Source organism: Camelus dromedarius, chromosome 20 (genome assembly GCF_036321535.1).
Source record: "Camelus dromedarius isolate mCamDro1 chromosome 20, mCamDro1.pat, whole genome shotgun sequence".
NCBI lineage: Eukaryota > Metazoa > Chordata > Mammalia > Artiodactyla > Camelidae > Camelus > Camelus dromedarius.
In genome coordinates this window covers 4,531,080-4,603,168 of record NC_087455.1, presented here as the reverse complement: position 1 = coordinate 4,603,168, position 72,089 = coordinate 4,531,080, and the positions used below count along the sequence as shown (strand labels likewise).

The 72,089-nt window shown below is 42.1% G+C and overlaps 1 long non-coding RNA gene across 1 annotated transcript; it reads left to right on the top strand.

Annotated features, from left to right (window-relative positions):
* Positions 1-44,498: 44,498 nt before the first annotated feature.
* On the top strand, positions 44,499-67,331 carry LOC105101068 (uncharacterized). The gene is made up of 7 exons (XR_004132598.2): positions 44,499-44,591; positions 50,804-50,855; positions 53,380-53,561; positions 57,693-57,820; positions 59,957-60,092; positions 66,150-66,305; positions 67,272-67,331. It is a non-coding gene; the product is annotated as an uncharacterized LOC105101068 (long non-coding RNA).
* Positions 67,332-72,089: the final 4,758 nt, after the last annotated feature.

The following is a 72,089-nucleotide window of genomic DNA, read 5'->3' as shown; positions in this document are numbered from 1 at the left end:
GTGCTTTGGATGTTCCTTCCCATTTGGAGGTCATGCTTGGAGAGCACTTGAACTTGAACTCAGTTATATGCTCTGTGACATATGTCAGTTTAGCCATCTGGATTTCACTTTCTTAATATGGGAGGATTTGATCAATCAGGGTCTCAGGACAGGTCTTGACATAGCAAAGAATATCATTGTAATAAAGCCATTAGTAATGGTGTTAATAGTGTTAGGAGTAACAACCACCACAAACATGAAAATCAGTGTAAGGCCAGGTCAGACATCTGGGTTCAAACTCTACACTGGCTGGCTGAATGACTCCGAGTAAGTCACTGCAGCTCTTAAACCTCAGGTTCCTTGTTTCTAAGTTTGTGCTAATGAACTAAGTACTGTGTGTTTCCCCTTCTACTCTTATTTAGGGAGCTGTGGGCTCCTTTCATTACTGCCTAACTGTGTCCTTCCTAGGTATCTTCTTCCAGCTTTTGACAGTGTCCACTGGGCTAGACTATAAGCCCCAGAAAATAGCAACGGACTTTGCTTGAGCATGGTTGACGCCGGCGGGGAGGGACACAGCCCTCTTCAGCTACAGGGCTCCTTTGCCTCCAACTGGTTTCTAACCTGTGACAGCGGCCAGATGGGAGCTCCTCACTCATTATAGTTAGCGTGCTGTAACATCGCACTATTTAAATAAATTTTATCTGCTACTTCATCTTCTCAATTCTATTTCAGGTTCATGTTAGGAATACCCCGGAGGCATTGTCTTACTTGAAAAATGTTATTTCAATTAATTGAATATCATTCTTTACAGGATTTAGGTCAAATGAGGGCCAGCAGTAAATCCAAACCAAACAATATGTGTCTGCGATAAATTTCTGTTTCTGCATTATTCATACATAATGGCCTCGGTGACTCTTCAAGCATTCTGAATTAAGTAGAATTGATTTCTCACTTTTTTTTTGCTCTGTTGTACAAGCCTTTTTGTACTTTTACTTCTCCTTAACAAATAAAGTATTGATTCATCTCCACCGAACATGTTTTATTTAAACTTTGGTCTTTGTCAGCAACTTCGTCCTTGGTGCCCACGATTCCTGTGCCTAACTTTCCAATTGTCTTTTGATCTTGAAGGTGAGATCTTTCAAGCAGGCTGCTTAGCATGAAGTCACTGCAGCGTGGGTTAAGATCTCATCAAGAATAAGAAAAGAGTGCCCTTTCACCCTTCCTCTGAGTTTTCACTCCATCAGCACACACAGAAAGTCGCCTACACATTCCCATTCCATTTGAATGCTTTAGACGTTAGCATTAAATCTGAATTGCAGTGTTCCTGTGTTTTCATCCAAACATCATCACATCCCTTTTTACTAAATCCATGAGCACGCATGTTCTGGATGGATTGGGGGTGGGGAGGACTGGGCGCAGGGGTAATCTCAGCCTGAAGCCCAGAGCTTGAATCCAGGTTGAAACTCAATCAATATGTCTCAAACAAATGAGTGAGTAACATTTTTATCAGAATTTATTCTTACTTCTTTTAAAAGCAGTTGGCAGAACATGAGACCGAAAGTGAAACAGACAACTTTCATTCTTAGTTCTGTGAAAGAAAAATACTTCAAGCCACTTCAGTAAACAAAGAATGCTGAAGCCATCAAGTCATCACCAGCTGCCGCCACCCCCCAGTGAAGACAAGCCTGCAGCCCAGCCTCTGCAGCCACTCACAGTGGTGCACCCCGAGGGGGCTCAGAATAAGAAAGGACAGGGTACTGGCCCTAGATAGCTAGGTGCTTGTCAAAGGAGTGAATTCAATGAGTCTGAATGTGTGCTTCCTCCCATACATAGAAAAGCACTAAATTCTTTAACTTGAGATGCCTGGTTTTCTTTAATTAACAAGTAATCTTTTAATGTTCCAACTACCTGGTCTTTGTTGTAAAGCTCCTATATATCCTGGCTCCTCCTCTACCTCTTTGGAGCAGTCCCTCAGAGCCATCTGGGGGGCTGTCATCCCGGGTTCGAAGGGGTTCGAGTCCTCAGAAATGTCCGCCAAATAAAACATAACTCAACTTTTAGGCTGTGCATTTATTTCAGTCGAAAGTTCACTTGGTAGCATTTAAGTTTTAAGCATGAAAACAAATGAAGAATTGAGTGAATTAAGAAATAATCAGGAAACTTGATTTGCAACCCCAGACCAGCCATTAACTTAGTCTAGCCTTGGCCTCTGGCTAAGTTTTCCTGTGTAGATTAAAAGAAAACTGTTCTAGATGTTTCCTACTTTGCTGTCCAGTGTTGGGACTATAATTGAGAAGGAGATGTTTACCAGCTCATCTGCATGGGTTAAGACAATCCTGCTTATTGTGTAACTTTGATTCCACGTGTCCCCTGGAACCTGGCCATCCCTCCTTCCCTTCCCCATGTTCTGTGTGACATGCAGCAGGGCCCCCAGCATCAGTGGCCGCAGTGTCTGGTCCATCCCCACGTGATCCATTGCCAATTGCCCAGAGCACGTGGCCTTCAAAGCACATCCCCCTCCCTTGTCAAATCATCTGCTGCAGATGTCCTTGGGGACACATCCACAGTTATGTCATGCCTGTCAAAGTGCCCATCTGAGACAGGAGGAAAGAGGGGCAGGGCACAACCACTGAAGGAACGACACAGCCATTTGAGGACAGGACCAACTGGTTAGAACCAAGATGGCGGAATATTTGACTTCCAGTAGACTCTGAGCCTCATGGCCATAAAAGGTCAAAGAGTGGGTGGGGCCTGATTCATGGAAATCCCTGCCCCTTCCCCAAAACAGTTGGAATAATCCTCCTACTCATTATTATATGAAATTATCAAGCCCTTTTTATAAAAACTAACAACTCTGTACCTCATGGTCACTCTCCCTCTCTTGCCTTCTGAGACGGCCCGCACTCTGTCTATGGAGTGTGTGTCTACTTTTACTTTCAACTAAACACCCCACACCTCTCGGCCTCTCTCCCTCTCGCCTTTGAGATGGCCTGCATTCAGCTTATGAGTGCATCTGCGTATGTATCTCCTAGGCGGTTTTCCCTTCTGAGCGAGACGGACTGCAGTCTGTGGAGCGTGTATCTCTCTGCTATGCCTTATTCTTGAATTCTTTCCTGCACGAGGCAAGAACCTATTCTCCAGCAACATGGCCACCCTCTTTTTTGCAAAGGACCACCAGCAAAATCAATTCTCTGTCCTTCTGTCCTGCTCTGAATACATTCAGCATGTGGAAACAGCACTTCCTGGTGACCCAAATCCCTGAGCTGCTTTACCAGTCCGTGTCTGATCCCTGGTTCTTCCCTTCGGCAAAGGCTGGGTGTATATTTCCAGAGAACACGCTCTGCACTCTGTGCTGTGACGGGGCCTGACAATGCGGAGATAAGTCAGACACAGCTTCTACTCCAAGGAAGCTTCTGGTCTGGTGAGGAAGGTGCAGAAACAGATAGTTTCCGTACAAACAGGTAAATGCTGTTTCCACGAATGGTTCTCATACAAACAAGCCATTTCTCCAAGAGCTGCCTAATAGCAGCTGTGGTGTGGAGAGCCAAGGTCCTCTTCTGTTTTGTGTTATGTTCTGAAAGAAATGTTACCAAGGCCACATACCTGTCAACTGAAATACAATCACACAACGTGAGAGATGTGAGATAAGTTTTATTTGGGGCAAAATGAGGACTACAGCCGGGGAGACAGCACCTCAGATGGCTCTGAGAAGCTGTTCCACAGAGGTGAGGGGAAAGCTCAGTGTTCTATATGATTTTACTGGAGGGGGGACATGGAGTCAAGCACACGCTTAGGCAGAGGAACCACAAGGAGCAGAGGTCCCCATGAATGATTTTAGTGCTTTTCTAGAAATGAGGAGACGCAAGAAGATGGGCTCATAGAATCTTCTCCGGAAAATATCTAACTGTCTGAAGGCCTGTTCGGTTTTCGCAGAGCACAGAGCGCCCCATTCCTGATCTCCACCCTGAACTCCTTTCAGGGTGTGTTGAAGGTCAGCAGCTGCAGCAGCTTGTGATTTCATCCCAGCAGAGGTAGATGGCAAGCGCCAACGTGATGCAGTCCTTGTGGAGGCGGATGGCAAGTGCCAATTTTGAATTAGTATACCTTACACCTAATACTTTTTAGTAAAACAACTTACTTTTTTAAAATTGATGTATAGTCAGTTTACAATGTTGTGATAATTTCTGGTGTACAGCATGGGGGTCCATTTGTACATATATACAGATGCTCCTTTTCATGTTCTTTTCCATTATAGGCCAGTACAAGGTATTGAATCTAGTTCCCCGTGCTGCACAGTAGGACCTTGTTTACCTATTTTATACATAGTGGTTAGTATCTGCAAATCCCAAACTCCCAGTTTACCCCTCCCCAGCCCCTCACTTTTACTCTTACTGCTCTCTCTCGCCCCATGGGACCCTAGAAGCTGGAAAAATACAGAGGCCAGACAATGTGTTCTGCTCAAAAGTCCTTCCTCTGGTGCCCAAGGTTGTGCATTGAGTTAAAAGTCCAGTGGCCTCTGGCTTTTTTCTCATAGGATGTTGTCTCCCTGGTAGATGTACAGTTTTCTTAGAAAATTCACTGAGTTCCTTTCCTTGTCCGTGTTCTGGGGAGGAATGTCTACAAACACTCCGCTTTCCTTCTGAAGTTTACTCTTGCCCGGTTTCCGTTCTTTCACTTTACGCCTGGATTGTCCCTTTTATCTCCTACTTTGAACGCTTTCGACACACTATCTGCTTCTTGAAAACTGGCTTCTCCGTGAAAGAACATCTCTAGGGTGAGTCTCCCTGGTGTTCCCTCTCAAGCCCTCAGCCGCTCATACCGCTTCCTCAGGAGAGCACTTCGGTCCCCAAAGTCATCCTTGAAATCACACTTCTAATCCCCTTTAGTACAGGGCCCACTTGAGCTCCCTTTGCGTGGCCTGCTTTGTCGAAACAAACCAAACAAACAGCTGGAAAAGGATTTCCAAACGTGTGTGCACCTGAGAACTCCTAAAATCTAGGGAACACACCACCTGCACACAAATAATTCAAGCCCCGTATCCGATGTCTCGGGAGAAACGAGGTTCAGGTGCGCCACACGTGGGCTTACATTTTTTGTAGAACGCGTGTGCTGGTCAGGTTCTGTGGGCTTTCTCCGCATTTGTATTGTGAGTCTGAGCGTAGCCCTAACAAAGCTGACCCAGGACTGCAGACAACCGGGCTGCGGTCCATGGGCCAACCAATTGCTCCCTCAAGAGGTGAGAGGTGTGAATGAGAAAACTGATAAAATAAAGTAAAATAAAGCAAAATAAAAACTGGCCGCCTCTCATGACTTGCAGTCACTGTCTGTGGCGTAGCGAACCTAATCGCACCGGTTACTTTTCCGCTGCATTCACTGCCGGAGTCCATTAGAACAGTCTAATTTTCACCGCAGTGTAATTCATCTGCTTTATTAGGGTGGTTCTTGTGTTTATGTTAGAAGTAAAAGCAGCCCCGGGCTCAATGTTATACAGTCATTCTGAGAAAATGCCACAGGGCACAGCAGTTAATAACCCTGCGAACTGGGTTCCAGCGCCCGTGCCGTTGATATCTGACAAGCTTCCTGTGAACGTGGTTAGGGTGATACAGGACCTTATAAAAATAGACATTAGCATCGTCATTCCAGGCCCATTCCAAAATAACTGTGGATCCCATTTATGGAGGTAGTTAAAGGTTTTTGCATAAACTATATCGAAAATGTCCGCATTTAATCTCTTCACCATCTCCTTCCCAGGAAGACCTACTCAGGGTGAGCTGGATTTGATGGTAAGAAAATTACCTCATGCAGACGTTATGATGCACTAGTGACTGGGAGATTGCTTGCGGAAGGCATACCTCGATTCCAGCAAGATTAGAAATTTCCATAAAAATCCGCTTTAGCTACTGAGAGGCCCTCCGTTCTGTGGAGAGCGAGGTGGCCAGCTCTCCTCCCTAAATAATCATCTGTGATAACTGACAAGGTGTCGCCCATATCTCTCCCTCTGCGATGCTCACAGACAAGGCGTTCCTTTACTGCAGGATGCTAGGCACTCCCCCAGTGTCTACCAGAAATTGTGTTTCCACGAACTCATTATTTGCACTGGTATGTGGATAAAAATAGTCCTCTTCTCTGGAAGGAAGAGAGAAGGAAGTGTGGGCGGGAATAACCTAATGCCAGCTATAATTCATAAGCTATGGAAGAGGCAGAAGAAACAGGGGAGCGAGTAATTACTGAAAAAAGAAACGGAAGACAGTTTCCAGCCTTATATTCTCTGCCTGCTGGAAAGAACATGGACTTCGGCATAAAATTGACTTGAACATGAATACAGGTGTGAAAACTCGCACCCTAGGAGAATAGTGTTCTGAACAACGCCTGGCACGCCATAGGCACTCAATGAAAAATTTATCAGTAGTGTTAAGGCCGTGGAGGAGGATCTCAGGACCTAATACAATGCCTGCCATATTGTTGACAACCATCAATGTTTGCAGAATAAGTGAATGAATTTTCTCAGCGTTATTTCATCAGGACATTCAAATCAACTTCAGGGGAGGGCACCAAGGAAAGAAAAGATGTCTGAAAAAATCTGATGCATCCTGAAATGCTTGACTATTTAGATTTCCTCATAATATGGGGACCACGAAAGAAGACTGAGATGCCGGCATTGAATCTGTCCCCACGTCCTAGTTGACTTCAGGTCAGTAACTCTGCCTATCTGGGCATCTACGTCTTCATCTTTAAACAAGGACAATATCATTATTATTTCTTCTAAAACTAAAATTTTGTGACTTGAACAATTCCTGAAACGTCCAGCACTTCAGATCCGGGGCTTCCATAATTTGGGAAGACCAGAAGGGAAGCTGCATTATCTTACTCTGCCAGAACTTTTAAAGAACTCTTCCTTTATCCTAATTCTTACCACCCATATCCAACAAATCATCGGTTCTCGTAAGTTCCTGAGCATTGCGCAAAGTCAATTAATGCTTCACTTTAAGGAGACACGTTAGCCCTACGACCTCACTCCTAAGCCAGAGGTTCAAGAGCATTCATCCTTCCTAAGACATCTTTTATGAACCTCCCCATAAAGCTTTCGCCTTTCTGTTCCCAAATTACAATGGTGATTCGCCTTTTCTGAAAACTAGCCCCTATCATGAACGTCCTTTGAAAATTAAGAGTGTCTTTAAAATTAGAATTTATAACTGGCGTTCTGCTGGGGTATACCAAAACCAGAGACTTGGCTAGTGGGCTTCTTTCAGCTTAAGAAAGGAAAAATTTAAGAACGGTTAAAAAAAAAAAAAAGGTAAATTTTTTGTCATAAAAATACAGAATGGTGACGTTTTCTTCAACTATGTGATCCTATTATACTTGAAACTCAAGAGAAATTTCATGTCCTGTGCCTTTATTTTGTTTAGGTCATATAATTTATCAGGTGGGTTTTTATGTTTTAACTTTGAACTTAAGTCTCAAAAATCATGTTGAAATTCTTAGTGATAGTTTCACTAACACACTGTTTCTTCCCTAAGTCATTACATCAAGCTTTGTAACAAAATTCTTCTAAGTAAAAGTACAGTTACGCTTAGAGAGCTGGGCTTCAGCCAGCTAAATCTGCAGATGCAGAATGTGGCCAGGTGGTCCAGCCCGAGTCCAGGGAGGGAGCCCAGGTCCTCCCGTACCCTGAATAGCTCTGCGGCAGCAGTCACGTGTCTGCTAAGCTGCACTTGGAGGTAGAGTTCATCAACATATCTGCATTATGAATAATCCCCTAATAGTTAAAAGAGAAGAAAAGAGCTAGCCTTCATTGTAACCAACATCAAATAATCAGCCCCATCCGCAGTGACATTCCAGAGCCCTCAGGCCACCTCTGACTTGCCAGTCCAGCGGTACTCCAGCTAGTGGGCTTGCATTTGTTTGGTTGTTTAATCCAGGGCTATTCAAACTGTCATCTTAACTGCTTCAGGTCTTTTAGCTTTGTTCTCTGTCATGACCTACCCCCCTGACCAGACCCACCAAACCGGGGCACAAAGGTGAGACTTGAATCCATCACCAGTGTATGAATAGTAACCTAGACTCCAGGTCTGGCTTTTGAACTCCGTATCTTCTCATTTCCTAAATCTACTTCCTCGGCTCACTCCCGTGTTGTTTTTTGCCATGATGACTGCAAAGAATCCTGAAATTGATTCTTTGCCTCAAATTTCACCCTCCTCCCATTCAGACTCTGCATTTTCTGCAGTCCAGGTAACTCAAGCCTTGTTTGTATAAACTTACAGTTTTGGTATTGTCTCATCTGACTATACTTTCATTTATTAAACAAATATTTTCTACCTGTCTGATTTGGAGAAAACGACCCACACCCTTTCTCCGAGCCTCAGTTTCAACATCTGTAAAATGAAGGGGTAAATAGCCACGTCATTGGGTTTTTCTGATTATTAAACATGTCAATATAGGAAAGGAGCTTAAAGCAGGGTCTGGCTCGCGGTAACCACGCGGGGGGCGGTTACATGCCAGGTTACACAGTCACGCGTATAATCCCGCCAAGCAGAGCCCCTTTCAGGTCTTTGGTACTTGGCGCTTCTTCTGCCTGGATCTTTCCTTTTCCCCGATGTCTCTACGTGACCTTCTCCGCCTCCATTCAGGTCTCGGTTCAGACCCTGAAAAAACACCCTTTGCTTTTCCCGTGGGAGATAGCTCCTTGTCGCCCTCTGTCTTCTTCATCCTGCTTTACGTTCTTCATAGCACCGCCTGCGTATTGCGCTTAGATTGTGTGTTATGATTATTTTTTATTATCTAACATCTGCTTTAGAATATATACCCAGAGATGATGTTTATATACTCGTAACAGAGAAGTGCTCGGCATACCAGGTCCTCAATAATTATGAGGTGAATAAATAAGTGAATTGAAGAAACACTCAAATGATTATTTGATTCTGAGCGTAATGGATGCCTTAGAACAAACAAAATCAGCCTCTAGCCTATAATAAAAGTGAAGACCAGGAAAACCTCCTCTCTCAAGCAGGCGGGTCAGCTCGCCCCATAGGCTGCTCATGCTGGTGTCCATCAGAAGTGCGTTAGGGGAGTCTTAATACTTTGTACAACGTGCCCCAAGTACCTCCCCAACTAGACTATGAAACTCAGTGGGACATGAGTTATTTCCCTATGCCCATAGGTACATTTCTATTTATACACAGAGAAGTGTCTGGAATGATGAGAAACTGAGCTTTTATCCCCCAGTGGTGTGTAATCTTGAGATCTGGTCATCCCTGGCTTTCAGGACTTCTCCCAATCTGGTGCCTTTGGTAGTGTTTGCGTGCTTTGGCCTTAAAGGCACAGCTACGTCGTTTGTTTGTTGAAGGTAGTGACGGTATTCTAATGAATTATTCAAAAAAAAGGGAGCTAATCAACATCACAGATTCAAAGTGTGAAAGAAAGGGAAGAGTCAAAGTTGACTTCAATGTGTTTGGTCCAAACACTTGTTAAGCAGAATGTGGTTTGTTTAAAATCAGCACCATTTACAATAGTGTTGTTAGCATCATTAAGAATAAGTGATTAACATGTAATAATGAATAGATAATTTTTAACAGCTGAAAATTATTGAATGCTTACGTGGAATCAAGATACTGAAATGCGATGTAGTGAAGCAGACACCTATTCTGGAACACAGAGAACTGGGTTTTGTTCCGAGCTCTGTCACTATACACTTTATCTCCTCCTGGGAAAAGATATTTACTCTCTTAAAAGTTCTGTATTCTTATAGGAAAAACAAAGGAGTTGGACTAGATAACATTTAAGATCCTCTATCATTATAATATTTCATGATTCTAGACTGAAGCTATTCAGGTGCATCATTTAAAAAATGATTAAATGGCAAAATCAACCAAAAGAACATTTTTATGTTTAACAAATCCAGACTTCCACATTTTTAAGGAAAACAGAGAGCCTGCCTTTCAGAGGGCATGCAGTCAAGCTATCTCACGACGGTGTGCTTTTTTAAGGCATAGATGCCCTTTCTGAGAATCCCAGCTTGGCGCTGTATTTAAGTCGAATTAAATTCCTTTGTGTGAACTTAAATACACTTAATTAAAACAGGTAGACCTGGGGTGATTAATTTCAAAAGTAAGTAGGTTACAGTACAGGCTCATTTCTTCTGCTAATTAGTTGAAGGATGAGCTTCCTTGCCAAGAGGCCGAAAGGCAGGAGATTCATTTCTTCAATTCAAGTCTGTTTTTGAATGTCTTTTCAAAGCCTTTAGGCTTTAGAATTTGAGTTTTATAAAATTTGAATGTCGAAGATTATTTCTCCTTATTTTATGCTTAATTAAACCCAAAGCGGGGCTCACTGGAGATGCAAGGGTTGTAGAGTAACCGATGGTTAGTGAAGCCAGACACACAGTCAGCAAAACCGGCCACGTGGTAGCTTTATCATCACTTCATCCCTCTTGAGAGACTGGCTTAACTTCATCTATTATGAAAGGTTTTCAGAAACTGGGACTTACTCATTAAATATTTGATTCTTTGGAATACTCACTCTGGCACTGAAGCGTCAGATTTCCCTGGGACTGCAGTCATAGCCACACTTCTGTATTTAAAACTGCTCCCATTCAAGTGTTAGTGGTACAGCTTGGCTGGCATGGACAAGGCAGGCATGGTCCCAAGTGGCTTGGGGAGGAATTCCTTCCAGGTGGCCCCTACCATTTTCCCTGTGCCTTATATTATGATGAAAACGTGATTACTACATTGTCACAGAAAACAAACAAGTGTGATACAGATGATGCATAATTTGCACGGCTGATTGCGAGCGCTGTCTGGATCCACATGAGTGAACTCCAGAAGTTCATTTTGATGTTGAGCGCAGGTTGTAATGAAGACCCCTCGTAACATGCAGGAAATGTTTCTGTCTGCTTCAGACTGTATCCTGCGTAGGGATGCATAATTTTCTCTATGAAATTCCACTGGTGTAGGACGTGTTTGCTATGAATCTTCAGGAAGGTGAAGGGGTCCCTGCAGACCCCTGGGATGCCGGGAGGCACAGGGACAATGATATTTTGTGCTGAATAACAGGGCTGCTCTCCACTCAGCATTTCCTTATCACATGAGGAATATCAAAGGAGCACCCTTTCTTTTCATTCCTATTACCTTAGGATAATTTTAACGTGTCTCCTATCATAGTGTTTCTACAATGGAGTACCAAGCAGGGATCCATGAGGTCTAATATGATTCTGAATTTTAATATATCAATAAGCTAAAAAAATTACCCCAATGATTATTCCTTAATTTTTCAAACAGTTATTGAAACATAAATATCCATTGACAGATGACTGGATAAAGAAGTTACTGTATATATGCGTATATAGTATATGTATATAATGGAATACTACCCGGCCATAAAAAAGAGTAAAATAATGCCATTTGCAGCAACATGGATGGACCTGGAGATCATCATTCTAAGTGAAGTAAGCCAGAAAGAGAAAGAAAAAATACCATATGATAGCACTTATATGTGGAATCTAAAAAAAGAAAAAAGAAAACACTAATAAATTCATCTACAAAACAGAAACTGATTCACAGACATAAACAATCCTATGGTTACCAGGGGTAGGGGGATGGGAAGGGATAAACTGGGAGTTTGAGATTTGCAAATATTAACTACTATATATAAAAAATAAATTTAAACTTAAAAAAAATTCTTCTTATAGCACAGGCAACTATATTCATTATCTTGTAGTAACCTTTATTGAAAAAGAATATGAAAATGAATATATGTATGTATATGTATGACTGAAATTGACACTCTGTGACTATACGTCAGTTTAGAAAAGAAGTTATTAACCACTAACTATGTGTCAGTCGCTCCTCCGGGCTCTCAAGAAACAAACTGCCCTATGGAGCTTGATTTTCATGGCAAGAGAGAGACAGAGACAGAGACAGGATGTACAAATTGGGTGACCACGGAAGAGAAAAAGCACAGACAGCCAACAGCTAAGCAGACACCTAGTTCTGACCACACATCAGCACTGAGAGTTAATGTAATCTCCCCAGTGAGACATCAGTCTTCCTGCTGCTGGAGAATGATGGGTCTGTCTTTTCTTTACCACTCACATCTCACTGAACTGCCTTTAATTAGAAGAATCAAAGCTAAATCTGTTTGGAGGAGGCTAGGAAAATGTATTTTCCAAGATTTTGAGATATAGGTAGGTAGGTAGATAGATAGACAGACAGACAGACAGATAGATGAATGATAGATGACAGCTATCATCACCTCCTTTGGTGCTCATGGGGGTTTGGTTCTAGGACCAACTTTAAAAGTTAAAAAACAGAAGTGTTTTAGTTCTGCTATCATTTTGCCCAAAGGAGGAGCGGAGGGCTTTAGAATTTGAATAACCCACTAGAGGTCAAACTTTGTGGCTGAGCTGATACTGTCACATACGCCTCCTGATCCACCGTCTCCTCACTGCCCTGCTGTCATCTTCGGGGCGAGCTGATTGTCTGCTTCATTAATCAGAGGGGAAAGTGAATGCAGTGGAGAGTGTTCTGGAGATTAGTTAAGGGGTAAAGGAAATTAGTAACTAAATTAGAAATTTTATTGATTGGTTGTGAAAAGAAGTCTACAGACATCAGAACCTGAATAATAAACGTGGCGACAGCACAGTGAATGAAACAAGCTGGGGGTTTGGGAGGCAAGGAAGATAAACTCAACTTCAGTTATAATGTAGTGTGAGTGGCTGGTAGAACACCCAGGTGTTAAGATTCACCAGGGAGTTAAAAACCCAGGATGAAAATTGTGGAGAGATATTGAAGCCTAGCTCAGGGACACAGCAGTCAGTTTCACAGAGGCAGGTCCTCCGTCAGACCTTCTCCGTGGGAAAAGCTGAGTACAGTGGACTCTCCATGTCTGCAGTTCGCTGAAGCTGCAGGTGTGGACCTGGGGACATAGAGGGTCCACTGAACCACTTCATTTTATACAGGGGACTTGAGCATCTGAGGATTTTGATGTCCAGGGGAGGGTGGGTGGCCAAGTAGGGGGTGTCCTGGAACCAATCCCCTGCAGATACCAATAGACACCTGTACCGTAATCTGCTCCCTTAAGCACAGGACAGTTTTTGGAATGTTGTGGATGACACTTCAACCTCATACAACAGTATTTACATTCTGGCAGAAAACAACATCTTATTTTCCATAAGCAGAAGGTGATAAGCAATAATGAAGACATCTCAGAAGGAAAGGTGTTGGGGACAGCAAAGCATCCCCACAGCAAGTAATAATGATGGCGCTGATTTTTCTAAATATAGTGTTTGTCTGCTGTTCACCTCCAGAACTAAGATGTTTCTGTTGCTCAACTATAGCTGGATAACTCCTCCCAGGTGAATGGCAAAACAGAAAAAAAGTATGCTGTTTTTCGTGTATTCTAATGAATACTTCTTAAGTAGATGTTGTTTACTTTGAAATTCTCAATGCATATAAATTTATACATATACACAATTCTAGATCTCCATTAGGACTAAGTTGCTGTTAAACAGGTATACACTCACACATATACATACCTGTGCAATATATATATAAATAGTTTATGTATCTATATGTGTATACTGATATTTTCTATATATTAGAAATATATATATATGGATATATGTCACCAGAGAGAGAGCAAAAGAGATGGCCTATGGGACAATATGAAGGGCCAACGTACATATAATTGGAGTTTTAGAAGAAAAAAGAAAGAAACAATAGAAAAGGAGAAAGATTAATAAATTAATTACAAAAAGCACCAAAAATTCAGTTTAAAGGCTCAATTTACAGATCCAGGAAGAATGTAATCTACGTAGCATCACAAAAGCAGTAAAACCACACTTAGGTATATCCAAATAAAACTGCTGAAAACCATTGAAAAAGATCAACTTTTAACAGTAATCAGGGAAAAAAAGATACCTAACATGCAAGGAATAATGAAACAAAAATAACTGACATTTTATCTGAAACAATGAAGAACAATAAACAATGGAATATTATCCTTAAAGTGATTAAAAAAAAACCCCACAAAACTATCAACCCAGAATTCATACTCTGTCCAATAGAAATACTATTTAAAATGTAAAAACAAAAAAAAAAAGGCATGTTTAGCTAAACAAACGCTATGAGAATTTACAATCAACTGAACAATATTATAGAAAATGCTGAAGAAATTTCTCTTTATGGTGTATGGGAAAGACCCTGGGGTATGCGATCATATCTGCAAGGAGGGAGTAAATGTGCTACAGATAGTGTCTGTATGGACACGCAGAAGAGCCTGGGGTATCAGAGGACCTCCGTACCATATACCTTCTCTGCAAATCTAAAACTACATTCAAAGGTTTATCATCTTTTAAAGCATCCATATGGACTGCTAGAGTAGTTCATATCTCTGCCCCGCCAAATTACTGAAGGTATAATCCTGAGCAGTAAAAACTGTTCAAGGACTCAGTTGTAACATTTGAAAATTGGGAATGACACGATGAACCTGAAGGGTTCTTGTGAGGGTAAATGAGACGATATCTGTGGGTACTGCCGGACGTACATCAAGGCAAGCTCTCCATTGTCCTTTACTGTTCATTCTGGTGTCGTTATTTTACTCTTATTTTTCTTACCGTCATCATTTTATGTCTCATTGTTCCTTGGGTCACTTGGAAGGCGCTGCCTGGAGCACAGGTGTGAGAAAGCCTCCCAGGAGACACTGGGACTAAGAATTGTGATGGACACAAGGCTCCTGCCTAATGGTGGCTTGAGGGGATGATGGGCGTCTGTCCCCGTGTCAGTGATTTTTCTTCTCCAACTTGGAAGTTTATTGGTCTGAGAAGGTGAAGTTTCAAGGAAATTAAGACACTGCAGGAGCACATTATCCGTGGGAAAAGCTCCTGACTGACAGTGCAGAATTACATCCTCAGTGGTCACGATCTTCTTGGTGAATCCAAGCTTCAGAAATTAAATGACTCTTCCAGTGACAAGATTTGTTTCCAGGGTGGGTGACATGGAGCCTCTCATTCTAGTGAACACAAGCCTCGACCTTAGGATCAATTCCCTAACTTGTTCCCTTGACCTCCAAACTGATTTTTCCCTCCCTGCATCGATCTACTCAGCCCCAGTACCTCCCCTCTCATTTCCTGATACCCTCCCTGGCTGCCTCTGCTTCTCCACCCCGTCCTGCTCACAGTTCACAAAAGCAGGTCCTTCCCCACACTCACAGCTCTGGGAGTTTCACCTCTGCCCCAGTCATCCCCTTTATTCATGTGCACATTTCTTAAATCTTTTTGTCCAACTTCCACTAACACTGAAAGTCTATGTGAAAAAATTTCCTTTCCTGTGAATCCAGGGTTAATACCTTGGACAGATAGTCACTCGTGTTTTTGCCCAAATAGATGCACATTCAGGTGAGAACTCTCTAAGGGCAGGGCTGTGTCTTAGGGATAATGAGGTGCTTAGTACTCAGTACAATATTAGGCTTAATCTTCTTTTAAACAAGGCAAAACTTACATACCACGTAATGCATGAATCTTAAGTACACATTTTGATAAGATTTTTAAAATTTGCATACATTCATGTCCCAGCATCCTGGATAATATGCAGACCATTTGCTTCCCCCATGAAATTTCCCTTGTGGCCTCTATCAGTCACTTTGCAACCTGGTAAGCAACTACAGTTGGTATTTCTATCAACGTAATTTGACTTTCTCTGTTCTCGTACTTCATGAAAATGGAATCCTCCAGCCTGAACTTCGATGCCTGCTTTCACTTTCTTTTCCTTTTTCTTTATTTTTATTTTAAATCACCCTTGTCATTGCAGGTATTGCTGTTTCATTTCATTTTATTATTTTTCCTTGCTGAATAATATTCTAGTGTATGAATATGTCACAATTTGTTCACCTGTTCTCTTGTTAGTATTTTGGAGTTGATTCCAACTCTCGGCTACTGTAAATATAGTTACTATAAACATCCTACTGCAGATCTTTTGGTAACATATGTTTTCATGTCTTTTAGATAACATACTTAGAGTATGCTTCTTGGGCAACAGAATATGTATATTGTATATGTTTAACTTTAATAATATATTTAATTATATATGGTATATATATTTAATTAGAAAACATATTTAATTGCACTTTTATAATAGACACACTTATATATGCCACTTTATCAAATAATGTGTGATAAAGTGCAGGCTAGTGACATAGTTTATCATTGCTCCTGTTAACCTTGATCTTCTGGTTGAGGCACTGTTTGTCATTTTTCTCCATTGTAAACTTACTCATTTGGGTTTTTAAAAAAAATTTTTTTTCAGTTGAAGTATAGTCAATTTACAGTGTTCTGTTAATTTCTGGTGTACAGCATAGCGATTCAGCTATACATATATATATTCCTTTTCATATTCTTCTGCATTATAGGCTATGACAAGCTATTGAATATAGTTCCCTGTGCTGCACAGTAGGACTTTGTTGTTTATCTATTTTATATATAGTAGTTAGTATCTGCAAACCCCAAACTCTCAATTTATCTCTCCATCCTCCACTTTCCCCTTTGGTAACCGTAAGTTTGTTTTCTATGTCTGAGTCTGCTTCTGTTTTGTTAATAAGTTCATTTGTGTCATTTTTTTATGATTCCACATGTAAGTGTTATCATATGGTATTTTTCTTTCTCTTTCTGGCTTCCTTCACTTAGTATGACAGTCTCTAGTTTCATCCATGTTGCTGCAAATGGCATTATTTTTTTTTATGGTTGAATAGTTATATATAATACACACACACACACACACACACACACACACACACACACATACACATACACACACCCAACATCTTCTTTATCCAGTCATATGTCAGTGGACCTTTAGGCTGCTTCCATGTCTCAGCGATTATAAATAGCACAGCTATGAACACTGGGGTGCATATATCTTTTTAAAGTAAATAAACATTCTCATTTGTTTTTCTTTTTTCATGTAGTACTTTTTGGAAGAAAGTCACTATGTGTGGTTCACACTTAACAGTCCATGGTTTTCGACATTCTTGTATATATCTGTTTACCCTCAGGGGTCTGCCTTCTCTCCCTGTCCCTGAGTTCAGGCTGTCTTGAGAATGGCCGATTCTTATGTGTTTTAGTTTGTTTGTCTTCTACTTTCTCTGATTGCTATAAGCCTTGTCAAACTGCATTTACCTTTCTGGAACTAAGGCTTCTGCCTGCCATCTAACTGACTCTTTTGAAACAGTCAGCTTACTGACATCTTCAGTAAGGGAATCTGGGATCCAGTATTTACCAGCACCCTCTCCTTCCTTTGCCTTCTTTTGAGGACACAAAATGAGATGATCTGGGCATCAGAAAATATATACTGACTGTAATGAATTGAACTATAGTCAAACAACTGTTAACCTTTCACTTCATAATGATACACAAAAGTATGGCTCACTTTGGAAGTTGCTATGGCATAAATGTTATCCTGTAAATTTGTAATGAGAAAGGATAATAATTTTTTAAATAGAGGAGAGATGTATGACATTGGCAAAAGTCATAATCATTGAAGCTCTGTGATAGTGTGTGAAATGCAATATATGTTCTTTCTAATTTTATATATTGTCAAACCTTTCCATTATAAATAAGGGGAGAAAGAGACAGAGACAGAGTGGAGGAAAGGAAAAGGGAAAGAAGAAGAAGGAGGGGAGGAGGAGGAGGGGAGGGAAAGGAGGGAGGAAAGCGAGCCTTTTGAGGTTAGGACCGTGACATGCATGGGCAGCACTGTATCCTCAAATAATGAGATCGTGTACGCTAAACGCGGGATGAATATTTTAAAAACTAAGTGAAACTACCACTGATGGATGTAACCATGTCAAACTGAGCTAATTACACACTCTATACGAAGTCAGCTGATTAAAAATAAATCTGGGGTCTCTACTATGTGCTACGGTAAAAAGAAAAACCAAGGTTCCATGTATTAAAGGTCAGAACCAAAATGTGACGAGTAGTGATGTTCCGCGTTAAAATACACTTCTGGAATTTGGCATCAAAAGTCCTATAGACGAGGCCAGGTTCAGTCTTAGAGAAGATATATAATCTCTCCGAGTTTAAATCAGCCCCTCAGAGACTCACTGGTCTACCTTTCAGATGTGGAAAGTAAACATCTACCTACCTCACAGGGTTATACTAAGAACTGAATGGGATGCACTGTGTGAAGAACAATCTGAACAGTGGAGAGTTGCACTGAGGCTGATTTTTTGGTTTCTGTTTTAATTCAAAAGCAGGCACTGAGGAATATCTGTAATGTGCCTTATAAAACAACAGATCATGCCAGAAAATGATACAGAGGCTTTGAGTGCAGTGATCAGAGTATTCAGCATCATACCAGCAATAAACCTTATGATCTGATCTGACATCCGTGTGGAAAGAGAACTGTAAGTTCCATCACTTGAACTTTAATCTCAGATTGATGGCTGATCATCAGTGAGCTTGTTAGAAGAACTGACGTCTTGGTTTCATTCCTTTCTTGTCTCTATGTCCTTTCTTTCCAGATTTAACTATATAATAAATCCAACTTCATTTTTCCTAGTATCTACCAATTACAGTATAATCATGTACACTAAAAACCAATAACCCACTTGGTGAGAATTCCATTGAAACTGGAGTCCATGGAACAGTGTTCAGAAACTTTAAAACTATCAGATACTCAATAGGTAATAATAAATTACATATAAGTAATCTAGATTATTTGTAAGAAAATGCTTAAAGTATTAACAGTTTTGGATAGAGATCTGTGGTAGTCAGTCTCCAAATTGCCCCCATGACTCTGGCCCCTGGCATTCACGCCTTTCTGGAGTCCTTGTTACCATTGATCAAGCTTATCTAAATGACCAGTATTACATCGTGGAAATGACACGTGTGACTTCTGAGGCTGGGACATAAAAGACATTCTGGCTTTTTCCTTCTGTCTTTTGGATGACTTGCTTAAGAACAAACAACTGCCATGTTATGAATATCCTCAGGCATCCATAAGGAGTGGTCCATGTGGCAAGAAGCCAAGGTCTCATGCGAATGGCCAGCACTAATGACGCATTTCCGCGGATGTCAGTGAGCCACCTAGAAAGCGGGGCCTTCTGCTCCAGTGAAGTCTTCAGGTGACTATAGCCTTAGCCAACCACCTGGTAGCCACCTCATGAGACCTTCATACTGAAACCAACCAGCTAAGCTACTCTCAGACTTCTGATCTGAGACAGTGCAGGAGGTGATAAACGCTTATTGTTTTAAGCCACCAAGTTTTGGGGTTGTTATGCATCAATACACAAGCAATGCAATATTTAAAATAGAACACACACTTCTATTCTGTATTCGAGTATCATAGTGCAATGCCATACATTTTTGTAAATCAATTTCATTGATGTATTATTTACATACAACAGAATGCCCACATTTTAAATGCACATTTCAACGAGTTTTGACAAATGTATACACCTGAGCAACTGTCCCGATGATCAAGATACAGAACATTCTCATCACTCGATAAAGTCGTCTTCTGCCCACTCCCACCCCACCCGAACGCCGGGCTGATTTGCATTCTCTCACTAGAGAAGAGATTTTAATTTCCTAGATTTTCATATAAATGTAGTCATCAAGGATGCATTATTTTATATAAGTGCCATTTGCTCAAAATAATGTTTTTCAGATTCATCCATGTTGTGTGTCTGTCACTAGCTCATTTATTTTATTGGCAAATGGTATTTTATTGCACGGACATACCCTACTTAATTTTTTCACCTCTATTGAAGTGTAATTGACTTATAAAATTATAAGACATTTAAAGTGCTCATTGTGGTGATTTGATCAATGTATATACTCCCTCCCTTTATTTATATAACTTCTTGGTGGAATATAGGTGAAACTGCCGTGAACATCCACATACAAGTCTTTGTGTAGACATGTATTTTTTTTATTGAAGTGTAGTCAGTTTACAATGCTGTGTCAACTTCTAGTCTAGAGCATAATGTTTCAGTCATACATATACACACATGCATTCCTCTTCATTCTTTTTCATTATTGGTTACTACAAGATATTGAATATAGACACATATTTTCATTTATCTTGCGTTAAATACCTAGGAGTGGCATTGCTGGTTTGTATGGTTGGTGCGTGTTTATATTTAAAAGAAAATAACAAACTGTTATCCAAACGTACACCATTTTGCAACCCTTCCAGCAATGCATGAAAGTTATAGCTGCTCCATACTTTCACCAACACTTTCTATTGTGGTGTTTTTTTTTGTTTTTTTAATGTTTACCCGTTCTACTGGGTGTCTAGTGGTGCCTCATTGCGGCTTTAATTTTCATTTCCTGGATGACTAATGAAGTTGAACATCTTCTTATGTGTTTAGTGGCCATTTCCTTTATTTAAATATAAACTGACTCTTCAAATATTTTTTACTTTTTAAAAAAATTATTTTTATTTTATTTTACTTACTTTTTAAAGTTTTCTGGGGGGAGGTGATTAGGCTTATTTATTTACTTTTTTATGGAGGTGCTGGGGACTGAACCCAGGACAGCATGCATGCTAGGCAGGCGCTCTACCACTGAGCTATACCCTCCTCCCTATTTTTTACTTTTAGTGGATTTTCTATTTTTTTATTGTAGAATTGTCAGAGTTATTTATATATTGTGAATACAAGTCCTTTGTCAAATATATGTACTGTGAATAATTTCTCAGCCTGTGACTTGCCAATTCATTTTCCTGATGATGTCTTTTGATGGGGCCAAAGATTTCAGTGTTCATGTGGTCTAAATTTTCCTTGGTTATTTTATGTTTATTGCATTCTATATGCCATCTAAAATCTTTACCTACTCCCACAAAGATATTGTCCCAAGTGTTCTTCCAAAAACTTTACAGCTTACTTTTTATGCACACAGAACAGAAACTAATGAGTCCCAGTACCTAGAAGTGAGAGAGAGAGAGGAGAAAGAGGCTTGTGTATTAGCTGGGAAGCCTTGGGGAAGTCATTTAATATTCTAAGAGGGAGGCAATTCATCTGTATAACTGAGATAATAATACTATCCACACCTGCCTTGAAGAGATTTTGGGGAGTTCAATATTATGCAGAACATGCAAGTTTTTCAGTTTTATAGCCAAACTCATATAGGCTGTACATGGATGATAGCAGTGTCAACAACCGGAACATGTCACTGGCTAGCGACAACATGAACACCATTCCTCCCCTGTGGCCAGTTTTGGTTTTTCCCGTCTCTGTTTATTGTATACGTGTCACACCCTTCACTCTTTGACTCTTAAGTAACCGAGTAGAGTATGAGATAAAGAGTCCTGGACCACACAGATTCCGTCACATGCACCTACCACACAGCCAGGAGGAAGCCAGGAATCATTCTTTGTGTATTCTTGAGTGTGAGACCCATGGTGGGTGATATGTTTGAAGGCTTTCTTTTAGTATGCTCTAGAAGCAAATGTACAAAATAATGTGACAGCCCTTCACAATAATGGAATAATTGGCAATTTTAAGTGATCTTTCATGATGATGTTACTATTGCCTAAAAATGAAAGAAATGATTCTGTCTCTGAGAAGTGAGGAGCTTTGTGACAACATGTTTCTACTCCGGGATTTAAGCCTGTGCTTCTTAAAGCTTTCCAATTTTCCTATTCTGTGAAAGGCTGGAGTTTCTACGACTGTAGTCAATTTCTCTATTCTCAAGGTAAATTTCACCTATTTTATCAAATTTATTAAATTTGTTCAGATCTTATCAGGAAAATGAAATTCTTCTCCAAAATCTTACTATAACTTTGTGTTTCTCATTCTGCATTTTAATCACCTTTCTAGATGTTTGTTATGGGGAAATGGAAATATAATGCCCCCTAAATCTAGCCCTCCACTGTTTCAAGTAGCCATGGGCTCTACAATATCTAATGGAGCTCAGTTAAATAGTTGGTAAATTGAGTAAACTAAGGTTGTTAGTGACTTTGGTTTCCAAAGGATCTTTTGCCAATCCATTTATTAAAAATTTTTAAAAAAAGAAAATATTCATTGAAAATTTAAAAAAAAGAAAAACTCTGTTTCAGATTAGCATTTGGAGACTGAGTTTCTCCTGACAGCACTGAGGCCCTAATTAATAGAAAATTGCCAAAGCTGCAGCAAAATATTCTTGGTCTGTTCTGTACTCACGTTTTAATAAACAATAATCTCTTCTATCAGCTCAGTAGAAGTGAGACTTCCTTTGATCAGGCTTCCATGGAAATGTATCTTAAGTAACCGTAACTCTGACTTCTTGGCCAGCTCCCTAATTACTGCAACTAACTTAGCTCTCTATTTCCTTTTTTTATGTTCCACTCCATTAGGAAAAGAGATCATATTTTCTGAACTGATGAAATTAAGCTCACCCATATTTTCCCAGTCATCATAATTTTTACAAAGAGCTCATCTAATCAATTTTTGGCAAGAGAATGACAATACTACACTAGATAGTGCCATTAGGATGAAATAGTCATGCTGTGGAATTAGAGATACTTAAATTAGGTAGGCTAAAATTTAGTTTGGCTTTTATTGTCCTCATTCTTCTAAGCCTTAAATACATGTTTTGCAAGACTGGTCATTTAACTTCCATCGATAATTCTCCCAGTGCAGAAGGGAAATATCATATCCCAGGCTTTTGCAAACAGAGCTGTTACATGGAAACTGAATTTATAAGCTTAATGTTAGATTGCGAAAGGATGTGGTGACCACTCTCTACTCATCCTAGCATCCAGAATTCCAACTACAGTTGTGAAGCACCAGCAATTTAACTCAGTAATATGTATCCGATATTGACATAACCCAAGACATGCCCAGGGTAGCTTTTGCAGCTCCAGCCCCCAGTTTCTTCTGGTAAACATAGAATAAGCACTTCCTGTGCCCAGGCACCTCCTAGGTGTTACGGAAACACATGAGACTGCAAAGAGTTCAACCTCAATGAGAAAGACACAGTTATGTGTACAGAAACCACAGTGCCATATGGAATTGCATAAAATCCAAACAGCAATGACTGGAAATAGCATTTTTGGACAATGTCAGTTCTGACCCACACTATCTATGAGTGAGTCATTCATCAAAAGGGAGTGGTTAAAGAAATAAACCAAGGTAAATCTGTTAAAGTGATCGCCATCCTCGGAGCTTGCACCCAGCTTTCTTGGCCCATTTCTAGGAATGTGATGCAGGGGAGGTCAGGGCGTAGGAACTGGATGTCATATATCTGTGGGAGGCATTTGGAGACTCAGACTGGCAATCCAAGGAATACTATATGTAGAAGAAACCAAATGCCGAAGCCAGGCCAGGTAGCAAATGAGCTACCCACATTCAGAAATAGGAAAGCTTGCTTTTATATGAAGAAGCAAAAACGAAAATGAGGAAGTCAACAAGCAAAAACAGATGTAACAAAATTATCACGCCATGCTATTTTGCAGAATTATGCTATCTGTTAAGAGGGAGAAGGACACAGATTCATGCAAGCAAATAAGTTGGGGGACCAGAATGATCCAGAAGGTTCAGGAAGACTGCTCTGAAGTTGTGGTTTGAAGCCAAAGTCCCAATGTTAGGAAGGATTTGAGAAGTCAAATGCCCTATGACTATAAGGATTATGACCCTATTGATTGAAGAATAGGAAGTTGGCGAATTCTTTGTGTATGTGTCGGTGGAGGGTTGGTCAGAGATGAAACTGGGACGTGGGGTGGGAGAGAAGTCACGTGGCTCTGAGAGGCACGGCCAACATTTTGTTACTGAGACCAAGTTGGAGGGGAAGCTATTAGAGATTTTTTTAAACTGAGAATTTGCATGATGCAGTTTATGTTTTACCATTATTATTCTGGCCAAAGTGTGTAAAATGAATTGAAAAGGCTCAGCAAGTTTTGCAGTACAGCAGTTAGGAGGCTCAGACAATGCAGGAGAGAGATGGTAGAGGCTTGGGTTTGAGTGTCCGCAATGACTGTAAGAAAAATCAACAGACTGAAAAACAACGTAGGAGTTAAACTGATTGGAAAGGATGTCTAAAGGAGACAGACTTATCAAGAATCCCGTTCTGGTTTCTGATTGGTGGTACATCTTAATCTTAGCTAATGTGCAAAGTATGGAGGCATATAAACAACAAAATGAAAATTCACCCAGATTCTAACCAATAAACTGCTGGGGACCATTTTCTAGTCATAAACATGTGTTATTTTCTCCAATCAAGGTCATATATAGTAAGTATAATTTTATATCACAATTGTCACAAGAGTATTGCAAAATCACAGATAATGGCTTATAGCATCTTATCGAAGTCTCAACATCTACAACACTAGTCACTCGTTGTTAGGCATTTTGGTTACGTCCACATTTTTGCACTTAGAAATAATGCTACTAGAAACAGTCTTGCTTAAAAACTTTGCAAACGTCTCTGAGTGTTTCCCGTTTGGTCACCAACAGAGACTTTTAGACTCTTGGTGTGATTAACAGTCTGAGTATGTGGGGGGGAGTTTTGAATCAGGGTTTCTCTGCTTCCAAATATGAAGACACAGTACAAAAACACACGCTTTTTGCTTTAATTTCCATTCAATCTATAGGAATAGTGTGCATGTTTTTTCTAAATACGAGTATTGTTGAGTTTGCATAGAACAGACATTTATTTTTCAAAGTGCTGTGAAGAATCAAATAGTGCTGACATCCAAACTAAACTCAGAATATTTCAAAACAATACTTATTTTGGTCGATGCCGAAGTCCCATCTTCATTCTCCTCCCCCTCCGTTTGAGAATCTCCTCCCCTGTCAGCCATCTCAGTGGCTATTCGAGAAATTCAGACCTATGTGTCAATGCTATTGACCTGGTATTCTGGTTCCCAGAATCTGATGCTTACAGAGAAATGTGGGAAGCCAGCACTGGAAGGCAGGGTATTGCTTCCCGGTACCCATTCTGGCTTGCAGATGCACATCAGGAAACAGGTCAATTAGAGATTTTGTGGTCTTGGCCAAATACAATCATCACAAACAGACCTGCCCAAGTGACACATTTACAGTTTACACGGCAATGTTAGGCTGACCTTCTTAATAACATAGTCAACATGGACCAGAAACATCAAAGCTAGATTACAGCTCAGAGTTACCAGAATTCACAGTGACATCTGTTCATCTTCCAGGTTGCATCCACTGGCAAATTTCTAAAATTCATTTCGCAGTCATCTCAACCATCGTCATGTTTCTTTAGCTTTGGGACAGAAGATGAGCTAGTTAACTGTTGTATTCCTTTCAGATGTAGCTTGGTATTCGTTTTATGTCAGACTCAGGGTGCTTCACTGGCCAGGACGCCAATCTGGGGCATCAGAAAAAAGAGCTTCAGATCTGACCTTCCCACTAACTAGCCCGTCCTTCCCCTGGTCACTCACTGACTCTCTGAGTCTCAGATTTTTTAATTTGTCAAATAAGGAAAATGATAAGCCCCCTGCCTATTTTAGCAAGAATATTGCACAGATCAGAATGACTTACGTGCCACTCATTTATAAGTCATAAGGGCTTACACATGCACAAGGATGGCTTTTAGAGAAGAGAACAGCTAATTAGGAACCAGAACACCTGGCTTCTAGAATTCGCTCTGTAACCATTTGAGGTGCGCCCTTGACCAAGTCCCTGGGGGGTATTCACCTGTCTGTAAAAAGAGAAGGAAGCATTTCATCATCCCCAGAGTGGCCGTCAGGTCCAACGCTCTAGTGTTCTAGTATATTCATTATTATTTTCCTGTTGTTAATGTACATTTTGCATTATCTATTAACACTTCTACCATTTTCCTCTAAATGACTATTTTCCAATTATTTTCACACCTTCAATGCACATATGTCTTATCTGTTTTTCTCAAGCATGTTTTTCCTTGAGGAATAACTCTTTATAAGCATCTCTGAGTTTTTTCCCCTCAAAGTCTAGTCAATCCTCTTCTATTATTTTTCTCCCTTTGTATTCATAACCCTTCCAAATGAAGTACCATTGGCACATTTAATTGACTAGGCGTCTGCTTTATTCTTGGTGATAAGCCACGAGAAAGGAGGTAGAGTGCCTGAGATGTCAAAGTGAGAGTAGACGGCGTGTTAATGAAGTTCACAAACTTTAGTAAATTGGAAGACGTAGCAAACAGCAGAGTGAATAGAGACACAATACAAATGGACTTTGAGGGGTGAGAGGTCCAGGCTGACGATCGAAAAATTGGATTTGGTTAAACACAAATTCACTAAGAAACAAATGTCCTAAAAATAGTGACTGAAGGGTAAGAGAGGGAGAAAGCATGGGGTAGGAAAAATACATTAATATTCTGGAAATATATTAGCTAATCCAAACTATCTGGAGGAAAATTGTGTGTGTGTGTGTGTGTCTCATTGCATGCCGAAAATTCACTTAGTGGTCCATCAAGCAGGCATCCCCTGAATGCGCACACCATGAGCGGCACTCACGGACATGCACCTCCCTTTCCCAAGTAGCTCACAGTCGAGAGGGGCTGGTGGCCAGGTGCACACCAGCTGTTCTGAGGGGTAAGGGCAGACACAGTGGCACCCATAACATACCACAGAAACACGGGCAAAGGAGTGAGTGTTTGGTATTCACATCATTCTGGAGACACCAGTTGAATCTCTCCAGGCAGACAAGTTGCAGAGCAAGGTGGAAAACATGTCAGATAGAGCAAAGACCTAAAGCCAAGAGTACAAACATGAGCCTACCCAATCCTCCCCTCTTCTTAGCATCCATCCCACTACTCACCCACCCCTCAATAGCTCCTGGCTAATAACTAACTCCACTAAAATACGTCAGTTTCTGAATCCGCAGTGTCCATCTCTTCTCTATGATGGGCCAATCTTGTTCTTAGAACCTCCCATCCCCACCTGTCGGGAAAGCTCTACCATTTTAAGGAATGGCCCCAACAGACCTTACATAGAGAAGATCTAGCTATCTGCCTCCACCGTTGCATCGGAAAGTCAGGCTGGCTTAAGTTTCTCTCCTCTTTGGTCCCATCATATCTGACATTGTTTTTCTGAAACACCTCTCATACACTACTGGCAAATAATTATTTCCTTTTCTCCATCTCTTACTAGTTTGTGAGATTTTGAAGTGCAGAGCCGGGTTTAGTTACCATGGTCCCCGAGAGATGTAGCCTCATGCATAACCCGTGGTAGGATCTCAGTCAATGTTTTTGAACAAGGGAGTCAAGGAACAGGTACACCCCTCTGGGCAGAAACTGAAGGTGAGTGGGAGTGACTCTGAGCAGAACATGGTTTCATGCCTGCACGTTGGGCAGAGCACATGTGAATGAAGGTAGGTTTGAAGCAGGTGAAACAGAGACCCAGGTCTTCCATTTACTAATGGTGTGAGTTTAGGCAACTCACGTTACCTCACTAACTAAAAATGAAATGAGAACAGCTCCTGAGAGTTTCAAGACTCAAAGGGACACTGTGTTTTAACTTAATGTCTGGAGCAATGTCTGATGTGTTATAAGCGGTCCATGAACTTAATTTCCTTCCCCCCTTAAGACCTGATTCCAAAAGACCAGGCTTCTGAGGAGTCATTTTCAAGTGACTGAGTCCAGACTCACCTGCAGCAACTGTGCAGAGATAGTCCTAGAGTTAAGAAAACAGGCGAGATAGTGGGGCAGGATGCTGCGGGCAGCGTGTAAACTCCAGGGACCCACAGACACTCAGCCGTGGTCGGATGAGAAAGCTACGATTGGGGATGTTGAATTGGGTTAGCTCTGTTTGTATTTTCTGTGATAATATCACTTTTTGTTCACTCTCAGCATTTCTTTTTGAAAATGACGCCATGTCTTAGCTGCTGTCAGAAGAGCGGACAGAGGACCATCTGTCTCCATTTCCGGGCACAGATGGTCAAGGTTCTGTTCCGCTGGACTCATGGATGAGGCAGTAGACTCGGAGGGCTCCCAGGAGAAAGGAGTTTTGGGGAGGGGGTGGTCAAAATCCAGGTCATTTGGTCAGTTTTCTCCACCTATAAGGAGAATCATCTTCCAGAAAGCAACATGTAAGGTTGGAATTGGAGTCTGATTTTATTTAGTTACCTGTAGGATAAGCAGATAGCATTTAATGGTTCCTGTTGTGGTATCAAGTAAATTCAAATTTGAAATTGAAAAGAGAAAATTAGAGCATTTTGTAGAACTAATCTAATGGATTTAGTATCCTGACTTAGAAAGTATGTGATTAAAAGAATAAAAATCATATATTTTATGGCTTCCTTTGTGTTATTATGACTGTTTTATTAGAAAAGGCATTAGCTATTCATCTATGAGTGATAGATGCCGATAAACTGAATTAGGGTTATTATTAAGGCTTCATTAAGTCAGGCAATTTCAATCACTCATTTATGCTCTCTTTAAACTTGGCGTGCTAATTACACTAAAGGAGTGTTAATATTTGAAAACTCATCAGGCTTTGGAACCAGCTCAAGGCCCACCTCTTGTAAGAAGGCTTCCTTGTGTGCTTCCGACAGGGTGGGCACTTCCGCTGTCCACTCCCTGCCCCTGTCCAAGGCCTCAGTGCCCCCTAGGGAGATACTGCGAGTACCGCCTCATGAGATACTCATACTATTAGCGGATTTCCACTTCTGTCAGTGGGGCAGTAAGAACTCCACTCCTGTGAAACACAACCAGAAAACAGGACAATAACATACAAGGAACAAACATACTCAGATGTCGGAAAATGGGCAGCAGAGGATTGCAACTTCTGAGAAGAGAAGCACCAGCAAGGAGAACCCAGCCATCACCCAAGCTTCCTGCCCCAGGAAGTAACCAACGGGCTCTGGCTCTGACATTGAAATGAAGTGCAGCCAGCTTGCCGAGCCGATGAGACAGAGATGAAGGTTTAAGGTGGCCAGGACAGCTGAGCCCTGTGGGTTCTTCAGTCTTTGGCTGAGCACCAGTTTGTGCATACGCAGAGAGAAACCCTACACAGTTAAACAAGAACCAGAGACCAGTAATTGGGTCCTGATTATATAATTTACATGGAACACAGAGAGCTATCTGATGAACAATTCCCATGGTTTACACAAGACTGGAAATTACTGGAATTTCTTCCAGTGGGAGTAGAAAGACCTTGTTGAATACATGAAACTGTCAACAGAGACCACGAGTGACCTGATAAATGTGGCTCAGATAGCTCCAGAAGAAAGGCGAATCTTGTCTTAAAACAGCTTAAAAGCTAAATTCAGAAAGATCAAATAAATCCACAAGTAACTCAACTTCTTGTCAGTAAAAATCCAACACTCTTTAAAGGAAGGCAACAGAATCCTTCACAGTATAGAATATGCAATGCCTGTCGCTCCAATTAAAAGTTACCAAGCAGTGAAAGAATTAGGAACACAGAACCCAGGATGCAGAGACAATGGGCTTTGCACAGCTATTACAGAGACGCCACATACGCTCAAGTGCGTAACGGAAAACATGAATATAAAGAGGAGAAAATGGAAAGCATTAAAAAAATACTCAACTGTAACTTCTAAAGAAGGGAAATAATATTTCTAACACCAATAACTATGATTATTCTTTATTATTTGCCATTTTCCACCAGTTCATACAGAGGGATGTTAAGAAGCTGGGCTTTGGAATCAGATGTCTGAGTTTGGGTACTGAATCCACCCCTCAGTGACTATGGGACCTTGAGCAAGGAACATAGCATCTCTGTTTTCAAATCTGTCACATGTAAGTTAGAAATAAAACAGCATCTATGCCGCTGGTTTGGTGTGAAATGTAAATAAGGAAACACACTTAAACTATTGCGAAGAGTGACCGCGTGGTTATGTGAGCGCCAGTGTCGGGACTGGAAGCGAGGTGTGGCGTGCATAGCGCTCTTCCCAGGGGAACAGGGCCAGAACAGGCAGAAAGCAGTCATGCACCTGGTCCTTTTGACCCCAAATTCTGTGCTCATGTGAGGGGTTCCATCTTCTTACGCTATGCCTCCACCTCGCTCTGGTTCTGGGTTCTCAGCTTTTGTCTTGCCAGATCCTCCTAGGATTTTCTTTCTGCCCCACCTCTTCACTTTGAAAGTTTATTTTCAAACATTTGATGAAAGATTTCACCCAAACTGGACTTCCAGAACTGCTTTTTCTGGCTATAGGTTTTGCATCTTATAGGAAGTATAGGAGTGAGGCCCTGCCTACCCCAGACATTTGCCTGATCAGCTCAGACCCCAGTACCAGACCAGGAGAAGGTGACAAAGGAAGCAATTAAGATTCACAAGGGTCCCGTCTCTTAGAATATTTAAGGGCACAGAGGCAGACAATTTAGGACTCTACTGCGTACTTGAAATAGAAAAAGGAAAGTATTAGGACTCCTCAGCCGTGTTCTCTTATTTCTGTGTTCAGAGCAGATGAGGACATGCTGGCGCATAGTTCTTACACCCAGTGGAGGGGGCGGGACAACTCACCAGCTTCCACAGCCAGCAGCACACTTGGCAGAGTGGTTGCTGGACCGCCCCTCTCTCGTCCTCCCTGAAAACGGAGCAGCTGCTCTCGCTGAGATGTGGAGGGCCTGCTGTGAAATAAGCTTGTGTAAATGCAAGGAAACCAAGGTCCCCGAGAGATCTTCGCATCCCAGCTTCTTGATTCTACCTGGACACGTCGTCCTATCACTGGTTAGTCCCGACACCAGGGAGTTTGCAACTGGGCTTTGGGTTAGAAGAGTTAAATCAACTATGTAACAATCAGAAACGTGTGTTTGGGAAAAGGAACAATTTTAACAGTCTTTTTGTTTTTATTATTATTATTTTTCGTAAGCACACACACATTATCTGTTACTTTTTTGCATCTTTAAAGTTCTAATCCAACTTCATCCTCTGATCTTCAAAACTCATAACCTGAACTAAGACAAATGAGTAGAACTATAGCTTTTTTTCTAGAAACACCCTTAAATTATAGGGCGGTCTGCTGTAAGTAAGTTTGTCTTTCTCCATGTAGATGGTGGTAAAGAAAAGCTTCCTCTTGCCAGGTCCCCGTTCCTCCCAAGAACATCACCTGTCCGAGGGCAAACAAGTGTTTTCCAATTCACAGAACCTAATGAGTGTAGCAAAACTCAGGGATTTTTTTAAAATTAATAAACCTGTGAGTCCAAAAACGGAAGAACATTTCCAATAAGAATTGCAGCACCTCTTTACCTGTGATTTCTTGGCTTCCCCCCCTCCGATGAGTTTCCGACAGGCACCTCCTGCTGTGACCTGCAAGCTGCGACTGGTGAAAGCTCGTTTCCCACCCTCCCTCCCCCGGCCTGTGTCCTTCCCTCCTGCTTGTCTGCACTGTGGCGTTACTCTACCCTTTTTCTGTCCTTCACAAATGCTATTTTCTTTCTTGCTTCAAAGCATTTACATTCCTGCGTGACATCCTCATCCCACACTCTTCACTTGACAGACTCTGTCTCATCTTTCAAGCTCCAGGCTCAACTTCAGACGAGCCTCCCGTGACCGCAGCGCGTGGGGAAGCCCCCCCCCCCCCACCCGCCAAGCCCCTTCCTCTCTATTCCTGCTTGGGCTTCAGTGCAGTTGTCACAACTGATACACGTTTGTGTGTTTCTTTTCTGTTATCTTCTAGTTTTCACACTAAATGAAGCCTCTGTGAGGAGAAGAAAGATGTCAGCGGTTTGTCTGTGCCTGTGCCGAGAACGCGTCTGGCCCAGGAAAGAGCATCAGTCGTGTCTGTCACACAGAACACGGGGCGAGAAACCCCAGGGAGGAGACGCAGGCCCGGGGGTCAGCAGAAGAGCCCCGGACGCTTGCTGTTTCACTGAGGGGCTAACTGACTTCGCTTTCAGTTTCTTCGTCTGTTGACTGAGACAGCAGCTCGCAGGGCTGCGGTAGGTTCTCAGTGAAGTGTAGCTGTTGTTATTAATTTTGCTTCTCCATTTGGTTTTTTTTTTTCTTTCTTTCTTTCTTTCTTTCTTTCTTTCTTTCTTTTTTAGGGATGAGACTAATTAGAATCTGATTCATTTTTTATAATAAACTTGGGCAAAAATTCTGAAATGTGATCAATCAGATTCTAAAATGTGTGACTTCCCAGACAACAGGAATGTCAGGTAGCAGGGACTATCTGGGCTTGGTAAATCCAAATATAACATCTCATCTGCTGAACTCAACCCAAGTAGGGCGATGTAGAATGATAATGACCAGTGTGTTGTTTTGATACTCAAGTCAGATGACGCGACTGCCTTCTAAACTGAAAAGCCTTCATCAGAAGCATGAGGCCATTGGTTTTAAATGTCGTGAGGGGCGGGCTGAGCATGATTCCTCAAAACCCAAATCCCCTGTGAGAAACGAGACAGCCCAAACCAGACTTTCTTCACTTCACTCAAAGAATTTTTTAGGGAAACAAGAAATCAGATCCACGTTTCTGTCCACCTCTAACTTCAGCAGCAACAGGCGCATCTCAGCAGCAAGACTGGGTTCTGCGGGGGGAATCGCTCCACTCCGGGAAACGGCTTTATTGGATTTATTGGCTGAACGGCTCATCTAGACAGTGCGTGGTAAAAGCTCAGTGCTGGAATGGATAAGATTATGGTTCAAATTAATGAACCGAGAAGGAAATAGGAAGGTTGCATATTAAGTGCTTTCCCGTGAAGGTTCTGGAGATCAAAACCAAATGCAGTGAAGCTAATGAAGGAGTAATGCCAGCCTACAGGGCTCCAGCCTTGGAAATGAGTTTCCTCTTAAAGAACACATTCTAATCAAACCTTGGACCCCAAGCAACCTCTCCTAGAAAAAATTTTTTTTTTTAAACATGCAGATTCCATAATACAGGTAGATTAAGAACACAGCAAAAGGGTAGAGAAAGATAATAAATTTCTTAAGCACAATAACGGGCTTTGTAGAAAGGAAACCATTGTTTCAATAAACTCATCAAGAATCAGAGCTCTTGACAACATAAGGCAAGAGAGGATTTCATCTGTTTTCAGAGGCTGTTGAAAAGCCTCCTTCAGTTTTCAAGATATCTCACTTCTATTGCTGCAAATTCAGGATTGTTTCACAGGCCAGATTAAACATATGACCTTCAGTTAAATTTGAATTTGAAATGAAAATGTGTGTGTTTAGTATAGATTTGACCTAAGTATGGCATAGGTTATACATCTGGTAAAAATACTATTTATTACTTTACTATTTATCTGAAATTAAAGTTAACTGGGCAACCTCTGTGTTTTGTTTGCTAAATGTGGTCTCGCTGTTCGTAGGTGACGCAGTGAGAACAGGGATCCGGCTGTGAAACAGAAGGACCGTGTGAAATAGTCTGTTACTGGCTGTTAACTTTTTTTTTTTAAGTGCTTTCCCAAAGTTTCTGGACTAATTTTTAAATTAAAATAATCACCTTTAGGCCAGTATTTGAAAAATATAATTTTTAAATTGTTGCTACAAAAATAGCAACAGCTGTGTGTGTGTGTGTGTGAGTGAGAGACACAGGGGGAGACGGGTTATCAGTGTATACGTATATTATTTACAGTAAAAAATTAAAAGCGACGTATGTTTGTTCATATGTCTATATACATGCACACAGATGCACAGATATGTATATTATATATAGTTATGTATAACTATATTTATATCATACAGAGAGAGAAAAAGAAAAAATAAATAAGCACGTTTTAAGGTAGAAAGAGACGGTTGCCCTGGGTACGCGGGGCGCAAGAGCGCTCCAACGCAGAGCGTTGCGTTCCGTTCCGGGTTTTCCGGTTAACCCGGTGCCGAGCGGGGCGTGGTGCGCCTTACTCTGTTGTTTTATGCTTCGAGGGCTCCTGCAAGTACATCTAGAAAGAAAATATTTTTCTGCTTTTCTGACCTCCTACTTTTAGAAGAAAAAAAAAACTATTAAAAGCCTATAAAAGTGCCTGTAGGAGAAGGAAAGCCGACCTGGTTTAGACACCGTGTTTCTTTGCTTTTAGGATGCGCTCTGCCTCCCACGATGCGGCTGGCCCCCGCCGTTCTCCACCTCCCCACCCACAGGAGTTTTGTGGTCTTTGTGGCCTTTGTCACCTAACTGCCCAGCGTAGTCCCTAAAGCACAGAGGAAATGCCGCTAAGATATTGTGAGTGAAACATACCAGATTTGCAGAATCTAGCAAAGTTCCTTAGGCAAAGCTATCTTCATAGCAGTACTAAAGCCTAAAATCCTACAGGAAGAGGTAAAATTCTTTGGATGATGAATTGTAATATATTTCCTATAAAAAGAAGGTTTTTTTTAAAATTTATTCTTTTATCCATTAACTAAGCCATTATATTGGGGATTCTAAGGACAAAAATCTAAGAGCTGAGGTTTTTGCCTCCTGTTACTTATTGTTGTTTCATGTAATTCAGGATTCTCACAAGAAATTATGATGATTCAGTTTTTTAATCTTCATCATATTTTGTGTTATTCAAACTGTACATTTGATTTTGAAGTCAATTGAGTGGCTCAGGACAAGCACTTTTTCGTTTAATAAAATAAAATGCAAACTAAAATATTAGTGCGCACTGGGTATAGAAGGATTGAAATATTTTCTGAGAACCTCGGTTATTAATCATACATAATATAGATGCATATAAATAATGTTCTACAGTAGCTCTCAGCATGGCCGAAATACTTTAGACACACACTGCCTTGAAAGATTTCCACACCAAGCTGCACAGGCCAAACCCAGCCTGCTGCCTGTTTTCACGAATAAATTTCTATTGGAACAAAGTTACCCTCATTCATTTACATATGTCTATGGCAGCTTTCATCCAGACATTCTGTGGCCCAAAAAGCCTAAAATATTTACTATTCTGGCTCCTTGCAAAATTATTTTCTGCCCTCTGTTTCCGACTAAAAGGTCTTAATGAGAGGAGGCTCTCCGTAGCTGGGGGGAGTAGGGGCACTGATTATCTGGCCACTATCCAAGGAATAAATAATAAGATACAGAGTACACATTGGACACAACTCCCACAGTTTTGGCCCTTTCATGTCCTGGTTTAGAATTAATAACTGAATACTTGGAACCCACAGTCCATCATGGGAAAGGTGACCCCCGAGGCTCTCAAAGCTGTGGTCAAGGACACGGACTGGCGTCAGATGGATGGGACTGGGATCTTTGACTTCGTGCATGAATTTGGAAGGTCAGTTCACATTTCTGAGTGACAATTTCCTCACCTCTAAATTGAGGATGATAATGTGAAGTGACCAAAATGAAAGGAGCAATGCACGAAAAAACTTCTCGGCCCAAAGGAAGTGTGGATACACGATGAATATTAAACATGGCGGCTGACTGAACGAGCGTGGCTCCTTCGGTTCATCGTTATTTTGATAATTACACGTCGGCTGCTGTGTCAGGGACATGATGCTTCTGCTCGGCGCATCGATTGCTTTGTTATCCCCCACTACCTGCTGGCTGCTTCTGCCTCTTCTCCGTGCCTGGTTTCTCCACACTCAGCGAATCTGTGCACAGCTTTGCCTTGCCTTGGGCTCGGGTTCACGGTTTATGTTCACTTGTGTCTCCTCCACCCATTTGCTCAAGCTACCTGTCTTGATTTTTTAAGATAGAATACTTAATAAAATTTAGGGCAAAGGAAATGTACTCCTGGGAGACGAGTGCGTAGTGTTAAGTTGAATGTTTTACCTTCAACATTAAACAATTTTGAGATAAGATTGTTACAGCTCACGAGTGAATTAAATAATCAAAAGACACCTTTAATTTTAGACTATCAGATCACTGAAAATGACAAAAGATGTAAAGTGTGTTTTAAAGTCCTTAGAAAAAGGATATGACTGGCCTATCTTATTGTGTCCTGTCAAGCCGTGTGTCACAGGTCAAGGGCAAATAGAGGTGAGGAGCAGAAGACGCCTCTTTCAGTCATGGAGTTGGAAGGGTGCATGCAAGACATTGCTGTGTGCTGTCATACGTGGTTATTTTACCCTGTGTAATATCCTTTTAACACCTCTTGTTCCCTGGTGTTCATCTCACAACAATCCAGTCAGGCAAAAAGTAATGTTCTCTTTTGTAAAGTAGATGATGTTAAAGGCAAAACCTGCTGTAAGTGAATATAGTTACCAGTGAACCTGGGTCCAAGTAGCAGTTAGGTGGCACATCAGTCATTCTGTAGCTGGCGATGTTAGCTGGGGGTTTTAGGTCAAGCTTATCCAAGGAACTCGAGACTATGAATCCCAGCGGCCAAATGTGGTGCTATTGTTTAAGGAACCCAGACATGTCCTGGGAGAAAGCGAGAGACTCATTTATCCAGTCAGCATCAACAACAAAAAAGGATCATCTCCTGTTGGCCAGTTACCCTGTTAGGCAATGGAACATATAAACATAAGTGAGACGTAACCCCTACTCTTAAGAACATCATGGTTAAGAAATATAGTATTAAAATACAGTGATGTAAATGCAGAAATAAAGGTAATCAGAGAGCGTATCTGGAGCAGAAAGAAAGTGTGCCTGTTTAAAATAAGTTTAAACCTTTACTTTTCCACTTATTCTCCAGTAATGTGGCCTGGAGCAGTATTAAGTGCTAAGGAGGACTGCTTGGAGGAGGTGGCCTGTAAGTTGAAACCTGAGGGATGATTGAGCCAAATAAAGAACCAGTGTCAGTGCCTTCCACCCAGAGAGAGAAATACATAAAAAGGCTAAAAGTCATAGAAGTGTACAGCATGCAGAGTGATGTGTTATGTGAACAATGGACTTCAGTTAATAATAGCACGTCCGTATTGGTTTCATTGCAACAGACCACTCTAATGCCAAATGTTAACAATAGGGGACACTGTGGGGACTGGGGGTATGAGGAGAAAAGGATAAGGGAACTCTCTGTCCTTTCTGCTCATTTTTTTCCCTGTAAACCTAAAATCACTCTCAAAAGGAAAGTATTAATTTTTCTAAAAACTTTAAAATTAGAGATGAAGAAAAAGGAGCTTGGAGGTGAACAGCAGCTGGGGCAGGAGAGCCTTTAAAAAGACAGTCAAATGGTTTGGATCTTCATCCTGGGAGACACTGAATCATTTCAACAGCGGGAGAAATAAAATCATATATTTTTGTTTGTTTTTAAGATCCTTTCAGGAAGCCCTAGGAGAGCAAATGTAAGGGGTTCAGGGTTCATCATTTAGAAGCAGATAATGCACTACAGGGGACAAAAGCGAGGTTGGTGTCAGGCCCTGGAGCTCAGACCAGTTGCAGTATAAAGAGGGAAAACCAGCCTTTGCCACCAGGAGCATATGAAGACATCCTTTGGAGAATCCCTCCTGTTTTTGGTAGAAGGGACTCCGTATTTGTTTCAGGTGGTTTCCTGCCATGAACTTGTAACGCCTGCCTGAGTAATACCTCCGTCCCGCTCTCTGTTTACAGCCAGGAAGAAACTCCCTCTTTCTTTTTTGTTTCAGGGGAGTGAAGGCACTGCATCAACTGCATGCAATTTGTTGTCAGACCTTTTAAGATTCATTTATACATTCAACAGAAATGTGTCCCCACGGCCTATGCTGGGGACGCCAAGATGAGCATGATGAACCCTTCAACTTAGAAACTCCCCGTAGGATGAAAGGGCAGGCATGGAACCAGCAACGTACCTTGTGATCGGAGAAGTGGACCAAATGCGGAACTGAGAGCTTTCGCCTTTTCTTACAGACAAAAGGAAGGATGCACAGAGGTGTCAGTTGAGCCAGATGTTGAGGAATCAACCTTAAGGTGAGGGAAGGGCATTCGAGGCAGACAAACTGACGTGGACAAGGACAGACTTGTGGAGCAGATGCTTGGGTGAGCTCTGGAGTTCAAGTGTGAAGATTGGGCACGATCCAAATCACTGTGGACCCTGGATGGGGAAAGCTACGCTCTGGTTTCAGGATCGTAGGACCACTTTTAGAATAAAGATACGGGGTAGACCAGAAGGGTGCTGGGGAAGTGGTGTGAGAATATGGAGGACACAGTTATCTTGCGGCATAAAAGAGCCATTGAGGAGAAGCAATGCCCACATGCTGCCTAGAGTAATCCCAAATGCCTGTGGGTGTTGGCGCTCCAGATGGGAAATTCAGTCAAGGCTGAGCAGCGATTTCCTACAGGATGGTCTCTGAGGCTGGGGAAGAGAAGGGATGATAGACCAACATCTGCGTCCAAATCTGCTTCCCCCAAAGGGCCCTAGATAGACTTTGTGAGGAGCGTGGCCTCGGGAGTTGGATGACTCTTTAAGACCCCACTTGTCTCTTTACTTGCTAAATATGTGACGTGAAGCAAATTACTGAACCTCCAAAAATTTTCCTCTGTACAATGTGACGAGTAACACCTGACTCTCAAGTTGCAGAAGTAAACAAGCAAACAAACAAAAAGTACTGAATGCGATGCTTATGAAAGTGCTTGACCCAGAATAATCCCTGAGTCTTTCCCGTTCCGCACTTTCTTACCAAGGAATGTGTCTCATTGATGTTTAAGTCCTCACTTTCAAGAGCGGTAGACTGCTCATAGAGTGGATTTTTTAAATTACTTTTTTCCAGCTCTGTGATATAATTGACGTGTAACAGTGTGTAAGTTTCAGGTGTAAAGACCTGACATGCGTCTATGTTGCTAATTATCACTAGAGTGAGCGTTCAGTGCACATTTGCTGAATAAATGAGCAAATGCTCCTGAGACTTATCTTCAAGTTGCCTTTTGCGTGAGAAGGCCTTGATGTCCCCAGTCTGAATGTCCTTCTCTTGACATTCCAACTAAGTTCTTGAATTCCTCAGATGTTCACTGATTCACGCTGACGCTTCATTAGCACCGTGTCTGTTTGTGAGGAAATCTGGCAAAGTTGATTCCTCCAGGCAACTCGTTTGTACTTTTTGTCCTTTGATTGCAATTAATGAGATTAATTGTTTATCCACTTCCCCATTATGCTGTGATGAGGCTCACATGAGTGCATTTTCCAGGAATGTAAGTATTTAGTATTAGCGTGTTGTCCTATTGGGAGAGCAATGTTATTATACTGCTTCATTAATGCCTTTACATGTGGTTCAATTAAGATTTACAAATCAGGTTTAATTAAGGTTTATAAGCAGTGAAGTGAACTCCTGGCTGCATTCAAACTGCTGATTCCTTTCTTCCTTCCTTCCTTCCTTTCTTTCTTTCTTTCTTTCTTTCTTTCTTTCTTTCTTTCTTTCTTTCTTTCTTTCTTTCTTTCTTTTTCTTTCTTTCTTTCTTTTTCTTTGATGTAGTCTTAACTGTTATTAGAAAAATCAAGTGGGCACTGCAGCGGGAAGAGGAAGGGTCTTCTCTGAGCATCTGATGCTTCCTACTGTTCCCTTGCTCCTTCCATCAGTGAGACCCAGAACACAGGTGCCAGAATGTCTGTTACGTCTGGATCATAATCTATTTGTATTACCAAGAAGAGGCCAGGGGCACCGGGATCTCCCTGCTCTCATCAGCTCTGTGCCATTGGGTTAGTTGCTCATCCTCCATCACTCTCCATTTCCTCCTCTGGAAACACAGAGATAATGACACCTTCCTTGATACATTCTTACAGAGATTATTAGATGAAGTGATTTTGGTAGAGCCTCCGGCATGGGAGTGTAATAAATGATAGCTATCATTAATAAACCTATGTAATTAGATACAGGAACAAAGGAGTAAGGCAGATGGAAGCTTGGCTGGTCTTTGACCAGCAACATGATTTTTTTTTTTTTTACTGTATGGTAATTTATTGCTTGTTTACTGTTGTTCCGAGTATTTCTTTCTTTCTTTTTTTTTTTAATTGAAGTATAGTCAGTTACAATGTTGTGTCAGTTTCTGGTGCGCAGCATAATGTTTCAGTCATACATACACATACATATATTCCTTTTCATATTCTTTTTATTATAGGTTACTACAAGATACTAAGTTTTAATGCTTCAGGATGTCAACCAGGCCTCCCCTTTGGTTAATATCACCCTGTCTCTCTGTCTCTCTCATCCTGGTTCTCAGTTGTACTCAAATTCAACAGGTACACGCACATAATGAATACCTACAAGGTGCCAGACACTGAACAGAGAGGAAATCAAAGCCAACAAGACAAAAATGGCAGCTCCCGGTGCAGAAAGAGGATAAGGCCAGGTATGGGAAGTAAAAGTGAGAACTAGAGACAAGTCTTGGCGACGCAGACCGGGAGGGGCCCTTCCACCTGGGTAAGTCAGAGCTCAGTTCACTTGCTCGGTTTTTTGGGGGGAAGAATTGGGGGGAGGCAGTGCTCGCTCACCCCTTGTCCATTGTCAGAAATCTGGCTTCTAAGCTATGTCTTTAGATTAGATTTACAAGTTTGGTTTTTTTTAAATTACTATCCTCAGTCATGACAGGTTCCAGAACCACGTGCCCTGCCTGGTCCATTTGTTGACCTGACAACGGCCTCTGGTGTGGGACACCCGCTCTGCTCTGTCCTGAGGCGTGAACACACAGTGCAGAGGCAAAGCGGTCGTGAAAGCGAACTCAGAGAGAGCGACTCCGGCAAGACCGCCGGACTCACTGCCACCAGGCCGTGCTCCCAAAGTGACCAAGCGGCTCCAGACTTTCCCGGAGCCAGAGGACGAGGCCTCTCTGAGTGCAGAGCCCAGGGCCAGCGCTGGAGATAACTGGATTGCTATTGGAGGGACAACAAAATTAAAATAACAGTCCTAAACTAGGCACATTCAATTAAACTCTACTCTGCTAGACGCTTAAATGAAGTTACCGAATTTAACTCTTCACAACCAGATATTAAAGCGGTGTCATTAACTCCTCTTAATCAAGACCGTTCTAAGAAATCGCATACCCTCAATTTCATCAGAAAAGGTAAAACCAAGATCCCCTATTATGTCCTTCGGACTCTGTTTGGAATTTCTACACACAAACTAGGCTATACAACATAAGACAGTGACCCCAAGGACCTGTCCGGGGTCTCAGCTCCCCAGCTATCGAAGTCACACTGTATGTTAATTAAGCGTGTTTCTAGCAAGTCTCCCTTTGTGTGTAGACAGCTTCCATAGGAGGAAGTTACATAAAGGAATTCTACCCATTTTGTGTTGAAATGTCAGTTCGGCTGACATTTGGTCTGTCGTGATGACAAGTTATACCAAAGACTTACCTCTTCACGAACTACTCAGTAGGAAAGAAATGTGACAGTGAACACAAAATCGCACTGAACGGCAAGAGACTAGCATCAAGAATAAAACTTGTCTTTAAGGAAATGAAATCTGCGTGCCTTTGCCTAACTCAAAGCCTAGCAGACTAGGAAACCAGAGAGACCTAATCCAGTCCCGCGTTATACCCCCGACTCTGAATCTGTTTTTCCTTATCTTAGAAAAAAAAAAAAAAGTGGAGGGATCCCTTTCTGTCCTGCCTTCTGCTAAGAATCATTAACAAAATCCAGAGAGACGGTGGATGTAACATTCTAAAAGACGGGGAAACGCTCGGTAAGTTGTACATGGCTGTATAAACATAAGGGGCTATTATTATGTTGATTATCATCGATGACAGCTCTGACAAATGTGCTAATTATACTTATAAAATGAAGACGCAAATGTTTTACTCCAGACTTTCAAGAGAGGCCTATTCTTCTCCTAAAAAGAGAGATGATAAGCACAAAATATTCTTTTTTATTAGCACTGCAATAACTGTTCCATGTAATATTAATAACAATAATAAAATGTAAGCCACTTCTACATTATTTTCAGGGAGAAAAGAACACAAGAGCTAAAAAGTTGAGCGAGCAGGAACATGTCTCCTTTAATGATATCTGTAAAAAGGCAGTGGATGTTCTGGTACCTCTGCGTTTCTCTCCAGTGCCCTCTATTTTGCATTTACCCTGACTTGTATGTGCACCCCTTTCTTGTTTGGCTTCATCTGTGACCTCAGGGGATGTATTCAGAGAAGGGGTCACGATGAGCCCTTCAGCTGATTTTCTCTTTTGTCCAACAGACACATCTTTCCCAAACTGGCCCAGACCTGTCCAGTGGTATTCATCAGCACCTTTGGCCAGAATCCTTGGATAAATTTTGATTGCGTATGACAAGGTTCACTTCAAGGGCTCTTGTGTAATTTGAGTTGCATGTACATGGTGAAGCTGCTACCCAGAAAAACCATGACAACTCAGTTTTTCTACATCATTTGGGACAAGCTGTCCTTGGACAGCTGGGTAAAGTTTGATGAAGAAAACACATCTGCCTTGATCTTCTGTGACCAGTTCTAAAGGACATGTTGGGCATCGTAGCCCTCAGTCTACTGTGCAATGACAGTCTGATTCGGGCCACCTCGTATTCTAGGTGCTCTGAAGGATACAGGGAGAAATATTGTGGCTTCTGACCAAATACGTTCTAATTTAGCTGAGTGAGTATATATGTTCCTGTTAGTGTCGTTACAAATTACTACAAAATTAGTGCCTTAAAGCAACGCAAATTTATTTATTTACTTGTTTGTTTTCTTTTTTTTATTGAAATAGAGTTGATTTACAATGTTGTGTTAGTTTCTGGTGTACAGCATAGTGATTCAGTTATACACATACTTACACACACACACACACACATACATATATACTCTTTTTCACATTCTTTTTTTGTTATAGGTTATTACAAGCTATTGAATATATTTCCCTGTGCCCTACAGTTGGACTTTGCTGTTTATCTATTCTGTAGACAGTAGTTTGTGTCTGCTAATCCCAAATTCCTAATTTATCCACTTCCCACCTTCCCCCCCAGTAACCATGTGTTTGTTTTCTATGTCTGAGACAAATGTATTATCTAATGGCTCCTGCCTGCAGTTAGAGTCGGAAGTGGGTTTCACTGGACCAATGTCGAGGTGTCAGCAGGCCCTGCTCCCTCTGCAGCCTCTAGCGGGGGCATCTTTCTTTCTTATCTTCCTCAGCTTTCAGAGCTGCCTCCACCCCCTGGCCCTCGGCCTCGTTCTCCGTCTTCAAAGCCAGTGGTACCATCTTCAGATCCCTCTCTGAGTCTGCCTCTGACTTCCCGGAGAACCCAGCGATTACACTGGGTCCACATAGTCCAGGACAGGCCCTCCATCCTGAGTCAGCTGGTCAGCAGCAGCAGCAGCCCCATCTGCAGCCTTAATTTCCCCGTCCTACATGGTCTGACGTACTCACCAAGCCCTGGAATGAGGACACGGATACCTTCAGGGCCTGGTATTCTAGCTTCACACAGTGAGGTGACCTGCATTATGAAGCAACTAGTACACAGCACTGGAAATTCTAGAATGATATTCCATATTGTGTGATGCATGCCATTTATGTAAGGGGAAGGTCACAAAGTACAGCCCAGAAGGGAAAAGAGAAGGCTCACAGAAAGATTAGAACATGGACGTCGAGAAAGAAAGAGGAAAAACGCAGAATCCAGTTCACCTTGCTAGGGACCCCGTCTCGTTCACTGCGTCAGCCAGGGGAGGGGGAGGGCGACCAGGCGGAGGTGCCCTCGTGGTTGAAAGCCTCCGTCCCTAAACAGCACATGCAATTCCTGCTCATACCCCCAGCGGACAGACATTAGGGACATGGCCACACAGAACTGCATGGAAGGGTGTGGAATGAAGTCAGCCCAGGCCTCGCCGTGATCCTCTGATGGAGAAAGAAGGGATGGATTTTGGTTGTGGGCTGGAACTCTCAGCACAGGTTGAAGAGCCTGAACGCGATTGCTTCGTTTTTAGCTTCCGAACCTCTCCCTGACTTCTGGACTGGCTTCCCAGTTTCTTGTGTGTTCTTACGTGGGCACTTTAACACATGTGCACTCTTCCTACTTTCGCTTATGAAAAGCCCACTGATGTCACGTGGGGACCTAGGATCTGGGACGGTGGAGCACACCAATCGCATCACAGGAGACACTTAGAGGAGGGAGCAGGGGTAATACTGAGGAAAGCATGTATGGGAAAAAATCATGATTAAACCGCAAGTAGCAGGAGAAAGAAGAAAGACACTGGAGTCCGATCGCACCCCACTTTGTCGCTTTCTAGGGGAAAACATAGAAACCTTGAAGAAGTTCATTATCTGTCATTGTCCTCAGCTGTAAAACAAGCATAATCAAATGCACCTTGAGGGATGTGTTGGATGGACGTGATCGGGTCTATAAAAATGTTTAGTCCTTTGCTTAGCACACGGTAATTTTTAAATAAAAGATGCTTTAACACCCTCAGATTTATATTGTTTTGCTAAAATGGTAATTCATTCCTTATACCCTCCCTTTTAAAGGAAAGGAAATTAAATGTGAAAGATTAACAAGACCTGGCTGCATTTTTTCCTCTTGAGTTAAACTGTAAGTTTTATCTGAAACGTTGCGGCTTATATTTCTGAATGGATTTTTGTCGCTGGGACTATAAGAAAACAAATCAATGCAGCATTAATAATTAAGTGGAGAATATTAGTTTCACAGCCACCTTCTTAGCAAAGTAAGAGATTGAGAAATAGCTCCTAACACAGTCCTTTAAGCAGTGAACACGAAAACATCAATTTCTACATACATTTGCCGTAGTTTATAAATAAACTTCTTGCTAATGTATGAATTATATCAATATTATATTGTTTTATTGCTTCAGGGACAAATGGAATCACCTTTCTAAAAGAATCTCAAATGACACTGAATTTAATTTGCAGCTGATAGAATCACAGACACTACGGTTCGGGCAGGACTGAATCCATACTTTCACAAACTGTCATCTCGTGTAAGAATATTTTGTTACATGCCTACCAGGTGAGTGTCTAATCTCTCTGTTTTATTACTCACAGGAAGTTTGTTATTTCATAGGAAGTGGTTTTACCTATGGAAACCTCTTGGTAACATCAACATTATTTCTTAGTCAATTAATCAATTAATTAATTCAAAATGAATGGTTTCACTTATCGGGCAAGGTGTTGCTATAAACACACAAATAATAATATTCTCCGTATTCTGAGTTCCTTCTAATAAGCCAGGCACTGTTTATGCCATCTCTTTTAATCTTCCCAAGAAACCTATAACTCGACCTTATTATTAGTTCCATCTTAATGTGAAAAAACTGATGATTAAAAAAATAATTTGCCTATCGTCATACAGCTGCTTGGCTTCCGGGGGTGAGGACGGTGTCTTAACTACCGTCTTGTGCCAGCTCCAAAAATGTGTGAGGATCACCGTTTTTGAAAATTGTAGAGTCAAGAGTTAGACATGAAGGTAAATGAATTAACATACAAGCTGGGAAGGGTCACAACAGACAGATCCACATAGTATTCTGGGAGCATAGGAGCACACATTATTAAAATTTATTTCTATTTGTTTTTCATATCTATCTCCTTTAAAAAAATAAGGATTAAAATCAAGTACTTGGTCAGATAAAATGCCATACACTCCTTAAAGAAAACCTACATCTCATTGGATTTTGAATCTTAGGTGCTGACACAGTGATGTTATCAAAATTGACACTCAACTAGTTAGAGAAAATTCCCTTTTACACGTGTCAGGCCAGGCTCTAGTCCCTCCCGTTAGGATTCCTTCTCCAATCTTAGTTTCTTCATTGGTTCCTTTCTCACATGCTGATCTAAATAAAATAACTACAGAAAGCCTACTGGTCAACCAGAGGCCATGACGATGAAAATTAATGAAAGCTGCCTGGACAGTCTCTGAGATAGAACGACTTTTTGTTTAAGGCTGTGGACTCTGGAATGAACAGATCCGGCAGGATCACATGCTACCTCATGACCTTGAGCAGGGAACTTCGCCTCCTTAATCCTCTTTGTTTTCTCATTGGTGAAAAGAGCATTTTCTCTTCCTTCAAATGTTTATTATGAGAATCACACAAAATAATCGATGCAAAGGGTTTAACAAAGGGCCCGGCGCACAGAATTATTTAATGACTATTGACTCTTCGCAATCTTTTGTGTGACTGTGATTACTCTTTCAGAAATGCAAAGTGAACAGCCACACCCATCTTACCTATAAGGACAAGTAATCCTTCACAGACACAAGGTATTTGATTATTTATAGATCACTTTCCGTTAAAGATCTCATTTAATGCACACACTAACATAGGAGATAGGCCACATCATTTTGATGATGAAAATTGAGACTGAAGAAAATGAAAAGGCTTTCCTTGGATTTTCTAGTGATTTCCCAAGGGCTAATGTGATATAAAATGAAGGCACTAAATTATATTAATGGCATCTTCATGAACTACAAAACTTTCTTTACTTTGCGTGCTTTAAAATACTTAAACAATAAATTTTACTATCACCAATTTATTGAGATTGATTTTATTAATTAATATTTCAAAGCATTTGTTTCATTTAATAAGACAAAGTCAGCCCCACTGCATTTCAGTGTTAGCGATAATTAATGATGATATTACGAAAATTAATGCTCTTCCATTATCCGCTATGACATCATCAGTACTAATGATCTGTTTATTGCTTCTCTGCTGATGGCAATTTAAAAGAGCCATATTCTAAAGAGGAGGCAAAAGTCTAAATCATTTTCAAACCAGTAAAATCCTTTCCATTTGGAGAATATTTGATTCTGTAGTCATGCAGCAAACATGCTATAAAAAAAAAAAAAAAACCAGTATTCCAAAATCCCAAGGCATACTCAGGCAACTAATGTGGACTAACTGATCATTGCAATAAAGCAACCTTGGCCAAGGATATCTTCCCAAATTATTCTTCCATTGTTCTTCCATTGAGACATAATTTCTAAAACTTAAAAGTCTCTTTTGAGGAACTTGAAGTGGGAAACTGGGAAAGAAAAAAAAAAGAAGTTAGTAGGGGTGATTGGTTGTGTATGTATTAATTATTTAATACCCATTAAACCCACAAAAAATTAAAATGCAACCCCTTATTGACTCTACCTGGAACCAGAACTCCAGACATCAAAGTTGTACTGCTAACAAGAGGAGAAGACTGAATGTCTTAAAAGTAAACATTGCTGGAATATTAATAATGCATGCCTTGTCAGCAACAGCCTAATAGGAACCTCTCCTGTGGGGGTGGGTAAAAATATTGCCCAATTTTGCCTGTGGCTTAGATAAAAAAAATTGGGTGATTTTTATTTATAGAAGTATTGATTTGAAAAGATTTTATGTAAATAATTGATGGATAAGACAATGATTAGTTTGCCAGCAAAGCAGATGGACTCAGAATGTTCGAGCTAGAGAGTGTTTCATAAACACTCTTTCTCCACAGAGAGAAAACTGCACACGTGAGTATTTCAGGGACATGCATAGGCTGTGAGTCAGGACCAACACTTAGGCGCCCCTGACTCCTCAGCTCACCCCCACATCTTTCCACCACCGCTCATGGGCACAAAGATGAGTGTTCGCTTGGAAGCCAATGACACAAACAGAATGGGTAAAGCAAAGGCGTTGTCTTCCTTGCAGAAAAACCAAAATGAGAATGAAATTTTTTTTTCTTGCTGGAAGATATGGCTCTTGTATCTTCCACTGCATGGACTCAAGGGTTGATATGGTTCATCTGGTTCCCTCCCAACTCACTATTTTTACTGAGTTGCCCTCAAGGGTGAAATTTCAACCCTGCATGGTCTCTGAAGAAGAGATACCTGTGCTTCAATCTCAGGTATTGATTCTCTGGGCTCTCCTGTTCAAGTCTGCAAGCACACTGTCGAGTCTCTTTGTTGGAGGCATAAACTATTAGAACATCCAAGACTTCGGTCCCACCCTAAATAATCCCCACAAGAGGGATAAAGCCCTTTATTTAATCTGGGTTCTGTTTTACTGACCATTGGTCCAATAACCTAAAATATCTATTACCACAGATCCTCAATGACAAAATTTTCAGTTTTCTAAAAGACCTCATGCATAACAAATCTAATAGGACTAAAGACATCACTTTAGCTGGCTAAACTGAATACAAGCCAGGGGTCTGAGCCATGGATGGAATTTAAAGTGACAGAGTTCCAATTAGCCAGCGAATCACGGAGAAGCATCTGTGAGTGGAAATGTTTAGAGCAGTAGGTCTGTGCTTTGCCCAGCCACCCAGGGCAGTCTCGGCTCTGTAGGGCAGAACGGCGTCTGTCTTACTCTACATGACAGCTCCAATGGGGTCTCTACTCGAAATGATCCAGGGAGATCAGTGTTAAGGTCCGTGTGATTCAAGTTGGCACATTAGTGGGATTTTTGGAGAGATATTTAAAATAAGGGACCCTTTAAGAGATGTGGGCTGGGTGAAGAGAATGAGCAGGTGACACAGAGGTTCTGGAAGAGAGGAAACCATTACCACCCTTAGAACGGAAAGGACAAGGGGGAGGCCACTCTTACTGGAGGCTGGGTGGGAGCTGAGCCTGAACTGAGCCTCCCAGTACACTCCGTAGACATAGAGGGTCTGCCAGCCACAGAGATGCTTCACAGCAGGGAAGTAGCAAGAAGATAAGTCCCTCAGGCCCTCTCCTCCCACTTTCAAATCCCGCCTTAGATACGCCCATTGGAAGAATCCACCTGGACGTCCACTGGGAAGGGGGCCCAGGTGATGTCGTCCACAGGCAAAGAAGGGCAGAGGACAGCGTGGGGAGGGCGGGATGAATGGGGAATGGCCAGTACACAAGTGTCCTTTCAGGACATTGGGGAAGGGGTCGGTGCCGAAACAGAAGTTGCTTTTACATCTGGCTTGGCCCGCAGGTCACAGTGGGCCTCCAAGTTGCTATAAAGGGCCTGAAGCTTGTTTACACGAAGCATTAGGCTTAAAATAATCTGACTTTTAAAGAATTTGCTGTATGATTGTTTTGCAGTCAACTTACAGATCAGACCCAGTAACCAAAGGATCTTACTTATCTGCTGTGTTCCTCTCTCTTTTCAAGTTTTGTTTTTAATCATTCACCATTGACAAGTTATATGCCTGAATTCACTTTTAACACCATTACAAATCTTTTTTTGGAATTAGAGAAATGTAGGATGCTTCAGCATTCACTCCTCTTCCAGCAATATTTATGGAATACTTAACTCCCTGCCAGGCACTGTTCCTATTTCTTGGGAACACACCATTAAAGATCTCAGACAAAAACACCTGTTGTCAAGGCTGTGCGTGTTGGTGAGGGAAGACAGGTTCTAAACAAATGGCGATGTCTGTGCCCAGTGGGTCCGCGAATGGTAAGCACGGGGAAGGAAAGAGCAGACAAGGATGGAGGAGCAGCTGCAGGGCTGCGCCCCAGTTCTCCCGGGCTGGGCTGGGGAAGACCCCTGAGAAGGTCCCTTTTGAGCTCAGGACTGATGGCGGTGAGGAAGTAACTTGCATCTCTACCTGGAGGGAGAGTGTGTCAGGCAGAGGCAGGAGAAATGAAAAAAAAAAAAAAAAAAAAAAATCCTGCAGTAAAAGTCCTCCATGCCTGGAAGCTTCGAGAAGAAATAAAAAGAGGCTAGTGTAGCTGGCGTGAAGGAAGATGAGGAAAGCATCTAGAATCTGAGACAAGGGACAGAATGGGAGATTGCAAAGGTCATTATGGGGCCTTGGTGACACTGTCTCGGGTGGGAACCCTTTGTGGGGCCTGAGCGATGGAGTTACAGGGTCTGACTCACACTGTAAAAAGATCCCTCTGGTTGTGCTTTAATTTCTTCCTGGACCCGCTTGGGAAGAAAAAAAAAGTTGCAATGATCTTTTTTCTCGTTTTGTCCTATTCTCGGGCATTTCCCACCTCCTGAGTGGGTGAGTTCGCCTTGCACTAAGCCTCATCCATTGCTAATTTTATTATATGGTGATTACATGGGCTGTATGAGGAAAATGAAGCAGAGAATTCCTGTCATGTAATTATATTTTAAAGGCCAAGTAATAGCAGCTACTTTTATTAGTATTAACAATTAGCAGACTTTAGCTTCGGCTGTGATACGGAAACCCCTCGTCATGACTGCACAGTGGCAGCTTTTCATGCCCGCCGTATTAACATGAATAGGAGAAGTAATGTCAAGGGAGAGTTGATGCAAGATTCTTCATTACCAAATACACAGCAGAGGGAAAAATAATAATTTGGTGGATAATCATGAAAACATTACCCAGGGTCCTTGGTTTCATTATTTTCCCAATAATTTTCTTGATTGATTGCAAATACATTCTGGAGAGTAGAGGTCATGTCTTATGCTTTAGAATCACACCATCTTAAAGTTGAAAAAGATCCAGCAAATTATCTCAGCTGCTAGAAATTCAGAAACCTCGAGGGCTAAGCAGATAATATCAATGAATAAAAATGTTAGACAGGGGACGTAGTAACCTGGAAAACACAAGCCATGTCAAAGGAAAACAGTCACTCACACCCACCATGAGATTTTCCCTGAAGGAACATCGGTCCAGTATTACCAGTTCCCCTAACTTGTCGAGATACCTTTGGGATAGACTGGGAGCTGGGGATTAAGAGATACACATTACTATGTATAAAATAGATGAACAACAAGGACCTACCGTATAGAACAGGGAACTATATTCAATTTCTTGTAATGAGCTGTCATGCAAAAGAATCTGAAAAATAAATATGTAAGTATGTCCCTGTGTAACTGAATTGCTTGGCTGGCACCTGAAAATAACATTGCAAATTGACTATACTTCAATAAAAAATAAGAATAAAAAAACTTTTATAAATATTTCACTTTGGCAATATTTGATATTTGAATGCCAGCACACATTTTGACACACACACACACGTACTGACAGGACTAAATAGAACACAGATATTAAAGAGTATTTTTGGCTCCTGGGTTACCAGTTTGCAACTGACTTAGTCCAGTTGAGAGAAACTAAGTCTTAAAAAAAAAAGAGCTAAAGATGATGAGTTATTCCATAGCATCCCAACAAGGCAGTGGCCAAGTTAATCAGATTCTGAGGCGGTCTCTCTTAACTATCAATGTATGACAATGTTCTATAAAAGTAAAATTATTCTAGTATTACTCGGGTGCTCAAAAAATTTTTTGAACTTTTCTAGCTCAACATTTTTTTTTTCCCCAGATTTAACGACTGAGTCCAACAGAGCTCAGGTGTCGTTCCCAAGGATGCACAGGTAAGAAGCAGCAGAGGTACGTCTACAGGGGGACCTGGTTTTCTTCTTCCTTCTTCTAATCGTATGCATTACACATGCAGGAGCACAGCACCTAATTACCAACAGGCAGGGGATGCCCTGTAAGGTCTTTTCACACTTTAGTTCCGGAGCCGTGCTCCATGCCTGCAGGCTGGTGAAGTCTGTGACCAGATGTCCCCGTATACACACAGAGGCAGCCCTGGATACCCCTGGGCTTTCTTGCTCCCAGAGGGTTAGTGACTTCATACTGGCAGATAACAGCCTACTTCCCGGAGCCTTTGCCTGTGTCCAGCCTGCAGTTAACTCTTAACCCTCACTCAAGTTCGTTTTTAAAGCCCAATGCCAGACAATTCAATGTGGCATCAAAGCCCCCTCATGCCTGAAATTAGCTATCATAAGACATGCTCACCGATGGGTGAGAATGAAAACCCAAGTAGAGCCTGAAGGGTATGAAAGGAAGATATATGAGATCAGAATATATATATATATATATATATATATTTCCTTAAAGGCAAGTTGTGAGATGCCTTCACAGTCAAGGTGGCAGGTGACAAGCACGTGTCTCACAAGTCACAGGTCAGGATGGCCAGGCCACCCTTAAGAGGGTGGGCACTCTCATGGTCACTCAGGAGAGACACGAGTGATGACATAGAGAAGGACTGGGCTGAGGACAAGGCCGTCACTAGGTGATTAAGGCCCAATAACAGGGACGACCACAACTAGGGTACCAGCAATGGGACAGGAGGATGGGATTGGGTGCAACTCCCTGACAGGACCCATCCGTCTTGCCTCATCTGGGAGCCCTTCCCAATCCGGCCATTCTGCATTCAACACGTCTCAGGACCACGTGGGTCGCATCTTGGCTCTGATTTCCTCCGTACACATTTGTGACCTGCATTTACCACGCACTAGCTCCAGTGATGTCTTGTAATGCGTCTCTTGGTTTTTCGGGAGTCCCGCACCTTCCTGGGGCAAATAGCGTGGCCTCCCTGGGAAGGAGCCCAGGACGCCCAGGTTGCATGCAGAAAAGGCTGCTGATTTAATCCAACAGCAAGTGACAGCTGGAAAACAGAGAGTCCATGTCACACTCGCTGGAGTCAGTTAGGGATCCAGCTCCCTAAATCAAGGTGACTTCACACCAGGAGATTATGACTTGCTCTGGAGACATTCGCACCCTGGGTAAATCAGCTTGGCGATTTCAGTGTGTTTTAGAGAAAGACAATTTGCAGTCTTGACAAAGGGAGCCCTGGGACTTCAACCCTCTATCAGAGTCCCCTCTGTCCCCATCATTCATTCTCTTTTAACAACTATCACTTTTTCACTCTGTGCACATGCCTATCTCGGTGTTTGGCAAAGTAGGAAAAAACAAAACAAAACAAAACACACATGATCTTTAGAGACGTACCAACCTGGAATGGGTTTCTAGTGTAACCACTAACTACATGACCTTGGACAATATGTTCCACTTTTATAAAGTGTAGAAAATAGTAGGTGCCGTGCATGCTGTCTTGGGGAATTACGGGAGCCCGCAGCTACCGGGGGTCTGGCATATTACAGTTGTGTAGTTGAGCTAAATGTGATGTTTACTCATATTTTCTTGTTTCTTCCCGTCTTTCTCTCGTCCCCTTTTTCTCCTGGGGCGTCACCAGTCTCGTCTCTCTGCATATGCATTTGGTTTACATTCTGCCCCTTCCTTCTGCCCTCCCTCACAGAACTTTCCTCTCTGTTTCCTATCCTCTCTCTCCTGAGTAGCTCTTTCCGTGTCGTGACTCCTGGCTCTCACCCTGTCCCTCCTGCCTTCCTTGGCCCACCTCCCTTTCTCTCTGCGTATCTCCAGCTGCCTTCCTCTCCGTCCACGGTGTCCTTCCGTCCCTCTCAATTTGTCAGTTTCTCTTTCTCATCCTTAGTCTTTGACTGTGAGTTGCTCCCTGTTGTGTCTGTCTCTGCCTCTTTCCTTGGGCATCCTTCGGTCCCTTCATGTCCGGCTCTACTCCCTCCTCCCTGTTCTCTCCTGTTACCTTGGTGGTCACTGCTTCTCACGGTTCGCCTCTCTCCTTCGACCTTGCGCAAGTCTTCCTCATTTCTCTTCTCTTCAAACTCACCCCCTCCCTTAAAACATGCCGGTCCTCAGTGACGTGGGGCCTGTGTTCGGGGAAGGACACGCGATGTTGTCTTCGGTTTGTCGCGACCTTGACTTCCCCTTGGATGATCTACAAGCTGCCGTTTGCCGGCGTCAGGTCTCTGTTGGTTCGGTGCCTGTGCGCCACTACGGTGCTTCTCAGTGTGATTTCGTATTTCACGCACCCTGAGTATCATGCCCAGAAGCTCACCATCTTTCATCGCGAGGTAGCAGGTGACACAAGGAGAATTTGTTACAAAAGAACACAGACCTAAAAATAGGTCAGTGTGAATTAATAACAAAAAGTCAAACACCATGTGGGGAAAAGATGAAAACCTGTAGGTTTGGAAATAACATTATGTTGTACGATTATTTTGCACCTTCTAGATGGAGGTCACGCATTTAATACAGTATCAGCCTCGTTGTGTCACTGAAAAGGGTGGCGCTGAGAGAAGCGCCTTGTCCTGAATGTCACTCAGTGCCGGTGAATGCGCCAGGGGGAATGCAAACCCACGTCTTTACACCTGCATTTCCCTCACAGTGTGAGAAACACAGACACGGAAACATAGGTAAGTTTTATCAACTTCATATGCTCACCATTATCGGGTACTTGTGGAGACAGAGCTGTGTGGACCAAAGCTCCGGAGCAGGGGAGCCCTTCCCGGCCGAGCTGAGGGCCCCTGCGTGTCCGCTCTTGGGGGCATGTTCTGAGCAGGGCCCTGGGCTTGCGGGAGGCGCAGGACTCTCCACGGCAAAGGTCAGCAGGTGGAGGGCCTGGTGGCCGCATGGGCTGCCAAGGCGAGTTGGAGCCAAAGGCCTTCCAGGAGGTCCTGCAGCCGCACGGCAGCCGGGGGTTTGCGCTGGGACCGCAGCGGGAAACCGCGGGCTCCAGTACGCGCGCGCCGCTCCTCCCCTCGGGGGCTCGGTCGGGATGTGAACCCGCGTGGGCAGGGAAATAGGAAGACGAACTCAAATTCTCTGCACGACATCATTTTCAGCCCTTAAGATAGAGGCAGACCAAGCTCTCAAACTAAAGCCAGCAGCATGGTACTTGAAGAGGGGGCTGGGTTAAAAGGGGGACAAACTAAAGGAACTGTGATTAAGTCTTGACCCCACTCAGTCCCTGGCCATCCTCTTGGTCTCTCTGGGAAAGAGGGAGGTACGGCTTTTGTGAGGAGGAAACCACATTAGCTTCACCGTGAGTCTCTCTTCTGTATGCAGTGCTAGGCTGGATATATGTACACACACAAGTACATATAAAACATACAGGTACATACACACACACACACGAACGTGTGGAAGCAGAAAAATGTAACTGATGATCAGGAAAAAATTAAAAAGATAGGGAGGCAGATCCACTTAGTATCCACTCAAGAACAGAAAAAGGAGTTTAGAACAACTATTAAACATGAGACAGTAAGGAAAAATATTTTAAAAGAAAATAAAAATAGGTCTTCTAGATCCCCCAATTAAAATCCCTAAAATCAATCACTCGTTGAATGACAAGACAGTGTTCAATGGAGAAGATCTAAACCAAAACACATCAAAAGCCATAGGAAGAAGAAAGAATTTAAGAGATGTATGGACCATGGTTGAATGCACTAATGTTTATGCAGAACGTAGGTTAGAAAGAGAATTTGAAGAAATACTGTCAGAAATGTTCAAAATGTGATGAAAAATGTCAACCCACAAGTTCAAGAAGCTTAATAAACTCTGTGCTCAAAAAATATGAAGAGAAACCTCATCAAGGAACATCCCAAATTGCACAAGTTAAAGATAACGAGGGGAAAAAAATAATTAAATCAACTAATGTTAGAACCAGATTCTCCTGATCAGGGCGGCAGGAATGCTGATAGTCAACCTCACAACAAGAGTAACAGCAAGGATGGAAGCCAGGGAAGAGCAGGATGACGTCTTTAAAAGTGAAGAAAAAATGTCATGCCCGAATTCTAAACCAGACATATTCCAGTGATTATATTTATAAAGATTGTGGGTTGAAATTTTTGAATTTTTTGAAGGATATCCAAAAGGGGATTTTTCTTGTGCCTTTCATAACATAACCCCTCGGCTTGTGCTGGAGAGGAAGGTGCAGACTTCTCTGTCTTATCTAATCCTTTCTTTCAGTCGTTCCCAAGAAAAATAAATACCCGTGTGGTCTTTCGGATTAAAGGCGCTGATCTGGCCGTATTGAGAGTGACCTGGGGTTTCAGTCACTGGAAAGCTGGTGCATGCATATGTGTGAATCTCTTCCTGATTTCTCTTTCAATATCATTTCCCTTCCTGCACCCAAGCTTTATAATAATACCCTCTTTCTACACAGCTGAATGCATGTTGCATTTCTGCTGTATCTTTATTTCTTTCATATTGTCCAGTAGAGTACAGAAAGCTCCTGAAATATTGGTTTGGTTTTGTTGAACTTCAGATATATATGTTCCTGAATCCCTTGAAAGATATTTCCAAAACCAAGGAAAATACAAGGAAGAAAAATAATGGCGGGCGGTGGGGGAACATGGCAGTCACAGGTGGAGGGACCTGAAGTTTTCTTTTTTGTGTTTTCCTTTGCGAAAAGACTCCTTCATATTAGAATTAAGCCAAATAACTCCAACTTCAAAGTCACGGGCCAGCAGAGCACAGAGCTGAGCGCAGGGGAGCTCGGCCTTGCAGTTTCCTGAATTCTCTTAGTCACTCGACCCCAAGATCACCAGTTTATTACAAAGGAGATTGAAGGATATGCATCGCCAGCCAGATAAAGAGACACATGGGTGAGGTACTGAACAAGGGAGCCTCTGTCCTTGCGGAACTTGGGGCCCAGCCCAACGGCACGTGGAAGCGTTCTGGTTCACCAGCCTGGAGTCTCTCATAACCGAGTCCTTTTGGGGTTTTATGGAGGCTTCATTATGGAGGCATGATTGGCTAAAGCATCATTGGCCACTTGTTCTTGTACTTAATCTCCACCCCCAATCCCCTTCCCGGAGGTCAGGGGGTGAGACTGAAGGTTCCAACCCTCTAATCACGGGGCGGGCTCCACTGGCATCCCACCCCCATCCTGAGAGGCTTTTCAAAAGCCACCTCATTAACACGGGAGAAGACCCTTCCACTGTTCTCATCACTATGGAAACTCCAAGGGTTTTAGGAGCTCTGTCCCAGAAACAAGGACAGAGACCACATACATATTTCTCATTGTAAAACACAGTATTACAATGTGTTGCCCCCCAGATGGTAAGCGAGGATGAGAAGCGAACACTCCCTAGGAGGCAGGAGAGGTCTAGAATCTAATCTCGTCCCAGCCCCTCTCTAGACCCGTTTCCCACTCCCCCCTTTTTTTTCTGCTGGAGAAATCAGTAAGAAATATACGTCCATCAAATGTCCAGTCTCAGAGTTAAAATGTATCAGAAAAAAGTCAGATTTTTAATGAAAAAGAGAATCTCAAGGGCTTAATTAAAATCCACCTGACTGTGCTATTTTAGGTCAGAATTTTGTAAACATCATCAGCCTTTGGAGTCTGAAACCGCCCTTGTGTCCTGAGGACCTCCACTTTTTGAGAAGATCAAACTTTCTGGATGCCCATAAAGACAGTGGTCATTAGAAGCCCAAAGAGTTGGATTACGTGGAAAGAGGACCACGCATCAGCCCTGCGGAGTCCCTGGCCAGCAAACTATTTGTATCAGCAAATGCAAATCCTATTCAGGATGCAATAAATGTAACTCATTAATGTGTAATCCACAAAGAAGAAAATAAATTTGATTTGAATTGGGAAAGAATTCTTTTGCCCAGCACAGCGGTCTCTAGACATTCACAGATAAATTCATAGTTAGCAAGTTTGAATTTTCACAAATTCCCTGTGCAATTTATAAAGCATTTTTAATATAATGATGTCATCTCTTCTTCACATCTTTATTCACCAAATCCCTTGACAAGAAAAGCTGCTTTCCAGTGCGAGCTCCCTCTCTGAGTAGTGAAGTGCCTTCGGATAAGGCACGAATCTCTGGGCCTCAGCTGTCAGATTGGTTTCAAATTTATGTTTAAATATATGGAAACCTTTTTACTATATTGTAGAGCAGGGATTGGCAAACTTTTTCCTTTTAAGGGCCAGATGACATAATTTAGACACTGCGGGCCGTACAATGCAACACAACCACGGGGCTTGACCACTGCAGCCTGGGAGCAGGCAGAGAGAGTGCGTAAACAAGGAAGCGCGGCTGTGTTCAATAAAACATTTTTAATGAACACTGAAATTTGAAGTGTAATCCTCATTTCTCACCAAAAACTGCTCGTCTTTTTATTTTTATTTTTTTAGCTGTTCAAATGTTTAAGAACCATTCTCACCTACGAGGGCCATACAAAAATGGGTGGGAGTCCAGAGTCGGCTTGCTGCAGAGGGGTCCATCCGGAAAGGAACTTTAAACATAGAAGTATGTAAAAATAGAACAAAATTGCAAATGAAAAATAAAAATACTCTAAGATATTTTCATGATACCAAGTTAAAATGGTTATGTCTGGTCTAGGTTGTTTGTGGCTGACCAATTAAAACATTAATAGACAGAAATATACCGATAAGCAGCACTCTAAAAGCAGCACTCTAAAAGTGTATGATATTTCATCTGCCTGCAAAATTGTTCTATTTTCATCTGGAAGGCAGCTGTGGAAATAAACCTTCAAATCATCTTTCTAATTAAAAATATGTTTTTTTAATCCTATAGGGCAAGGATGAATGTTTATGAATCTTGTATCAGGAAGGAAGCATAATGATTTCCATTTCAGGCTTATTTGCTAATTCTCTTCTGATACGAAGTTTATCAAACGATGCAACTGAAGAGGAGGTGTAAAGGTAATGAATGAATCTCTACCAGGGCAAAATATATTTTTACAATTTTTCTGCTATGAAAGGTACTTTGTTGTCCTCAGAGAAGAACTTTTTAACTGTGAGGAAGAACAAACTCTAAATTGGGTGATCAGGGGAAAAAAATGAATCTCAGATAATTCAAATATAATTTATATTTATTGAGTACTTACTCTTGGCCAGAGAAACAATAGTTTAACTAAAATTGTGTTTAATACACAAAGCACCCTTTGTGGTAGCTTCTCAAGTTTCAATTTAATAGATGAGGAATAACTCCAGGAAGTGTTGTTAACTTGTCATTCCTACCTCAATATCCCACTGCTCTCCCCCACGGTGTGGAGTAAATATATACAGAGATATTTGTCCAAGGAGAGAGTTCAAGGCAAAAGGAAGTGGAGGAATCACAACTGTGGGTGCCTCCTGTGTGCAGAGTATTAGAGGAGGCACCAAGCATTGCTGCTGAACAGTCTATTCATTTACTCCTGGAGAGAGTATGCACGCATTATGTCAGACTTCCAGCAGCCTTGCAGACCGGGAGTTATGACTCCTGCTTAACAAATTAGGAAACTACGACATGAATTCAGGAGCTCAAGGCCACAGTGCAAAGAAGTGTCGGCGCCAAGATTTGAACTTGCTTTTATTTGGCTTAAGAGGAGCTGCCCATTTCTTAACCATGCTGCCTCCACTGCCATGGAATTAACAGCCTCCCCTCCCTGTGTTCTCCACACGTTTACAAAGTGTTTTCACTCTGACAATGATAAGAAAGGAAGAATTCCACCAAGCCTAGAAGGTGCCCCGTTTTCTGATAATTTTGCAAATAGTTCAGTTTGTTGTGTAAGTGTGTCAACAGTGGAGAAAGCCATGGATGCTTGAAATGAGTTGGAAGTAGGTTTTTATTTGTTTGAAATTATTTCAACAGCCTTCTCTGACATTTGCTGCTAATTATTCACTGGGAAACCGAGAAATATGTCAACATAACATTTGTCACCGGTTATTTAGAGGTGCAGGTTGACAGATCTTGGCAGAATCCTTGAAAGATGTATCTGACGTGGTGTCTTTTAGTCTTCCTGTTTATTCTGTATTCTCAAGACTGTAAAATAAAATAAAATCTTCAGCTAGTGAAGCCATGAAAGAGCTAGTCACAACAAAGACAAATATTTTGGGCACGGCTAGTGGTCCTGCAACCTACTGACAAAGTCACTGGTCCTGGTGCGTCCTCTGCTGTGCGGTGCAGGACAGAAGTCAGCCAGAGGGCGGGGAACTGGTACCTTTCAGGCCCGAAGGGAGTCAGAGGATAAATGGAGTCAGTAAGTGTCTCTTCCCCATTCCCCCCAAAAATAGCCATAAGGAGATTTTGTACATCTGTTCATCTTCTAAGGGACAGGATAACCACACAACTGGAAAAAAAAAAAAAAACTCTAAAACCACAAACATGACATCATAAACTCTGTTGTGTCCAATGGCCTCTCCACCATGATGACGTCTTCCTCCCTCTTTGCGTTTCCTGTGTTCTGCCTCTACCCAAGCTGCTCTGTTCTATGAGAGGCGGGTATCAGAACAGTCCTGTTTACCACCCCCAGTGACCCAAATGCATGCGCTGGTCCTGCCCTTACTGACCGAGTTCACTCAGTCTACTCATTTGACTTCCTAGTCTCCTTGTCTTTTATTTTTGCTTCCAAAATGGAAGCTCGCTCAAAAGAAAACTCCAAGTCCTCGAAGCTCCTGAACTCTGGTGTAGCCTGTCGCCTGGTGGTCCCTGGACCTCCTCCTACCACTGCTCCTCGCCTTCTCTGCCCCAAGGGCACTGACTCCCTGCTGTTCTTCGGCCACATCTGGCAGCACTCCACCTTAAGGCCATTGCTCCTGGTGGTCCTTCTGCCTGGAGCTCTCCTTCCCCCCCAAGCGCATGAGGTTTCCTCCATCACATCAGTGAGGTGTCTGTTCAAACATCATGTTATCAGAGAGGACCTCTTACCCATCCCGTCCGAGATGTCCCTTCCTCCAACCGGACAGTCACTAATGTCCTTACGACCTGAAGATGTAACAGTCTGTGCCAGCAGAGAGCAGGTTCCAGGGGAGCAGTTGTTCTACATGTTTCTCACTTTCGCTTTTCTTTCTTATTAGAGCAGGAAAAAGAATTCTGTGCGGCCTGAACTGCGTTGTGGAGTGCATGAAGTCATAGTCTTTTAAAGGTCTTGAGTTTGGACACAGTTTCTCTCTTCTCATCACACGCTCAAGTGTCAGGGCCCCCAGTAGCAAGGTGGGTAGGACATCTCTGCCCCCTCCCTGTGTTCTGCTCTTCCTCCTCCTTTTCATTCATCTGGCCCCTCCATACAGCAGACTTTTTAATGCTTAGATGAGCAGAATAGGGTGAGAGGGGTGACTTGGTGTTCTGGTCCACATTCCCAAATTTTGCCAGGGACTGTCTGAATTATGCCAAGAAGCAGCTAATTGTTTCATCTTTTCTTTTCTATTATGGCTTATATGTGCATCTGTTTTGAAAACCTCTGGGGAAAGTAAGTAAGTGATTGGCAGAGAGAGATTTAGGCATCCTTGGGTTCTCTGGCGATAAAAATCATCTTAATGACATCAATGATCTCATACAGATTTATTTATATCAAAGATGCTTTGATTACCTAATGGAACACACTTGTTATTAGATGTGAAGGCATCCAGCAAATAACAGACCAAAGCTTCCTCACAGTCCAAAAAAGCTCCTAATGATACTGCCCAGAGAACACGTTAATCAGTGTTTATTCAGTGCCTTCTCCGTGCACGGTGCTGAGGTGATGATGGTGAACACAGTAAACAGCAACGATGCCAGTCTGGAGTTTATATTCTATTATAGGGCAAAGGACAAACCTCCAGCAACTTACAAACAAATGAATTAAATGGATACAAGTTGAGGGGAAAACTATAAAATAAACAGAGTGTCCTGATGCATGAGAGTTAGGAGATCTACTTTAGATAACTGTTTAATGCCAAAAGTGTCTGAGGAACTTTGTGCTAAAGGCAAGTGGGGAAGTGGGGCCTCGGCTAGAGGGATGTGGGGAAATAGAGGGCAATTGTAAGACTGCAGGTGCTGTAGGGCGCTTGTGTGAACACAGAAAAGTTAAACAGGAAAAATACGAGGCAAGGAATGGATGAGGGAGTTGCAGGTCTGATGCCCTCGTGTACGGAAGATGCAAAAGGACCCACTGCCCAAGCTGAGAGTCCAGCGTCAGTGGAAACACAGACGTTTCCTGTTAGGTTGAATCTAAAGCAACGAATGTGCATACGGATCTTTAGGCAGATTCACACGTTTAGTGGTGAGAACATGATGAATTTCTCTCTAGGTTATTTCTACTCCAGGGAAAAGAAGCAGCAATGGCTTCAGACACAAACAAAGGCAGTGGAAGAGCTGTTGCTGTTTGAGGGAGAAGTGAGGAAAGTCTTGCAGAGCAGAGGTGGGACCCCGGAGCGCCGCTGACTCCCAGGTGTGGCGCTGATCTCAGGCTTCGGAGCAGCTGGATGCTCCCTGGGGTCAGAGATGCCCTTCCTCCCATCCTCATACCAGACTCTGCCATAAATATGTCATTGGTGCTTTGAAAAGGTTGGGAATCACTGCACTAGGACCCTGGAAGAGGGAATCAACCAGGGATGTTTAACAGAACTACTGGGAAGATCTAAGAAGTCTGGGTCAGTGGAAGATGAAAGGAAACTTGAAAGGGGACTATTAGAAAGATGTGAAGGACACCAGCATCACGTGGTATCCCTGAGGTCAGAGGACAACTTCATTCCTGGAAATAGAAGTGCTGTGTCCATGTGAGACACTGCAAGAAGCTGCCATGAGTCTATACGAGAACATTATCCTTGGCCCCCCCACCCCGGATGGTGTGCTGTCTTACAGAAGGAAACTGGGCAGGCAGGGCACACGTGAGTTTTCTTTTCTTTCTGAGTGTGAATCCTGAGACTTCCACGTACTGGTTATTTCTGGGCGAATCTCCTAATACGGTAGTGTTTTCTTCTATAGACTTATTGAAGGAATTAAAATTAAATAATAAATGGATAAGCCTCATGCGTGTTTAAGCATGAGATACGGAATCTCTTTTTGGTCCCTTTTTCTTGAATATATTTCTTAGTAAATGAGTAGAACTGGCTGGAGAAATACCACAAATCCTGGCACTAATAGGAAAACCAATAATACAGCCATACATTTGTTCGCCCTTCTAGCAAGTGCAGGCAGGGTGGCCGGCGTACATCGTGTCTGCATGGGCTTCTAAATAAAATGAGATTTGTATCCCCAGAATCTCCCAATCTCATGAGATTTTCTTGCACGTGTATTTTGTGGGGAAGAAATAAGAGATTTTACGAACATAGAATGTAATGCTTGATATGTAACTGGCCCAGGATCTTAACAGCTCGTAACTAACAGTACTGGGTCTGGAACTGCCCCTCCAGCAGAACTTTCTGTGATGACGGAAAAGTTCATGTGAAGCATTTCTCTATGGAAGCCCTAACATGTGGCTAGGCACAGCTGAGGAACAGACTTTTTCACTTTAGTTGGTTTTAATTCATTTAAATTTTGTGGTGAACAGTCACGTGTGAGTAGTGACTGCCATCCTGGATGGAACAGGTGTAAAACATGGGTCCCCTAACATACCCAATGCGTTTGACGTTTGTCATCTTGTCTTGATGGGAAAGGAAACAATGCAACACCAGATGAAGAAAACTGACCCCATCCTTTAGCCACGTAGATTGCTCCCGAAGAGTCCCCAGTGCCATGCTTGTCACTGTCTGTTTCTTTCAATGAGAGCTGAAATGGAGCATGAAGCCCTGAGAGCCGTGAGCTTTCTGGAGAGTTTGCTTGTTAAGCAGCTTCTATTATAAATCAATCTGAGGGAAGCTCTACATCCAAAAAGCCATTGCCTTTTACGTCTTTCTTTCCTCCCCCTCCTCCCAGGAATAGGCTGCAATGTTGTCACACTTGCCCACTTACTTGCAACTGTAGACACGTGGAGAGGCTTGGGATAAATGGAGCTGAGCTGTGTGTTTCAAGCTGGAAGATTTAAATTCACGTCCTTTATTCGCCATCTGAACAAATCAATTAAGCCTCAGTAATTTGATCTAGAAAATGGAGATAACTCCTGCCCAAGTCAAAGATGTGCTATAATCAGACATATGTAACCCCAGGAAAAGTAAGAGTTAACACTCACCCATATTGGATAAAGCAAGTAAAAAAGGCCCTGAACTAGAAGCCAACTTGTGGAAGCTAAAGTTTGTGTCAAAACGAAAGAGGTGAGCTAATACATTCCATCAGCTCAAATGTTTAAAGAGGAAAGAATGATGGATAAGAAGGAATAAGCCTCCCTTTTTCAGCTTTCTTAACTTTCATGGCCACACCCACTGACCAGGTATGTGGCATCCAGCCCAAGTGTCAGGAGTTTGGAATCGTGGAAAGGCCATGGTAAGTCAACCGAGCCCAGCCCTGGGGCGCAAACCCCCCTGCGAACTGCAGACACTTCGTCTCATCAAGTAAGCCACTCAGGGTAGAAGTGTTAATTTTAGCAGATGACTCTTTCTGTTTTCCTAAGCCTAGCGAGAGTAAGTTGTGAATTTAATTGCATTAATTTAAATGTTTCCTTTTGGTATAGATTCACCCCATGTTCCATTGAGAATAGAGACAATGGCACCTAAGTCAGGAAGAAAGCAGGAAAGTAAGAATTTCCTAATCTGTTTCCTTGTATTAACAAACATTCACCGATCATCTACTGGGCGCTGGATATCGCTGAGTTCTGCAGAGGAAGCTCTGCGTGCGGTATGGTCCCCGTCCTTCAAGGGCGGCTGGTGCAGCGGGAGAAACCGCACGTGTAGACGACGACAGTGCGGTGAGGTTTAAGTGCAGGGTGTCTGGAAGCTCAGAGAAAGGGCCACAGCGTGGAGACAACGCCAGGCTTTCCAACAGGATGAAGTTACTCCGCGTCTTTTTCAAAGTAGCACTGCGAACTGGGAAGGAAATCCAGGAATGAAGGACTGCATGGTGCTTCTGAGAGTTATGAGTTTTGGCCACTCAGTCCACTAGAACTGGCATGTCGCTTAAATACACCAAACCGGAAGCTGAGCCACCGTGTGTTCGTGTCAACATTAACGCTCAGCGCCCCCGCGCTGCTGTGTCTTTAGCAGTTCACGCCGCCTCGTCCCCGCCAAGGCACGAGCAGGGGAGCCTGTGGGCTGAGGAGCTCTTGCCCACAAGCTGGGCCCTGTGTGCCGTCCGAAGGGACCTGGAAAACCAGCTCTCCAGCTGATCACGGACTTGAACCCTCAGGGATGAAGAATCGCATTCCTTCTGCTACTGCCGACCGAACCAACAGCACTTGGTCAGATTCCTCGGAGCGGAAAAGATACTCTTCCCAGCATTGCCTGGGCAACAGGTCAACCCCAGCCTTGGCTACAAATCATGAGATGGCTTCGGTGGGACAGCCAGCGTGTGCAGGTGACAGAGAGAAGCAAGATGGTCTTAAGGACATGATTGTCCTTTTTTTTTTTTTTTCTTCAGAAGTGTCATTGCCCTCTGGTGAGGGACAGTGGTAAAGATGCCAAAGCCAAAATCATCACTCTGAACCCTAACTCACGCCATTTTAGCTCCGATTCTACGGGGCTGGAGCCCCTACCGTCCACACAGAGCTTAGATTCTTCAAGTGACCACACAGATGTTCCAATTGGGGAAACTGGGTAAAGGGTCTAAGGGGTCTCTCCAGATTGTTTGATACAACTGCATGTAACTCTACAATCATCTCAAAGTTTTAAAAAATTAAAATAAACACACACTTGCATACTGTTTATAGGTAGTTTTGGACACTCGTACGGACTGTTTTTTCATTAACAATCACGAGTAACTTACTATTTTTTAGATCCGAGGAGACTGGGACTCTTCCAACCCTTTTTGAGAACAATGATATTATGGTTAAAGAGGAATAAAATGAGCTCAGAGTCACATACCTGAGGAGCTGAAGGCTCTGACTTGGAGTGCGCTGTGTGTTCTGGGGGTTCTGTGTCTGGTTTCTGTCCCTCTGCGTCCTGCCGCTGCTGTGCGGTGGGACACAGCCTAGCAGGACGGAGCTCAGCACCAAAGGAGGCAGCGGCCTCGGGAGTGACTAGAGACAGTGAGGCTACACCATGGCCTGTAATTTAGCTGAAACAAGTGCTCTGGGGGAGAAATGAATTCTCCATGAAGGAGGTCGCCAAGGAGTTCGTCTGTGCTGTGAAGGGTCAGGTAGGAATTCCAGAAGCAGGAAGCTCACTTCAGATAGAACTTGGCCGTGTTTTTGTACTATTGTTGTGTACTGCCTTTGGTACTCATTAAAGAATGGTGAGGTGTGCAGTCCATCTCAGCATCGCCAAGTACGGAAGAGAAAACGTTTAGAGCGTGGGATCGGGCTGGACAGATGAGGGAGGAAGAGCGACCCCTGGGGGCCAGGCTAGAGATAGCAGGAATCCAAGTGTTGAAACCACTATCCTCAACCCAATCTCAGGAAGGCAGCTGAGGCTGGAGTCACAGGCAGGACTGCTTAGACCTCGAAGTTGCTCCTTTCCTCTAAGTCTTGGCAATTTGGAGTGTGGTTCAGATAAAGATGGCATCTCTTACAGTCATCAATCGTGTGGAAATGCACGGGAAAGAATTCTTCTCTCATCCACTTCTCCCCAAAATGTCTGCATTGGTTGTATCTAGACACGGATTGGGCCGTATCTCCAAGAAGCAGGAGTTGCTATGTATTAAATTCTCAACCCATGGGGTCTGTGTGTCTGCGTGTCTGTGTTTCTGTGTTTCTTCCTCTACCCACGCATCTTTGAGTTTGAGCTGACCACAGCCAGGTTCTAAAAAGATTCTAAAAAGAGCATGGTAAGCTTTGAGACTCAAATCTTTGTTTCAGTGTTTGGTTGCCAAGCCTGACTAACAATAAAATGTTCTTTGATATATTGGTTATTCTTCCTGCCTTGAACGTCTGCTCTAAGGAGCCAGCGGATAGGATTGACTGTGGATTTGGGCAGGATCAAAGCTGTTTCTGCAATCTATTTCCCTAATCCCACTTTAATTTTAATAATCTTTTTTTAGAATATTAAAGATTATTGAATTTATCCAAACCAAATAAGAAGTTGGATAAATCTCTTATTTGGCTTGGATAAATTAAATCCTGTTAACATTAAAGGATCATGAGAAAGTCACTCTCTTAAGATTTATGGGGAATCCAAGATACACAAGGCAAAATGGGTGTGGATGTTTTTAAAAATTCCAGATGCTTGCACTAAAATTTATCTCTCCCATCATCTTTCCTCACAGTAAGCTCCAAGTGCCCTCAGTCCACTCTGGAAAACAGAGCATCTGAATACAGCATGCCGAGGGGACCTTCCTTTGATAAACATTGAGACAGATACTGTTTCTGTGTTGGAATAGAGAAAATGCCTTTCCTTCAGATTCCGTCATTTCCTGACTACAGTAAGAACTATTCTGTTATTCTGGGCGAGAAATCTAGTAACGCAGCCACCTCAGCACCCAAGGTGGCGAGCAGGGTGTATGGCTGTTCAGATGTTCCATGTGTGTGCTAAACTCAGGAGCAGCTAGATTCTATTTAAAAGAACTAGAGAAGATGCACCCGTCCCCAGCCCCACAATTCTCCATTTACAACACATGCTGAGCGTCACCAGCCAGGAAGTGATGGCGCTTATCAAACACCGTCACCCAGAAGAGCAGTTTCCCGAGCAGCTTCGAGAAGACCTGTGGCTCCTGGCTTTGCCCGCTTGAGCTGGCAGCACCCCCAGCCCCATCTCTGTCACCAGCACTTGTGCAAACTTCTGCATTTTTCTGCCATAATATGTCATCATTAACCATATGCCTTCTTTCCACCACTTTTTCTCCCCAGCAATTCACCATCATTAATTTTTAGTACTCTTTCCTGAAGACAGTTGGCTCCTCTCCAAAGGCAATGAGGTTGAGATTTGCAAAGTTCGATAATTGTCAGGGGAAAAATATAAATGTAATAAAAGGCAAGTTTTTTTTTAATGTTTCTCACTCAGAGGAACTGACTATGGTCATCTCTGTGAACTTCATTTAGATTGGGACTTTCGGGGGTCGGAAGGAGAGTTAAGTTTAATGCCAATCAACAAGCAGTCATCTTTGACAAATGCCAGGAACAGAGTAATAAAAATTAATGAATTTCATTAATTTTCATAGAATATATTATGTCTGCAAAGAGATTCATTATTCAATTTAAATCAACACACAGTTACCAAATTTCTGAAGTGTGACAAATACAGCACTACACTGAAAAAGTGATAAATATAAGGTCCCTGCTTTCAAAAGATGTTGTCATGCTGGGAAAATGAGTTATGCCAGTGATACAGTTGTTCTCCGTTCAGGAAATTCTGTAGCAGGTTATAAAATGATTGTCTCCTGTTCTTACAGTGAGATCATGGAGATTATTTCCAGCGAAGCACGATGCCTTCAGTTTCAAATGCAGCAGCCTCTAGCCTCTCACCGTTACTGAGGATTTGATGAACAGCGTGCATATCAGAAGAACTGTGTTTCTAGTTTTATTTCATTCTAATTAATTTAATTTAAAATTTTAAAAATCTGATACTCATTCAGTTATTGGAAAACACTTCATTATATTTGTACCAACTTGGGGCTATGGGTCTGCTTTTTCAACTGCAGTTTCTACGAAGTCTAAATACAGATCACATGTTCCCTGTGAAAATATAGCATCCGGACTGGAATGTGCTCAAAGTATGAAACACACTAATGTCTAAGATTTAGCACAAAGACAAAGACTGGAAGCTTTCTCACTGATACATCTGCTATACTGATGACATGCTGACGTGGTAGCACTTTAGGTCTGTTGGGTTACATGAATGCATTATTAACATTTACTTACCTTTTTCTCTCACTTAAAAAAAACATAACTATTAGGGGGAAAATGTCGTTACACATATGGCTTGCATTGAGTAGTGTCCGACGGTGACGCTCAGAGTGCCGTCACGTGTCCCCTTCCTCACGATGGATTCATCTAGGCAGAAGCACTGTACCATGGCTCTGTCCACAAGAAGCTTCCCCACACCCCGTATCTCGTAGTCCCTGGGGCGGGGTACCTGAGACAGAGACGTGCTCCGGTGGAACCCAACACCGGACTGCAGATCCTGCATGTAACACCCAAGAGATGCATTGCTTAGACTAAGGTGTCACCTTAGCACTGTAACACGCCACACCCCTCATCTCTACTATAGCAGAGACTGAAGCTCAGACATAGCCAAGACCCTATTTAAAATGACAGTAAAACTTAATGACAATGTAAAGACCAAGAGATTGCTGTTCTGTACCCTGTTTTACAAAACAGATGACAATTCCTTGTCAAACTACTGATTTGGGGGGAGGTGTTTCCCTTGGGAAAATCCCTGTGCGTTGTTGGCAAGGGCAGGTATTTTCATTTCTAATATCCTTTGTGAAAATATGCCAACTTGATCAGAGCAGAAATTACTGATCAACTCACCTGCTTAGGCAAGAACGAACGCACCTGTTTGGAAAGGCTTTGTTGATTTTGCCCTAACAATGGTGGATCTGGGGAGCATGGAACTGCCCTTGCCCTAGAATGCGGGGCAACACCGCCACCTAGTGGTGCCTTTGTTAAGTTATACGCAGTCTCAGACTCCAAGTCCACCCTGAGTGCACACAGGTTTGCACACCTGTCTTACTGCAGCTGTGGTCTCTCCATCCAGGAAGATGCAGTCTAAACAAACCAATTAAACAGTTGACCGCCTACTCAAAAGATTCTACAGAGTTACGATATCATGGCTTCGTTAAAGGGAAAATTTTCAATGAGAATTCATGCATTGGGAAAATGTCTCTGGTTAATCTAGGCCAATTTCCAGGAGGAAGGGATCCTAGATTTGTGATATTTAAGATGAAGGGCATGGACGTAGATATTAATAAAGCAGGTATTGCCTTTGTATCAGGTTAAAACCCCATTTATCTCAGGATCAGGCATTCATTCCTTCATGCTATGTTACAAATTAAAATCGGCTTAGGTAAAGGGATAAATAACTAGAATAAACTTTAAAAAATAATGTGTAGCTGTTCGACTCATTCAGCATGAGATCACAAGGAATGAGAAGGGGTTTATTATTGTTAGGTTTTAGAGAGGAAAGGGAAGTGGCCTCCGAGGAGACGCACAGGGGTCTCTGGCCAGTCAGGTGCGACACGTAGATTCTATTTAACGGGAAGACCCAAAACTTTATCAGCTGTAGAAATAAGAGCTTAAATCACAGACTTTCGGCATGTTAAATTTTAGATTAACAGATTGTGAAAATTTTCATCTTTATGATTACAGAGTTAGAACCCTGGAGTCCCCAAATTATAGGATGTCAGTATCTTAATGTCATTTAACTGCAGGGCTAGTTGACTGGAAAGCAGACAGTTCCTCTTCCTAGAGCCAGCTGCAGGGACAAAGTTGACGGAATTACTTCCCCTGGAGACTTTCACATAAGAACAATGTGTTTATTTTCCTGGGAAGGTCTGTGTTTCTCCTGGACCAGGTCTTTGAAACATTCTCTAGCAGAGGGAGAAATTAAGGCTGAGGGTTCTCTATGGATGATTTCAATAAAGAAAAGTCAGATTAGGAGTGCAGTTAATTCCTTGAGTTTTGAGAATGTAGGACAGTCAGTACTGTGGGTGTAATTTTGTTTTCTTTGGGAAAGGGAGAGCTTGAGCCCTTTCAGAAAGAAGAGGGTTGGCACTCAGACTCACGGTAATAAGATCTACCTTTAAAGAAAAGCTTTCTGGGTGTTATTCTCTGCACTGAACCTTTTACTCTATTACTCTCAACTCATTCTCTGCATCTGGTGAAGAAATGAGGAAGGCCATTAAAGTAACAAAGGAGTGAGTTTTGGCTCTGGTGCTGACGGTGTAGCAGCCATTTCATTCACAGACTCATTTAATTCATGACAACCTCAGAACTGAGATTTATCATCTCTATTTTTCACACCAGGAAACTGAGGTGCAGAATAATTGGATAAGTTGTCCAAGATCAAAAAGCTGGCAAATGCAGACCCAGGGCCTTAACTTAGCTCTGTCTTACTCTAACAAACACATCTTCTCTTCCTAGCACACTAAGTCATGTTTAATGACAGAAGTTGCCTTTCGAATTCGGCAATGTCCGTCTACTCTGTGTTGCAACTTTGCATACAACAGTGAATTTAACTCTAGTTCCCTGACAAAGCCATCTTAAAGTGGCCATTCTTTTTTCTCATTTTATTGATGTGGTATATGAGGGTTGTAGCCTCTGGGTAAGCTGCCCAAGGGGACACATATTGTGGTCAAAGCACTATTCAATTAACTATCCTTCTTGCATCAAAACCCTGAACTCTGGTCACTGAAATTCTTCTGATAAATTAACAGGCTGAAAAAAAAAGGCTTCTTTTCTGTTACTGACTTGGATCCTTGTCAATTTCTCTCCTTTCCTTCAAGTCTGACAAATTAATCAAAAAGAAACTACAATTAGGAATATTCTCCCTCCGATGCTGTTCTTGAAAGCCGAAAACTGAATCAGAGAAAAGACTGAAGGTGGTCTAAGCTTCGCAAAGCCTTTTCTCTTCTGATTCTCCGCTTCGGCATCCATAGAGCCTTACAGGAACCCCAGTGGGATTATAGAAAACGCCGGCCTTATTTCCACTAACAGTTGTTGGTTTTGTCATTTTCTTCCAAACACCGTAGTCCTAAGTAATTGGATTTCCTTATTACAAGAAGAGTTGGCATTTTTTATGATAGTGAAGTTGAATATCGGGATTCATTTGACATTAAAGGTGCTTTGCAAATAAATTATGAAAATCTACTTTAAAGAGCATGTTACAGGATAGAGTGAGGGCTTAATTTTCAAGAAACATACTGAAATGTCCGGAGAATATCAGCTCTCGAATCATCCCTTCCTAGTTTTCGAAAGAGACCTTTGTTTTTAACTTCAGATCCATTTCACATTTGCTTTATGTCTGCCCTGTGCTAGAAAAACAGCAAGCTACTTGCAGAAATAATAAAGATCCCAGGAAACAAACATTGAAACAAAATAAAACAAACCTGGAATATGAGGGGTTTTTTTTTAATCTATTTTATTTTTTAAGGAAAGAAAAGGGTTCATCCACCAGAGGAAATAGCATTAATACAAGATGAAAAAATACAGAATGCAACATCACCAGTTCTATTTAAGTGAGTTATTTGCAGGTGTCTGGCATTCTCAGTGAAGGCACAGCTCTACCTGGGCACTGGGTAGTGGGGTGGGAGTGCCAGGAAGCGCCGGCAAAATTATGATCTAGGGTCTGGATAGGATACAATTTTAGGTCACTGATTTATTCGTATGTTCACATATAAGCTTGATGCTCATCTAAATTAAGTAATGAAGGATAATAGAATTTGGATGGAAATAATCAAGATCAAGAGTATTAATTTATTCGTTTAAGTGAGCCATTTTTTAGTGCCTGTATTACTATTAGAAATAACTAGTCAAGTCCAAGTGGTCACTGAGAAACACTAGCTTTGTACACTTTGGAGGATTTTAGGATGGTTTCACTTAGAAGCAGGGCATATGTAAGTGTACAGAAATTATTGGGGGAATATAGATAAAAATCTTAGTAATAAAAATTGCAAAGAAGGGATGTGGGTGTGGTCAAAAAAAGAAAGAAAATGGTATATGTTCACATTTTAGATTTTACAATTATGCACTCTAATGTTTATAAATATATATGGATTATATTGTGAAAATAGTTTAATTTGGGGGTATTATAATGTTTCAATTTATAAAACATTTTAAAACATACGTAGGCCAATTATACATATGTAATTCTGTTTCTATGTTATCTCTCCATCCTTGATTATTTGATAGTATTTACCAGAAAAGTCAAACTGGACTGGAGTTGTCTTTTGGGGAAGGTTATGATAAAAGATTCAACTTTTTCAATAAGACTTCAAATTTTTTGTTTCTTCTTATGTCACATTGGGTTTAAGCTGTGTCTTTCAAGAAACTGTCTGAACGATCCCAGCTGTGAAATGCGACGATACGCGTCTGTTGATGGACCGTCTCGTTCTTTCACTGTTCGTAGGACCTGCAGTAACTCTGTCCCACTGTTGACACTGATGACTTGTGTTCCTTTTTGTGATCAGTTGTTTGGCAATTTTCTTGATATTTTCAAGATGGTAACTTTATTTCCTCTCTGTTTTCTATTTCACTGATTTTAATTTTTT